This window comes from Ctenocephalides felis, unplaced genomic scaffold (assembly GCF_003426905.1).
Source record: "Ctenocephalides felis isolate EL2017-DRISC unplaced genomic scaffold, ASM342690v1 CF-g0.4_SCAFFOLD_03573, whole genome shotgun sequence".
In the NCBI taxonomy this organism is placed as follows: domain Eukaryota; kingdom Metazoa; phylum Arthropoda; class Insecta; order Siphonaptera; family Pulicidae; genus Ctenocephalides; species Ctenocephalides felis.
The window spans coordinates 14,679,468-14,739,040 of NW_020539727.1; the positions used below are offsets into that span (position 1 = coordinate 14,679,468).

Below are 59,573 nucleotides of genomic sequence, written 5' to 3' on the forward strand. Positions count from 1 at the left end.
GAGTATTTGTATTTATTTTCACTATTAGATGAATATTATATTTTTATACACAGATTTATGTAAAATAATGTATAAAATAAACTATTTGCAAAAATTAAAATTATATGTAAAATATAGATATTATTTTAGTTATTAAATATTAATTATGAGACGTTTGGTTTAAAAAATAAATAATTAATCTATCTCTTATCTAATAATAATTAAAGTATCTATATAAAAAATCAGTATATAATTTAATTTTATTTTTTTTTGATTATATAATTATCATAAATTTGTAAAAGCCATTTGTAAACTCTAACATTGATATTGATATTATTTATTATTATTATTATTATTATTATTATTATATTATTTATTTTCTAATATTGTTATTTTGATATATTTATTATTATCTATCACTTATTGCTTTTATTTCACTTTATTGTTTTCCTAGTATTATTTTATTATTCAGAAATTTCATTTATTTTATTTATTAATTTTACTATTATTATTATTATTATTTGCTTTTATTTTATATAAAATCAACATACATCAGATATCATTTTAATAAAAATTCTATACTTTATTTTGTACTCTTTTTATTTAAATTTATGTTATAGTTCATTATTGTTAAAGATGTTAAAGATGTTAAATTATTTAGCAGTTGTAACAAATATAGTAATTGAAAGAAAAGATTATATAAAGTGCATAATTAATTTCAAATAACTATTTTTTCAAATAATAATATAATATTAATTTAGTATATCTATATTATTTTAAAGTCCTACTATCACCAACACTAACTTTATAAAAATTCACGAGTTTAGTTGCAAATTTGTAACAACAAAATACTTGATAAATAATGAAATTTAAATGTGCATTTTTGCAACAAATTAAGTACGATTATTTATAAAATTTATTTAACTATTTTTAATTTTTTTTATTAAAAAATAAGTATTTTTTGTCTATTTTTCTAGAGTGTGTGCAATGTTGTAGTACCGACCGAACTATGGCAACTGTATTTACCCTGTTCCGACCGAACTATGGCAACTGTATTTACCCTGTTCCGAGGAAAAGCATCGACCCCCCATGAACTATAAATATATATATATATATATATATATATATATATGTATATGTCTATTTACATGTGTATATTATAGATTTACAAATGTAGGTAAGTATAACACAAATTCGAATCTAGATAGATATAGACCTAGCACAATATAAACTGCATGCGTGCATTTTACTAGAGGGATGATGCACCAAGTAAATGTTACGAGTTACTTGTAATGCAGTTTAAATTAGAATTGATTTTGTTTAAAATTAGAATAATTAAATGCAGCTATTTGTACCTACTTTAACATATGTGGATAAAATGTTATATGAAAGAATAGGTGCACTAGGTAATATAAATTGCAACTTGCCGTAAGTAGCATTTTGCCTTGAGACAAGTTGCATGAACTTCTTTGGAATGTGTGATAACTGACTTACAAATAAAATTGATTTTTAGATAATTAAATAAATATTTCTACAAAAGTAAAGCTTTCGCTCTCAATTAAATCTAAACTTTGCGATTTCCAATAGAATTTGTTTAAACACATTTAAATTTTCTGTAATTATATTAAATATATTGTCAAATCAAATTATTTTTAGATAATTAAATAAACATTTCTACAAAAGTAAAGCTTACGCTCTCAATTAAATCTAAACATTGCGATTTCCAATAGAATTTGTTTAAACACATTTAAATTTTCTGTAATTATATTAAATATATTGTCAAATGAAATTGATTTTTAGATAATTAAATAAACATTTCTACAAAAGTAAAGCCTTCGCTCTCAATTAAATCTAAACATTGCGATTTCCAATAGAATTTGTTTAAACACATTTAAATTTTCTGTAATTATATTAAATATATTGCGCAGACTCTAGTGCCTATATGTCCTAAAATTAATTGAAAATACATATTTTACTATTTTACAATCCTGATTTTCAATGAAACTTTCTAACACTCTATTGTATATTTTTTTACCTTTCAAAGTAGACCGATTTATAAAATTTTAAATTTACAGTTTAACAAAAGGACTTAATTCTAGAAATCTTGAGGCAATTGTGTCATTATTTTTTCTGTAGACTTAAAAAGTTATTTACGGTTACGGTTCTGAATTTTAAATCAAGAAAAATGATAAAACTTGACTACAATAATAAAAAAAAATGGCTCAGAGCTTCACCAAAACTCTTGAAAGCTCACTAATTAACAAACTACATGGAATATTTTTTTCAATTTTTTTTCGATCGATTCCGACTTGACGTTAAGTTCTGGGACATCCTTAATAGACATTTATAATACTTTTTCGGTTGAGTTCTGGGACACCCTTAATGCACATTTATAATACTTTTTCCGTTGAGTTATGGGACACCCTTAATACACATTTATAATACTTTTTCAGCTTAAACAAAATTAAGAAAATTTAACCAAAATAACCGAAAAATGGCTGAGAGCTCTTCCAAAGCTCTAGAAAGCTCACTAATTTTCAACCTTTAACCTTTTCTGGCTTGACGTTGAGTTCTGGGACACCCTTAATACATACTTATAATAATTTTTCAGGTTGTAACAGAAAAAAATGAGACTAAAAGGTTTTTTAAATAACAACCATCCAAGAATTAAAAATAAAACTAAATTAGCTTATTTTTTTAATAAACTTACTAAACAGGAATATTGTCTATTATTTTTGACGTTGGGTTCTGGGATACTCTTAATATACATTTATAACAATTTTTCAGCTTGTAACAAAAATTAAGAAAACAAAAAGGTTTTTTAATTGGCACTCATCCAGTTATTGAAAATAAAATTAAACTATATTTTAATATTTTTTAAATAAACTTACGTATGTTTTGAGTACTTGTTTGACCCTTCTTCGGTGAAAAAATACGAAAATTATATAAAAAATACATTGTATATATACAATAAATAATAGACCTGACTAAAAGTAATATTTTTTATGGAAAATGATTTTTGCCAAAAAATTCGGCTAGCTAATGTAGCAAATTTTAGTTTTAATTCAATTCTCAGTAAATAAAAGACTAGACTGAAAAAGTAATATTTTTCAAGAAAATGATAAATATACTAAATTAAAATAAAATAATATATTTTTGGCAAAAAATTCGACTTGCTAATTGTTAGAGAATTTTAAATCAATTCCCAGTAGTAATCATTTTCCTTTACAATTAATTAAGAAAATTAAAAATATGATTTACATATTAATTCCAATAACTATAAGAATTTATACTATTTTTCAAATAAAAATCTTTCCAGTACAAATGGTTGGCTTTATCTCATTATTAAATATAAAAGCTACATTTATTAGATAGGTTTTGTAATTTTTTATTAAAAAATATTTTTAAAAAAAGTTTTAGTTGTCTTTTTCTGTTTAGGTAATCAAATACTAACTAATAAGCACAAAATAACGTTTTCTTTTACAATATTTCAAATATTTTTAATCATATATAACTAAAATATTTAAAAAAAAATTAGGCAAATTATTATTCAAAACTTTGTACATATAATTAATTCATCATATCAATCTCGAATAATTTTGTTATTAGAAAATTTGCTGAACTATTCTAGTGTTAATAATCTTAGTTTTTTTCAATTACCAAGTATGCTTCATTAACATTTTTAAATCTGACATATTTTTAAAATCAATCTTTTATTTTTAATTTGTATTAACTTTCTGAAGGAGACGTCTAAGTTTTAACTAGAAAATCCTTTTTGATAATTTTATGTATTAAGTCGTTGGAAATTCTAATTCTAATAACAAGTGTTTATATGCGTATGTGAACCAAAATTAATAAATGCAAAAAACTCTTAAATTTTGAAATTAGTTTCTTATTTGATAAAACTCGTCATGATAATTGCCCAAACATCGGAAAGTTCAATGATTTTTCTTCTCCAGTTTTTGATACTTGCTCCTAATTCTTTTCTAGATAATTTTTTCAATCACTATTATTTCAATAAATTACTTATTCGAGCAAACAACAAGACTCTATACTAAATCAAGCAACAATTTATCAAATACCTACCGTCACAATTGCATCAAGAATTGTCATTGAATTCTATAAAAAAGTATGTATCATATTATGCATTGAAATTTACGATGACATTAAAATATATCATCATATACATATTCGTATATATATAATTTTCCGTGCAGAAATATGTAACATCTGATTTCTTGAAATCAGAAATATGTTATACAATATGATGGTACCAGTTGGAGACGGAAGTCGAATCGAACGAGAATAGAACCGATGAACATTTTATTTAGACAAATAACGATATGATGGAATTCAAATGGAAATCGAGAAGGATATCGTATAATATTTTATTTTATTTTTTAAAAATACAAATCAAACTTTTATTGACGAGATAATAGCGAGATTTTTAGAGGTATATTTCAGAAAAAGGTCATTGGTCTCTGCAGGATCAACTAATAAATTATATATTTATATGAGCATTGAAAATATGTATAATTTTTGAAAACAATAATGTAATTAAAGTCATACTTCAAATATGACATGATCGGTTTGTCATTGTAATTAGCATTTAGGACTTGAACCTTTATTAGAAAAATAAAGTAATTTCTGATTAATAAATTCTATAATATTCGTACACACAATCGATTATTAGAACTTCATGTTTTTAAAATTAACATACATTCATTGACTGCTTGTATTTTTTTACTTTTTTGCTGGCGATATAATCTCATTCTTTAAACAGCTGTAATATCTGTCTTGCCTAAAAAATAATTTTTATTTTAATAACTTCAAAGATTTATAGAAACTACGAACAATATAGAAATAATTTCTAATCAATAAACTTACTAATCATTAATCTTTTTAATCAATATTTTTAACGAACAGGATAAAATATTCTTCTGATTCAAGCAGTTTTCATCAAATCAAGATTTGTACTACGATGTAACTTTAAAATGTTTATTTATCTATGGCGATTTCCTTTTTGATATCGGTGCGCATACAACGTTGATGCCGGTGAGCATACAACGTTGATGCCGGTACGCATACAACGACAGATCTCTATTCACATACACGACGACTAATCACAATCGATCCGTATAGAAATGATATCATCGAAAGCGAATAACGAATCATTGGCACTCGACTCTTATCTTATCTGCCGTAACGCACTTCCGTTTCATTTATACGAATTTACACCCTAGTCGCGACTAAAGAAACAAAACAAAAAAAAGACAAGGGAAACCAGAGGTTAAACATTGAGAGATAAATCAAATTTACAAGTTAAATTAAATCCAAATAACTATCAAAAAATATGGAAAAAACTACATTTTATGTACAGTTTATAATGAATTCAAAAAGTATACATAGTATTGAATAGATTTGGATTTTTTCAAATATGAAAATATCGATGAATTCGTTTAAAAATAAATTTAGAACATTTTGTAATTGTAATCTGTACAATAGACCATCTTACCGTAAGTGCAATTTTCTTATGTCTCATTGATAACACATACATGAAGTTAGATTTTATATGTAAAACGCCTGATTTCACCGCAAACTTATAGAATTTTGACAGTTTGTGACAACCAACTAATACGAATATAGACCCGCAATAAACAATATTTCGTTTTAAATACCAGATATTTATTCGAAATTGAGGATACCAAATAAGCATTTAATTCTGTGGTCATTTCAAAAATTTCAAATTCTCAAATTTTACCAATAAAATCTGGATTTTTTTTATACTCTAGCAAAAACTTTGCAAAATAAACCACCATCCATCATACACATAAAGTAAATAATATTTCCATAATATTTCTTCCCTAATGAGGTCATCACCAAAATTCGCAATAAATTCACTTTATTACAACTATTACCCAGAAACGAAGTTAAATACCATGAAAAGTCTATTTGGGAAAATCGTCCTTGGTAGTTGGTCGCGATGTCGTGTCTTTCTCTTAAATTAGACTGAATTGATATAAATTTTTCATATGGAAAAGTCGAAACAAACGGAAAATCAATGAGAGGAACGAATTATGTAATTCAAAGTTAAATAGATACATTATAAAGGAAAAATTAGGATAAGGTCTTAATAAATTGGGTTACCAAGTATTGGAAAATTATCGAAGAGGTAAAAGAGATTTTTGGAAAAATATTGTTAATATGATAGGGTGATCCTTATTATTGATATTTTTGACTTTCTGTGCTCCCAGAAGCCCAAATGCTTCCAAAATGATACCAAAAATACTCTGAAAGTTTCAAGTCTTAATATTAACTTTAAGATAGTCCGCACTCCAACCAAAGTATCTTATGGATAAAATTCCATTTGTTTTTTAGAATTTTATAACTTAGCGACAAGTGAATCTAATTTTTGAGAATAATATTGCATTTACTTATATTGATCATTAAAAAATTAGAATAAAAATTTGACATATTTTATAAAGAGAGTATTTACTTAGAAAGAAAAAACAAGAAACTTTGGTTGAAGTGCGGACTATCTTAAAGTTAATATTAAGACTTAAAACTTTCAGAGACATTTTATTTTATATTGAAGACCACCCCAATATATATATAAATATATATATATATATATATATATATATATTATATTATATATATATATATATATATATATATATATTATATTATATATATATATATATTGAAAAATTTAGGATGATGTTGAATCTAGCTCGTAAGGACCGATGAAAAATTTTAGGATGTTGTGATTGCTTGCCTTATGAAGGACCAATTGTAAATACTTTGATTATAACTGTATATATTTATTTTATATTAATAACAAGTTATAAGTATATTTACAATAATTTTAATACTGTTTTTGATTACGTTCTGACTGATTGATTGATTTGTATAAATTTCTGATAGATGATTTTTTGTTTATATATCAATATAGCCGCATGCTTTGATTGGCGCGAACATATATATATATATATATATATATATTACCCGGTTCTCGAAATTCAATCAAAACTTTCTCATAGTGATTTTGCGGCAAAACCGATAAAAAGTTACGAGTGCTCTGAAATTAAATGCCAACTGGCATGCAAATGCTGATTTTTACTACATATTATCATAAAAATACAGAAAACTAGTGGTAAGTGGCATACACAACCTCATAAAAAATATTAGATAATGAAAACTTGCTGGAAGCTGATGAAAACTTGCTACAACTTCTTACCTAAGTATGTGTGGTTAGGTCTGATTTTTTGAAGAAAAACTTCGAAAATTTTGATAATTCAAAAATTCGATAAAATATGTACATTTTATGTATTTTATGTCCATTTTTTAACGTAATGTGTACCCAAAAAAGTTTAATGGAAAATTGGAAGAAAATAAATAGCGATTCTTAAAAATAAACCTGGACCCAAAAATTACAAATGCCTAAAGTTTTTGGAAAATGCTTGGAAACTACACCAAAAAATGCATTTTTATAAAATGATAAGTCAAGACATTAGTTATTTTTTTCTTACTAGTTCCACGAATTCCACAAATTCCTAAATGTTCTGATTATCGAACAAAAAAAAGGTAATTAATTAAATAAAGGTAATAGATTATTTGTAAAAACCTTTGATTTATTCATAAAAAAATATCTAGCGTTTATGAAATTTTTGAACGGCCCAAAGAAATCTTGTTTTTCTTGGTTTTTTGCCTTCGAAAGGACAACATTATTATAAATAAAATATTTGGAATAAGATTTCTTCTGAATTTTAGGTGTAAAGCCATAATAAATGATACTTTTACAGAAATTTATTTTGAAAACCTTTGATTTCATTATTAAAAAATTATCTAGCTTTTGCGTGAAAAGTTTGAACGGTCCATAGAAATCTTGTTCTTGCTTTTTTGCCTTTGAAAGGGCAACAAAATATTATAAATTAAATATAGATAATTGGAAATAATTGGAATAATATTGCTTCTAAATTTTTAGACAGTTTTAGGAAAAATTATTCAGAGAAAAAGTGTTTAAGAAACATATAATGATGTAGAACAATAAGATGCTAGTGCTATCTACAAAATAAAGATAAAATTAGAAGTGAAATATATCATTCAGGTGTAATATGCAAGCAGAATTTCAATTCAATTCATATTACAACTTCAACAATTTAAAATAATTATGACATTTATATATATTTCCTTTCAAACTGCAACCAAAACTTGTTGAGAGTGGCATTTTACCTTAAGGCAATAATTATCTAGGTCTTGTGCAAAAAGTTTGAAGGGTCCGTAGAAATCTTGTTCTTTTTGCTCTTTTGCCTTTGAAGGGTCAACAATATTATAAATCAAATAATTTGAATAAGATTTCTTCTGGAATTTTAGATGTAAAGCTATAATAAATGATAGTTTTAAAGAAATTTATTTAAAATAAAATTTAAAGAACTTACAATGTTGTAGAGCCACAAAATTTAATGTTATATACAAAAAGAAATTAAAACTTGTAATATATCATTCAGGCGTAATGTGCAAAATGAATTTCGAATAAATTTATATTACAATTTTAACAACTTGAAAAAATTTAACATTTATAAATATTTTATTTAAAACTAGTTTAAAGTGGCATTTTGCCTTAAATCTAGCTTTTTTTGTAAAAAGTTTGAAAGGTCCATAGAAATCTTGTTCTTCTTGTTTTTTGCCTTCAAAGAGGTAACAATATTATAAATAAAAAAAATTAAATAATTTTTTTTCTGGAATGTTTTGAATGATAGTTTTGAAGAAATTTATTTAAAAAATCGTTTTAAACAATATATTTTGGTGTAAATCAATGAAATGTTAGTGCTATCTAAGAACAAATAAAAAATTTATATATTCAGGCGTAATATGTAAAAAGAATTAGGATTAAATTTATATTATTTCATATAATTTAAAAATACTGTAACATTTATTATATTTCCTTCTAAACCGCAATCAAAACTAGTTGAAAGTGGCATTTTGCCTTGAGGCAAGTTGCTTGAACTTCCCGAATTGACTTAATCAAACAAAATTTAGATTTCTATATTTAGATAAAAATATTTCAAAAATAAAAAAAAAATTTTTGCTTTTTGCTAAAGAAGAAAGTAAGTGTATAAAACTTAATGCCACTTGCTTTAAAGCACGATGCCACTTACAACTAGTTTCATACTATTTGGTTCTCAAAAAATTATGTAGACAATAAATTAAAATTTCGGTGTAAAACTAAACAGAAATCTAACTAAAATAATATTATTAGCAAATCAGAGCTTACATTTACCAATTGATGACAAATATTAAAATGACAAAAAAATTTTTTTAAATCCTACTGATTTAATTTATTATGTCATTTAACCAAAGCCAACTTCTTCCAAAATAAACCAAACCAAAACAAAAAATCCCTCAATCTAGTATCCATTTCAATTTTTTCTACTAACAATATCGAATCTGTATTTATGCGGTGCAAACGTTTTGAAAATTATTCTAAAAATATTTCACGATTCGATGTTTTTTAAAAGTTATTCACCAATTTCTTTTATATCGCATAAATAATTAGTGAAGTAAGAAGTTTGAGTAATAGTGAACGATTCAAAATTATAAACAATTAAAAATAATTTTTATAATAATTGGAAAGAAAAGGCGATGTGGCAGCTTAGAGCTGGGAGGCTCATACAGGGCTTGATAATAGGTAAGATGATATAAATTATAATAAATAAATATATATATATATATATATATATATATATATATATATATAGTATAATATATTATAAAAGTCAACCTGTCATCCAATACTCGATAACAATAATTATTAAAGAGTTCCATCTTATTTTGCCATGAATTTTTGTATGAAAGTTATGCCTGAAGCTGAATTCTGATAATAATTAAATATTTTTAATATATAATTAAATAATTTTTTAAATATGAATTTATTCAACTACTAATAGAATTATTAAATGGATATTATTACAAATTTTTGCAGTTTGTTTTTATATAGTCATTAGTGAAGTTTTTATAGTTTATAGTGTCAATAGTTAATAGTGTCGATAGTTGATAGTGTCAATAGTTGATATAGTTCATTAAAAGTTATATATTTAGTTATATAATATTTCGGGTATATAAATATAAAGTATAATTTTTTAAACATGAATTTAATTAACTAATAGAATTATTAAATAAATATTATTCCAATTTTTTGCTGTATGTTTTTATATATCATTAGGGAAAATTTCAAAGTTCATAGTGTCAATAGTTGATATAGTTTAATAAAAGTTATTATACGTTTAGTTAAATTTTATTTACGATTAAATAGATATAAAGTATGAATAAATAGGTAAAATATCAAAAATTATGGTTATTATTATTATTAGTTTTTGTTATATATCATTTGTGACTGTATGAAAGTTATGCCTAAAGCTAATTATTATTAATAATTAAATATTTATGAATAATTTGAGCATACAATTAATTATAAATAGATTTACTAAATGGATATTATTATAAATTTTCACTGTTTGTTTTTATTATATTATCAGTGAAGTTTTTATAGTTCATAGTGTCAATAGTTAATAGTGTCAATAGTTAATATAGTTTAATACAAGTTTTTATACATTTAGTTAACAATTATTAATGATTAAATGAATATAAAGTATGAATAACTAAGTACAATATCAATTTGAAAATTATGGTTATTATTATGATTTTTTTTAATGTTTTTATCTACCATTTGTGACAAAATTGACTTTTTTTTAATAATTTGTTTTAGAGAAAAGTGAATTTGTCCAATAAAAGTTATACATTTAGTTAAATATTATTAACAATTATATAAATCTTAAGTTTGAATAACTAGGTGAAATATAAATTTAAGAATATTGGTTTTTAATATTTTCATATACTATTTGTGAGGAAGTTGATTTTTATTTTAATAACTTGTTTTGGAGAAAAGTAAATTTGTTTGGAATATTAATGAGGAGTAACAATATTTTTGAATATTTTTATTAATTATAATTATTAGGAAAGTATTTTTGTTTATGGCTGTAATGGGTAATAAAAATATACTTGAATATTTATTCTATTCATTTGCTGAAGATACTGAATTTGCTTAAGAATGAAAAATCGAATTCAAAGTCTTTTTATTCAAAACTTTTATATCGGAATGTATATAACTCTTGGCATGGAATAGTAGTGAATTGTATCTAATTTCTGGATATCTAACTCAAAAAAGTGCCTCCATATAAAATTCGCGAGTTTAGTCGTATATTTGATATTCTATTTATTTGCTAAAGATATATTAAATTTTCTATCAATTGCTAAAAAATGAAAAATCGAGAAGTTTTATAAAAAAACTGTTGAATTTAACTTAAAACTAACAATATATCTTATAAAATAATTTAATAACACATACTTAAAAATTATGTTAAGGTCTGGTAAACTAAACAACGGTGCTCACAACCAAAAAACCAACAACGACAGAAAATACTTCTGTATTGGATTTTCAAACAATGCAGTTTATTTCCTGATAGCAACGTCGTAAGAATCAAGGTCTTGGCTGAGTGTACATCTTTTGCCCTCTACTTACAATAATTGTTGTTACAATATTCCTAACTTTTTCGTTTCGAAATTCGTTTTTGAGATATTGGTGGTGGATTTTTTTAGCCGTAGACTTTCAAGCCCCGCTCTAACTCATATAATTATTATTTATGTATATATATATTTATTTATTTATTTATTTTGTTTATTTATACGCCAATCGGCTTTATACAGTAATATAATATAGTTTGATAATTAATAACTTGTATATTTATATCTATATAAATATATGTTAAATGTTAAATATGAACAATACAACACTCAGATTCTTAACACAAACTTTATTTAATAATTACAGACGTTTCGAGACCATGGTATGCCTGATCTTCAGTGTAATTTCAAAAACAGTTACTTATATACTACACATTATTTAATATTTTATTTAAATTACATTTAATTTTTGATATACAAAAAACACCAACTATTCCTTGCAATGCTTGAGAATCAGTACTAAAAAACATGACACTTACAGAAATATTCTACACATTTCTTAAGCATCTAGATAGAGACAGGATGGGTATTATTATAATGTATTTAAATAAAATATTAAATAATGTGTATTATATAAGTAACTGTTTATGCAATTACACTGAAGATTATGCATACCATGGTCTCGAAACGTCTGTAGTTATCAAATAAAGTACGTGTTATAAATCTGAGTTGTATTGTTCATAACTAACACACACACACACACACATATATATATATATATATATATATATACTAGCAAACCCGACGAACTCCGTTTCGCCACCAGATGGTTTCGTGAGAAAGATGAAGAAATTTTTTGTTTGTTTTATATTTGAAAAGGAAAAATTTGATTTTATTACACAACAGTAATGCATTTATTTCGATTACAAAAATCGAAGTGTTTTTTAGTTGAACTTCTCTAAGTAAATGAAAGTGAATCCGCAAATTATCCGTTTCATTAAAGTGCGCTTTGGTGAACCACATTTTTTGTTTTTTGGTCTGACGTTAACACAAACAAAGCGGATGGTTTTCCAACTCGTATAACTCACAGGCTCATGTGAAAAACAATGATTTTCTAAATAATCTATTTGAAATTTATCCCGCAAACACTAAGCGATTGGCCTTGCGACTTGTTATTGCGAACGCTAGGCGAACTGGAAATTGCAATCGTTTGAAGTCAAACGGAAGACTAGACGGAATCATTGGCATGTCACCAAATCGCCAGCAATTTTTGATTGAATGGTGAAATTCAGTGCGTGTACATTACTATTCTTTGCGGCAAGAATTGCTCGTTGACTTAACCAAGCATAATTCTGATAATTCTCACTAATGTCATTACTCAAATTTCTAATTACGGTTCGTAAAGTTCCAGCAATTGGCATTAAGGCACGATGCCGAGCATCACTAATTTTCTTAGCTATAAACCTTGCGGAGCCCGAGACCTTCCCAAAGAATGCAAAATTGGCGAAATCGGTTCGTGCGTTCAGTTACTTCAGTTATTATATCGGTTCGTGCGTTCAGTTACTTAGAGTTATTTCGTCAGCAAGGAAAACCCGGCATATTTTTATATATATACAGAAGATTTACTTTTTCATTAGTTAGTATTAAATATAAGTTTATGTATTTATATCTTAGGATAGTTATACATGATTATATAAATTGTTTAGAAATATGTATGTATAAACTAATATAAGTGAAATAAATAAATTAAAAAAAAAAACATATAATTTTCATATTGTATCTTTTCCCTTCCAGCCCTGTTTGTCCTCCCATCTCCCAACCTCGGCCAGCGTCTCAACGATGGCGCCGGCGCCCAACTGCCAACCATGTACGCCCGAGCCAGGACCCCGATGATCACGACGACCTTACCCTCAACTACCACTCTCGAAACCATTACCGATAGCAACCCTACACCAACCTCTTCGGCCACTTCGACCTTCCTGGCTCCTGCATCCGCTTCTACGCCCCCTAAAAGTGAGACGACGCCCACTGGAGGAACTGCGGAAACGTCTTCTGCAACGGGGCAACTGGTGTCGGCGGAGAACCGCACGCCGCCACTGGTGGTTGCGGCAGTGGAGGACAAGGATGAGGATGAGAATTCTGAACTTGTTGAGGTGGGATAAAACACTTTTTTTTATAGGAACCAATCTAACGTTTAAAATTCTAGTCCTGATAGTTTGCAACGACATCCTGGAACTGCACCAATATATTCGCGTGTTTTTTTATAAAATATCTCGTAAAACAATAACTAAATTAATTAAGAAATTTTTTATTAACTTCCCGAAGGAGAAGTTTATGATTTCATAAAAAAATCCGATTCGCTAATTTTATGTTTTTTCGACGTTTGAAGCCATTCTGAATCGAATCAGACCAAATTTGGAAAAAGTATATGTGTGTGTGAACAGATTTTTTGCCGTAAATCGACGTTTTCTCAAAAACGGCTGGACCCATTTCAAAAATTTAAAAGCCACTCGATGTATCTCGATGAGGACTATTGTTTGTCAGTTTTGTGCGACGATCGGCCAAGCACTTTCTTCGTAAATAGCAGAAAAGTGAAAAAAATTTCGTCCACGTTTTAGCCCGCAATTCTGAATCGATTTTGAAAATTCAAAAATCGTTCGAAAGATATTGGTTGGGAATCGATCTGATTAGTTTTAGGTAAAAATCGGCTCGGCCGTTTTCTTGTAATAAAGTGTTAAACAATTTTTTTGACGATTTCAATGATTTTTTTAATGTAGATACCATAGTCTTATAGGTTATACTAAAATATTACGACCCTACGACAACTCGTTTAGCTTTAAAAATTCGTCAAAGTTTGTTAAAATTAGTATCGTTTTTTTGGCATTTGTCAGAATTAGATCTTTGATCGACGTTTTCTCAAAAACGGCTGAACCGATTTCAGAAATTTAAAAGCGATTTAATGTATCTCAATGACGACTATCGTTTGTCAGTTTTGTGCGACGATCTGCCAAGCCATTTCTTTGTAATTTGAAAAAAAGTGTTAAACTTTTTGTCCACATTTAGGCTCATACTACCGAATCGATTTTAAAAAATCAAAAACTGTTCGAAAGATATTAGTTGGGAATGATACTGATTAGTTTTTGGTGAAAATCTACCGAGCCATTTTCTTGTAGTTAAAAAGTAGTAGTTGAAAAAAAATTTAAGCCGATTTTTATCGCACTTTTTGGTGATATATATCATGATCTTATAGAACTTACTAAAATATTTCGGCCTCTTTGCTAATATCATATACATTTTAACGAAAATAATGAACAAAATTATATAAATTAAAATCTTAATAAATAGTGGTCTAGGAACAATATTAACCTAGATATAAAAATGGGGTTTTATAGTCCTCAAAATAAGCTTTAAAATAAGTATTTCTGCATGTAAAATGAGTAACCTATCATGCAAATAAAAGACGCATACAATGTTTGTTTCATTTAAATCAAATAGTTTATAAGTGCCATTTCCACCAAAATTAAAAATAATTGTATTTCATCTAGAATTATCTTGGTCTTGGAGATCGATTAGAATGATGATAGATTAGAAAATTCTACAACTTTAGTACAAATGGTTTTTAAAAAACTTATGATTTCATAAAAAAAATTAAACAGACACAACCTATTTCTCATTATTATATCCCTGAAAGAATACTTATAAAGGTATATAGATAAAAATTCAAGATTTTTTTTTGGCTAATTATTGCATTTTATTATTTTTATCAATATTTACAAAAATTGATAGAGTTATGATTGTTTTAAGAGTGCGCGGCTGTCCAACCAGTGTTTCTTTCAGGCCTTAACCCTTCGCCGTTTCAAAATAAGAGAAGTTACGGTAAAATTTATGATAGAGAAAGTTGTACGACAAGTAGTTTATTTTAAAAATTCATCAAAGTTTGAAAAAATGAGTAGTTTTTTGACGTTTGTTAAAATTGAAATTAGACGATTTACTTCGTATAACGACAGAGTGTTCGTTAATTTAGGGAAACTGTAGGAAACATATAGGGAAGTTCATGTAACATACCTCAAGGCAAAACACCAATACCAACTAGTTATATTTTATATTTGCAATACACTACAATACCAAATCCATAGGTTTCTTTGATGTCATATTAATTTAATAGATTAAGTCACATTTTTTATCTGCAATTTTGTCAAAAATATTCATCGGTATAGTTGGATTTATCTCTTGCAAAATTACTTTATTAACTTAATTTACCTTTTCATTTACTTTTTTCTTATTGTTTACAAGGTGTAAACGTAATCAAAAAATACTCTAATGATAGATTGCATGTAGTTAATAAATAAATGTAGCATGGCATTAGAAGTTTATATAGTTATTCAAAATATTTGTTTTATAATAATTTTTATAAAAATTATTCTGATTTTTTATATAATTTAGACGGCTTCAGAGGAAGACACTTCACCTTTGCAAGGTGAAACTTCTTCCACAGTCAAGGGAATTGGTAACGAAGTTGCACCTCAAGATAATAAGGTAAATTGTTAAATCTTCAATTAAAATAATTAAAATTATTCATATCCGACATCATATAATAATAGTAATAAATAAAAAGTTGATGAAACTGACCTAATTGTATAAAAACAAAATTTATGTGGCGAGCATAGCTCTTTGGTAGCGTGTTCGATTCACACGACAAGGATCTTCGGATCCTGTCAATGACTTAGAATTTATGAAAAAAAATATGTGTAGAAATCAAATAAAAATTGTACTTGTTAAATAGAATTTGAATAAAAATTAAGAAAATTAGGAATAACAGAATTCGAATAGTTCAATTGAATTAGGAGTAAGAAGAAGAATATTGGAACTTGAAAGAATGAAGAAAAAATCGGAATAAAGCTGAAAGTTAAATAGAAATAGAAATTTGAAAAAAAGAGCAAGAATTGAAGAAAATAAGAAGAAAAATTAAGAAGAATATAGAATAGGATACATAAATAGATTGAAAATGATATAAATTAGAATGTAAATAAATAAAAATGTTGTAGGTGGCTAAATGCTCAGAGTAAGCGAGGCCAAATAAAATTAAAAAAAAAAAAAAACTTCAAAGTTTGTAATTGCCTGTTCGTAGAAATTCAATTTTGTTTGTTTGTGTGCAAATTGAAAGAATAACTGATGTGCCTAAATAGATATTTCAATATTGAGTTAATATATATCATATAAATGATTTATCCTATTTAGAATGCAAAAACCACACTGACCGCCCAGCCTGACCCAGAAAAAGCCAAGGAAACAAATGTCGTACAAAAAAGTCCTGATGACACCTCGAGCGATAAACCGAAACGTACAAGCACAGTGTGAGTAATTTACAACATTTTGATATATAAAATACTCAAAAACTTATCTTTACCACATAAATTGTAAAAGATTCATCAGAGATATAAATATTTAGTATTACGATGAAAAATGTAAGTACTATAATAATTTTTACCAATTAGGGGTTTGTGGTAAGATGATGCAAATTTAGGGTTATGTGTGTTTCAGGTTTGTATATGCATTATAAAAAAATATAAAAATGACAATTGCACCCCAAATTAATAAAAGTTCTTGGGGGCAGCCCACCCCCCCCTACGTGGTTCAAATCAAAATATGCAAAAACCTGTCCGGGGATGTACCTAGCAGTTTCCCAAATTTTCAGAAGTTTTACGAATACATGAGTTGACTTAGTAATAATATTACCTTAATAAAATCTAGAATTCATTATCAATTATCCCGTTTGTTTCAGAAGGCACCATAGGAAGCACCACAAGCACCATCACAGAAGAACCCAAGGAAAACGTGAAAGGCGAAACAAAACTCTGATGCCAGGTGAAAATCCGGCCCTGTCTAATAAAAGAACTTTGATGCCTGGTGAAAATCCGACTGTACCTGATAAGAGCACCCTTAATACACCTGCCCCGGTAAAAAAAAAAATAATAATAAAACATATGTTATGTCTGAACGTTAAGCAAAACTTCTAGCTCTCGAGAGAAACGTAGTATGAACATATGGCGTATTATTTATATTTTTGATATTTTTTTTACAGATTATTAGAGAAAAAAGATTGGAGACAATACCCATTGCAGAGCCTAAAGCCCAAACACTTTCTTCTCCATCAGACTTAGACCCTGTTCACAGAGCCCTCTATCTAAGAAATAAAATTTTGTCTCAAATGAAACACATGATACAAATGGTAAATAAATTTATAAACTTTAGAGCAACTGTAAAAATTATCCTTTATCAAGACAAGAAAAAAGAACAACACTATGAAACACTAACTAAAAAATCTCTGTATCATTTTTCAGGAAGAAAAACGTAATGCAATTGAAAAACACAGTGAAGAACCTCCATCAACCCCTAAATCTGACTCGACGACCACGCAACCTCCAGTTTACTCCGAAGCCAGTTTTCAAACAACCCAAACTCAATATCTGACCGCCAACAAGAAAAGGGACGCAGCGGCTGATGGCCAAATGGGCAACAACCAAAACCAGGAGCAACCCCAAGAAGAAAAAACTGTAAAAAGGGATGCACAGGATAATGGTCAAATGAGCAACAATCAAAACCCGGAGCAACACCAAGAAGAAAAAACCGTAAAAAGGGATGCACAGGCTGATGGTCAAATGAGTAGGAACAACCAGAAGCAACTTCAGGAAGAAACAAGAAAGGCACAGGCTGGTGGTCAACTAAATAACAACCAGGAGCAACCCCAGAAAGAAAGAAGACAGGCGCAGGCTAGTGGTCAAAACAACGGTAACCAAGAGCAAATTCAGGAAGAAACAAAAAAGGCACAGGTTGGTAGTCAAAACAAGGGTAATCAAGAGCAAGTTCGGGAAGAAAAAAGAAAAGCAGAGGCTGGTGGTCAAATGAGAAACAACCAGGAACAACTTCAGGAAGCAAAACGAAAGGCAAAGACCAGTGATCTAGTTAACAACCAGGAGCAACCTCAGGAAGAAATAAAAAAGGCACAGGCTGGTGCCCAAATAAACGACCAGGAGCAACTTCAGGAAGAAAAACGAAAGGCAGAGACTGGAGGACAAATGAGCAACAATAACCAGGAGCAGCTTCAGAAACAAAGAGAAAAAGCACAGGCTGGTGAACAAATAAATAACGGAAACCAGGAGCAACCCCAAGAAGAAAAAATTAGGAAAAGGAACACACAGGCCGATAGCCAAGTGAACAATAATGGTAACCAGGAGCAACTCCAAGGAGACGAAATCAGTAAAAGGAATGTACAGGCTGATGGTCAAATAAACAACAATGGTAACCAGGAGCAAATCCAAGAAGAAAAAATCAGTAAAAGGGATGCACAGGCTGATGGTCAAACAAACTTCAACAGCAACCAAGAGCAACCTCGAGAAGAAATAACTAGGAACGCACAGACTGATGCTCAAATAAACAATAATGGTAACCAGGAACAACTCCGAGAGGAAATGAGCAAAAAAATTGATGCACAGGCTAATGGTCTAACGATAAATAATGGCAACCAGGAGCAACTCCAGGGAGAAAGAAAAGTGAAAAGAAACACACAAACTGATGGTCAAATAACCCTCAATAGCAACCAAGAGCAGCCTCGAGAAGAAGTTAGTACGACAGCAAACACACAGACTGATCGCCAAATCAACAGCAACGAGGAGCAACCCCGAGAAGATAGAATCAAGAAAAGGGACACACAGGTTGAGGGCCAAATAAACAACAACGCTAACCAAGGGCAGCCTCGAGAAGAAGTTAGTACGACAGGAAATACACAGACTGACGGCCAAATCAACATCAACCAGGAGAAACCCCGAAAAGATAGAATCAAGAAAAGGGACACACTGGCTAATGGTCAAATAAACAATAACGCCAATCAGGAGCAACAACTCCAAGAAGAAATGATCAGAAAAAGGGACGCACAGGCTGATGGTCAAATCAACAATGATAACCAAGAGCAACTCCAAGATGAAATGATCAGAAAAAGGGAAGCACAGGCTGATGGCCAAATCAACAGCAACCAGGAGCAACCCCGACAAGATAGAATCAAAAAAAGGGACACACAGGCTGATGGTCAAATAAATAACAATGGCAACCGGCAGCACTTCCTAGATGAAATGATCAGAAAAAGGGAAGCACAGGCTGATGGTCAAATAAACAACAATGATAACCAGGAGCAACCCCAAGAAGATAAAATCACAAGCAGGAACATACAGGCTGATGCTCAAATTAACACTAATGGCAATCAAGAGCAACCCCGAGAAGATACAATCAAGAAAAGGGATGTACAAGCTGATGGTCAAATAAACATTAATTGTAACCAAGAGCAGCCCCGAGAAGATAGAATCAAGAAAAGGGACGTACAGGCTGATGCTCAAATAAACAATAATGGTAACCAGGAGCAACTCCGAGAAGAAAAAGGAAGTGATATGCCAAAGGAAGCATTTTGTTTTGGAAGTGAAGGCGAAAACAATGGACCAACAGATGAATCAAATCCTCAGGTACGAAAAATAAATAATAGAAAGGGTAGATAGCCTTTTTATCCGCATTAAAGCTATTTAAAAGTCTAAAGCTTTTGATATTATTTCTCACAAAAGACTTCTTGACAAATTGTGGTATTCGCGAACGTTCGCTTAAACTATTTGAATCTTACCTGTCTAATCGAACACAAAGCGTTTACTTAAATAATGATCACAAGCAAATAATTTCGGATAAATTGACTAGTACATTGGGTGTGCCCCAAGGATCAATTTTAGGGCCTCTCTTATTTCTCATATATATTAATGATTCACCCCATTGTACAAATCTTTGTGATTTTATTCTTTTTGCGGATGATACCAGCGTTATCATCAAGGCCAAATCCCTTAATGAATTACAGCATAAATTAAGTGTGGTTATGTCAGAAATAACGAAATGGATTTGTGAAAATAATCTAGTCCTCAATAATGATAAGACCCAAATCATATCTTTTTGTACAAAAAATCGTTTATCCAATAATATTACTTCTTTAACCATCAATAATTCAGCATATAATTTTTCGCAAGTATCAAAGTTTTTTGGTATCCATATTAATAATAATTTAAAGTGGTCTGATCATATCTCTATTGAAATGGTTTTGTGAAAATAATCTAGTACTCAATAATGATAAGATCAAATCATATCGTTTTGTACAAAAAATCGTTTATCCAATAATATTACTTTTGTAACCATCAATAATTTAGCATATAATTTTTCGCAAGTATCAAAGTTTCTTGGTATTCATATTAATTATAATTTAAAGTGGTATGACCATATTTCTATCTCACTATCACCAACTTTATATAGAACATGGGCACTCTAAAACCCAAACTTGGTTTAAATTGCTTACTTCCAGTTTATTATAGCAACTTTTATTCTCACGTTTCATACGGCATCCAATTCGGGGGCTTTTCATCCGAACTAATTAAAATATTTAAGTTTCTGAAAAGAGATATTCGAATAATTTTTTCCTTGCCCAGTAAAGCCTCCTGCAGACCCGTATTTAAAAAACGCAATATTCTAACTGTCCCTTGCATTTTTCTGCTAGTAACATTATCTTTCATCAAAAACAATTCGAAACTTTTTGATATGGCTTCGTCCTCCTCAAATTACAACACTAGACACAAACTTAGGCAGCAAAAAATTTCATGCTTCCCTAGTTAAACTTTTTAAAGAATTAGCTTTTTATGACATTACTTAATACTACATTTATCTCTGTAGCCTGACCATTTGATCGCCTGTAAAATCATGTTTTTTTTATTGCTATTTTATTAATTTAATTTTTTTACGGTTTTAATTGAGTATAACTTTCAACCTTGTGCAAGAATTTTGAGCTTGACTGGTGGTCAAATAGACTTTAATATGATAAACTTGATGATGAACTTTGTATTTAATGTTCGAATGCTTTTTTCAGCTCTTTTTGCAGAAGCGAAATTCGTGCAGCTACTATAATTATTATAAAATTACTATCCATTTAATGTTAATTATGAATAAGTTTGACAAGAGCCTGAAATAATATCTTTTATTATTGATTAAGGCTTGCTTATGAATAAATGAATGAATAAAATGGAAAGCTATATAAAATAACTAAGTTAAAAATAACACTATACCTTATAAAACAATTAATTAACGTATACTAAGAAAATTATATCCAGCTATCGTCAACTAAACAACAGTGCTCAAAACCATTTGTCCATTTACTAATAATGATTCAATTGGAGAATACATAAGATTTGTTTTTTTATGAGTTTTGATTTTATTTCCAGAATATTCCCTTCGCAGTGATGGAGAAGATGAGATTTATGGAAAGGATGAGGGACGATTTAAGAAAACAAAATCTTAATCCGGAAGACCACACCTATGATCAACCTTTGATGCCTGATGATGAAAATATGGAATACGGTAATAATTCTTTAGAAAATTCTATCAATTTTTTTCAAACAGGGTAGAACTGGGCATAAAGATCCAATAAGTACTCAACCAACGACGAAAGAAAATACTTTTGCTATGGATTTTTAGGCATTGCCGTTTATCTCGCGATAGCAACATCGTAAGAATCAAAGAAATGGCTGGTTATACATCTTTTACCCTCTACTTTCAAATATTGTTGTAACTTTACTTGCTTTTGAGATATCGGTAGTGGACCTTCAAACCCTGTTCGACCCTATCAAAATTTTTATTTTTCAACTTCCCGTAGGGTAGTTATAGTAATGGGCCAAAAATCGAAAATGAAAATTTTTGCATTTCTTCACGTTTTGAAAGTTTCTGAACATTTTGGCATACCTCAGAAAAAATGGATGTGTGTGTATGTGTGTATGTGTGTGTGTGTGTTTTGTATGTCCGTATTTTTTCGTCCACGTTTTCGGGCGCACGGATCAACCGATTTGAATGGTTTAAAAAACATTCGATCCCTATTGATAGGGAGATGTGCTGATTAGTTTTTGGCAAAGGCAGGTTCAGCCGTTACGGAGACACGGAGCAAAGAGTGCAGAAAATACAAATCGAGTTTTTGACTGAACGAAGTATCGGATTTGAATGATATAAAAAACATTCAATTTGTAATGATTAGGAGAAGAGGTGATTAGTTTTTGGCAAAGACAGGTCCCGCCATTTTGAAGATACAGAGCTAAATGTGCAAAAAATGGCAGTTTTCGAGTGAACTAAGCGTCCGATTTGAATGATCTAAAAACCTACTGCTTGTATTGGCAAAACAATTGCTTTTGGGGATAAAAAAATGTTACACCTTTTTTATTTTCCATAAAATATTTTTGTAATTTTGGATTAAAAATTCAAAAAATTACCCTGGCTAAGCACAGCCTAAGCGCCACTCTGGTACAAGTGTTTACCCAAGTGTTTATGTACTGGATGTGAAAATGCCGCCAAGCTAAGCACAGTATAAGTGAAAGTGTCGCACAGAATTATTTGCAAAAGCGTTTAGACTGTGACTGGAAAACTTTTTCAATTTTATGTAAATTTAGGCAACTATTTTTTTGAAATTGAATTCGAAATGAAATGACGGTTGTTAATGTTCTGGGGATAAATTGAGTTATGATTTACATTTGATTTGCTCAGATGTAACAAGATAGCAAAAATAATGAAAGTTACAGTATTTGTAATAATATATATGAAAACGTTTGAAATTTCTCGAATAATTCATTACGGTACGGAAAGTTCCTGCAATTTGCCTTAAGGCACGGTGCCATACACCACTAGTTTGATCAATAATTCGTCTTCTTTTAATTTTTTTTCCTTTTCTTTTGCTTCTTTATTTTAATGGGTATAGTTTTCATATATTCTGGTCCTTCATCATTAAGTATTCTTATTTCTTCTTGTTGTTTTTTTTGCGATTACTACAACCATGCTCTATAAAAAGTTCCAGGTGGCCGAGAAACCCGAATGGTTCCCCGAAGAAAACACTTTTGGCCGAGTCCCCAACAAAGGATGATTCGCAGACGAAACACCAGGCCGCCCTTGGTGGTCGTCGACAATGTTAGGCCCAGGGAAAGGGAAATGGCAGTCGTTTTACCAACAGGTTGAAAATCTAAATATTTTGCGAATATAAATAAGTTGCGAACTCAATTTTTAATATTTAATCGAATATTATTTTTAGCTTCATTTGATATTGTACGAGAAGTCCCTTCAAATTTACCAGAAGTCACCGTCAACAAACTAACTGCCCCAAACAACGACCAAGGTAAGATATTTATTAACAGTGATAATGGATTTATTATAATAGTAATAATCCATTGTTAATAATTATATGATAAAAAAAGGCTAAAACGAAAAATATCCGATGATCTCATAAATAGCCATTTGTAAACGCTAACATTAATATTATTATTATCTTATTTCTAATATTGTTATTTTGTTATTATTTATTATTTTTCTATTTAGAAATTTTATTTATTTTATTTATTAATTTTATTTTTATTATTATTTGCTTAAATCATCATACTACGGATATCATTTTAATGTAAAGTCTATCCTTTATACTCTTATTTATTTAAATTTATGTTATTATTATTATCATTATTGCTAGATGTTATATTATTTAACAGTTGTAATAAATATAGTAATTAAAAAAAATGATAATTTTGCAAATAATTTGCTATTATTTTTAGCTACATTTGAAATTGCACAAGAAGTTTCTTCAAATTTACAAGAAATGGCTGTCAACAAGTTGACTGCTCCAAGCAACAATCAAGGTAAAACAATTATTAATAGTAATAATTTATTTATTTATTTATATAATGTATATATATACTAGTTGACCCGGCAAACCGTTGTTTTGCTAAGTAAGGTATATTCTAAACAATTTCTAGATAATCGAAAAATTAATACTTTTAGTGTACAGGGATGTGTTGTTTGAATGCTATTTACAATGAGCTATTATAAAAACAATAAACCCCATTAGTTTGTCTATATTTTGGCTGGAAGTTTTATACACTTTCAATAAAAAAAATAGCATAATCCACTCCAAGTTTTTTTGGTCTTGTTGATTACGTTTCAAGTTCTTCAGATTCTTTTTGGATTCTCTCGATTTTGTGTATAATTGTAAATAATACTACTGAGCTTATACACAATTTTCAAATTTCTGCGAGAAGAAATAGAAAATGAATAAAGTATTTCTTCTTTGACCTGCTTTTTGAAAAGTTTTCGATGTTAACATTCGATGAATTAAAGTAAATTTAATAAAAAGTATATATGTAAAGCATGGCGAAGTACAAAGGTCCAATTTAACTTTGAGCAAATATTAATTATATTATCAAAATCAAACCAATTATATCACAACAATTAACACATTTCAAACAAACAATTATCTGACTACGTTCAGTTAAACTGTCAGCTACTTCATCATTGTAGAAATGTGCTTTTTTGATGTCTTTCAAAAATTCGTAATCTAGACCTCTTTACCCTACAGGTTTAATGTCTTATTTCAATTTTAAAGGTATTTTACAAAATAATTACATTTTTAAGTAATGCCAAAAAACTACCAACGGAAGGAAATACTTTTATTATGGATTTTCAAAGATTACCCAATAGCAAAGTCATGAGAATCAAGGTTAAAGCTGGTTATACATCTTTTTCCCTCTACTTTCAAATATTGTTGTTAAATAATGCTTAACTTTACTGGTTTTTGACACATCGGTGGTGGACCTTTTCAATCCCAGACTTTTATATATTACTATCTATTCTTAGATAAATTCTGGGAAATTAAAACTGGGAAAATGTTATTCGAAATGCATTTTCATATTAACATTTCAAAAAAGTTGATATTTTGAGTTTCTAGCAACACTTACTATCCGTTTAATAACGTTTTTGTGTATAAATAAAACTACGAACAAAACTACTTACTGACACTTAATCATAATTAAATACTATTCACGTAAAACGTTCTATTAAACGTAATTGAACATAATCTGTCAAAAACGTTTGACATTTGACGTATTAGCCACCGTCCATTGTTTTATTATTGATTAAATTACGCTTCTACAAAAATTTTCAAATTAAAAATGTAAAGTTTGTACGCGATTTTGAAATAATATCTCACCTTTCCGACAACCTACTGAGTAGCACGAATTTTTTAAGACTAAGACTGGCTAAATCGGTTCAGCCGTTTTCGAGTTTTAGCGGATCATTTTATCGAGAGCTCCATTTTTATATATAAGATTAATTTATTGTTGATAATTATTTAAAATTGATTTAATTAATAATTTTGTTTTATTCTAGATGCCGATTCGCAATACAATACACTCGGTTCGATTTTGGAAGCCCAGAAAATAGATGAACAAGGAATCATTACACCTTTGAAAGTTGTCACTGAAGGTATAGAAATTATATATATATATATATATATATATATATATATATATATATATACTAGCTGGCCCGGTAAACTTTGTTAGCCAACAAAAATATTTCTAGATAATTTTTAGCATAAATGTAGAATGTAGGATGTAGAAGTGTGTTATATGAGTGAAATGGACAGCTAACACAAATTATACGGTTGGTTTACCCACTGCAAAGCATGTCACATATAGATGTTCATGAGGCACAGCCTAATCTGAAACTGGTTTCATTTAAATTGAATTGGTACATTTAAAGATCAAGGTTCTGATGTATTACTACCGCGCTTTTAAATAATGTATTATTTATTGAATTTCAACAAATTTCCAATCTGTAACAGAGAAAGATCTAACAGAAATATTTAACACTCTTGTTTATTCGAACTTTTGAAATTAGGCTCTTTGCCCCAAATTTTCACTTCCATCTTATAAAAAAATAAAGGGCGGTACTGCTCTAGGAAACAAAATGTTAGGTATTTCTCATTGCCATTTCACACCGTAATGCCTAAAAATTGACTTATTTTTCATTAGAAACATATATTTGATCTATATTTTTAAGTGACAATAGATATCGCTGCTGCCTGATATCAAGTTGCCATTTAGCCAGTTAACCATGGAGCACCCTTTCACCTTATAAATCAAATATTAATTTTATAAATATTCTTGATAGTTTAGATATGTTACTAATAAGTTTAAGGATAAATATCAATTTGTTGTATTATTTTTTAACTTCCCGTAGGGCAAGTTATAGTAATCGCAAAAAAATCAAAAATGAAAATTTGTATATATCTTTACGTTTCAGAGGTTTCTGAATATTTTGGCATACCTTAGAAAAAATGGATGTATGTATGTGTGTGTGTGTGTGTGTGTGTGTATGTATATATGTATGTATGTATGTACGTGTGTGTATGTATGTGCGGATACAAATTTTCGTCGACGATTTCGGGAACACGGATAAACCGATTTGAATAATTCAAAAAACATTCGATTCGTATTGATAAGGAGACGTGCTGATTAGTTTTTGGCGAAGGCAGGTCTAGCCGTTCCAAAGATACGGGGCAAAAAGTGCCGAAAACGGTAACTCAGTTTTTAAGAGAACGGAGCGTTCGATTTGAATAATTCAACAAACATTTCACTTGCATTGACAAGATGAAGAATCGATAAAATTTTCATGAAGGTAGGTCTAGCGGTTTCGAAGGCATGGAGGAAAAAGTAAAAAAAATGAGCCATTTGGCGGTCAAAAATGATCATTAGACATATGCACATCAAATTATCAGATATTTTATAGAGATTTTAACAATAACTATACATTTTGTTAACATTTCTATGGGTTCCGTACCAATGCTTATGCGTTAGACAGCGACGCGGCGCTTACGCGCTTTATATTTTGTTCCTATGCAGTTAAAGCAGTACGATTGCTTTGAAAAAAATGTACAGATCTTCCACAATATGTCAAAATAAAAAAAAAAAAAATTTTTAGAAAAAAAAGATTAAAAAAAATATTTTTTTTAAAAAAAAATTTTTTTTCAAAAAAAAAGTAATTTTTTGTCCAATTTATAGTTTCTCAAAAATCTTTTTTTTCAAAGTAAATTTTTTTCAAAAATGTCAATCGTTTTTAACAAAAATAATAATTTTTGGAACGGGAAGTTCCAGCAATTTGCCTTAAGGCACGATGCCTTAATTGCCTTAAGATAGAATTCCACTTACAGCTAGTTTATTTTTCAATAACGATTTTTGTGAGTACGTGAGTTGACTATATCCCGAATAACACAATTTCCCGCATAAAACAAGTAGTTTGGTTCGAACACTGCAAAATCGTTTTAACGTCATAATTCTGTAAAAAAATTATTTTTTTAATCTCTGTAATATTACTGATTATAAAAATATTATTTTTTAGCCCCGGTGCAACCTGGATCACCCGAAGAATTTGCTTTCAAGATGGACATTAATCAATTCTACAAAAGATTCATGAAGAAAAGTGAGGTAAAGTGATTCAGGAACCAATTCTTCCTCATAACAGAGACCAAAGTTATGGCAAGGCCATGTTAACATACATTATGCTACTGAATCATACTGCATACTGTCAAAATGTCATGTATTAGGTTGTCAAATATCTCCCTTCCGCTTTTTGCTCTTGGTTTATAATACAAAAAGGCGGAAGGGAGATATTTGACAACCTTATTCTGTGCATTCAAGCGTTTTATACATAAACTGCTACGTCACTCGTATGTTATGAAGCTGGGTCAAAAAGACCTTGTTACCTAAATAGTTAGAAAAAAATCCTTCTATAATTATTTAAATAAATGTTGTTCGAATTGTAGCACAGTCGGGTCAGGAAAGTCTATACTGTGTGTTAAAGTAATAATGTGGTCCGCAAGCATAGTTTTGAATAGTCTGCGATTTTTTGAATTGTTTTTATATTATTGTAAGCGTTTAATGAAGTTCTGGCTTGTTTCTCCTATGTAATTTAAATTACAATCAACCACATGGCTTTTGTCAATATTTAGTATAGAAAGTTCTTCATAACATAGCCTTGCCATAACATTGGTCTGTTATGCGGCAGAATCGGTCCCTCAGTTTTGATACTTGAACTTACTTAAAATTTCATAAACATTTACCTAAATAGCTGCATCTTACAACTAGTTGTTATTATTTTCAGAATGCAGGGACTGATCAACCCACAACAGAGTCTACAGAGTCAGATGGTGAAAAACCAAAAGATGTAGGTCAAGTCATTTTGGATGGATATGCACAAATTCAGGAGAAACCCGAAACTAAACGAGAAGCTAGGGAAGGAGTTCAAAGATTCATCAGGGCATTGTAAGTTTTTGAAAAAAAAATTAGTAGGACAAAACACAAAGCTTAGCAACTATATTGTGGAAACCGAACAAACAACTTTCTCATCTGACTATGTTCAGTAAAACTAACAGCTAAGTCGTCATTCTAGAAATGTGTTTCTCTTGCTGTTTTAACTTTCCTAAGAATACATTTTCATCAAAAAAAATCTATTCGCTAATTTTGTGTTTTCTCGACGTTTCAAGCCATTCTGAATCGAATGAGACCAAATTTGGAAAAAGTATGTGTGTGTATGTGTGTGTGTATGTGTGTGTGTATGTGTATGTGTGTGTGTGTGTGTGTGTGTGTATGAACAGATTTTTTGCCGTAAATCGACGTTTTTTCAAAAACGGCTGGACCGATTTCAAAAATTTAAAAGCCATTCGATGTATCTTAATGAGAACTATTGCTTGTGCGACGATCGGCAAAGCCGTTTCTTTATAAATCGCAGAAAAGTGAAAATTTTTTCGTCCACGTTTTAGCCCGCAATTCTTAATCGATTTTGAAAATTCAAAAACCGTTCGAAAGATATTGGTTGGGAATCGTGCTGATTAGTTTTTGGTAATGATCGGCCTGGCTGTTTTCTTGTAATAAAGTGTTGAAAATATGAGTTATGAAATATTATTGTAATAAGTATTGAATAGATCATACTGAAATATTACGGTCCTACGAGTTAAAAATTCGTCGAAGTTTGCAAAAATAAGTATCGTTCTTTTGACATTTGTCAAAATTAGACCTTTCATCGACGTTCCCTCAGAAACGCCTGAACCGATTTCAGAAATTTCAAACCCATTTGATGTATCTCAATGAGGACTATAGTTTGTCAGTTTCGTGAGACGATCTGCCGAGCCGTTTCTTTGTAATTTGAAAAAAAAGTGTTAAACTTTTCTTCCACATTTAAGCTCAAACTACCGAATGGATTTTAAAAAATCAAAAACTGTTCGAATGATATTAGTTGGGAATGATACTGATTAGTTTTAGGTGAAAATCTACCGAGCCGTTTTCTTGTAATTAACTGTTGGATAAAAAATTTAGGCCTATTTTGATAAAACTTTTTTAGCGATATATATCATGGTCTTATACAACTTATTGAAATATTACGGCCTTGCAATAAGTAGTTTAATTTTAAAAATTTATCGAAGTTCAAAAAATGAGTAGTTTTTTTGACGTTTGTTAAAATTAAAATTAGACGATTTACTTGGTATAACGATAGAGTACTTGGTCTTAATGAACATAATAAACAATTAAAGTCCTGCAAAGAACTGTCTCAATTATAAAAATTATTGATTTTTGAAAATTTGCTTTTAGAAAATACTCCGAGTTAATGTGTTTGTTCGTTTTCAAATATGTGTTATAAATCCACTCGGAATACTTTTAATGACTCATAAATTAATCTATTTTTTACTAAATCGATTATTTACACATATCCGGAAGTACTAAAGTAGTGAATCTGCTAGAATCCATCAAGATGTCTATAATGAAGCGAATTCTAGATGGAATGTGAATTACTTTAATTCTGGTGGAAATGGCGCTCATTAAACCATATGATTTAAATGAAAAAAAAAACATCGTATATGCTTCTTATTTGCATGATAACGATTTGAAGAAAAAGGCCAAAAATATATGAATTTTTAGTGGCCAGTTTTTTTGAAAAACAATAAAAGACATTTTTTCTTATTAGTTCTTCTATCGATTTCCGACGTTATTTTGAAAAAATGTAATTACACAATTGAGAAGAGGTGTCATTCCCCGGGGCGTGTTGGCGGAACCCGAATTGTTTTCAATTTTTAACTACAGGGTAAGATAAACCTAATTCAAAAATTTCAAGCAATTCGGAGCAAAGTATAAAAATTCAAACCCAAAACGCTCCGTTTAATGCACTACATCTAATTCAACATCTTATGAATGTTTTCTTCTTGCTGTTTTTTTTTAAGGGGGCTGTTCATTTTTATGACAAAAAATGCAAGGTATTTGTTTTTGTTTTGGCTTTTTCTGGGACCAGATATTTGCAAATTTTTTCTGCGTTGTGTTATGAAGTTGTTTGAGGTAGGGGGACTAGATATTGCAGTGGTGAACAAATTAAAAAAAAAATGCAAGTCGATCCGACTTGTAGTTTTTTTTAATTTGTGGCACCAAATTGAAAAAAGTCAATTTGAGAAAAACGTATTTGAAGTTTTAAATATTATGTACTAAATACACCATTTAATTTAATGTACGAAATACACCATGGTGTTCAAAGATGCTGACATATTAAAAAGATCATGTGCATGAGGTATTATAATGAAAAAGAGGCAGATGGCATACAATAGCTTGCGGAGCGATAAAAAAACGCTTCCAGAGGATCATACGTATAGAGATATATATATCTATAACTTCGTCAAAAAAATAGATATTGAGATGATTTTTTTTTAAATGATTCTAAGGGTTTTATCTTTCACAATATCAAAAAATCTCAAAACCGAAACAACAAAAAAATAAAAAACAAACAACCCCCCTTGAATGTCATCTGGTCCTTTATCATATTTGATTACAGTGAGTTTATCTATTTTTTCTATCTATTAAGGGTTAGGAGATGCACATACCACGGTGACCAGTGCTTCGACAACCAGTGTCCAGGAAGACTTACATCAATGCTGGTTGCTGCAGCAAAACTAAACGAGGAAAAAATGCGACAGGATGCAGAAAATGAAGATATGACCACTTCTGCAACCACGGTTGCAACAGTTCTGGCTCAGGCTGTCCACGAAGCCGACAAGGAACACGGTGGCCAGGCTGATGACAAGAGGTAAAAATAAAAAAAAGAGTTAAACAACGCCTAAACAAATATTGTTTTCGTAACTTCACTCATCATGTAATAATTGTGCTTGAAGAACTTCATGTAATTGAAATTAACATACATTCATTGACTGCTTCGCTGGCGATATAATCTCATTCTTTGAATAGCTGTAATATCTGTCTTGCCTAAAATATTGAAGCCATACTTTTATATTTGTTTTATTTATCAAGTCCTGCACATAGCTTGATCTATGTATCATTTTCTTTTTTTATGTGAACGTTAATGCAATGATTATAATCAATATTACGAGGTTATAAATTAACCATATTATTAACGTCAACAGGCACATTTATAATTTGGCCAAATATTCCAAATTGTCCATTTGCATGTCGCAATCGTCTAATTTGCATGAAACACAACCTAGGTGAAATTAATCTTTCAGATACAGTATCTAGTTTAGGTAGATAATTTGGTATAGGTGGAAATACAAACCCGTTAAATTTACACAAAGTGGGAATTTTACCCGAATTTAATACCTTTCGACGAGTTTGACATCCAACCTGATTATTTGAATCAACATTCAGAAAAACCATTATTAAGAATTTGTTTTTGAGTTTTATTTGATATTTTTAAGTCACTTTGAAACCAAAGTCGATCACACACAAAACATACACAGCCAAAGCTATCAATTGTAAATTGTTTTTCAAACAATTTTCGTGCATTCCTAAACAAATTGAAGTCTTTATATGGAAGTTCAAATACTTTATTTGACTTTTGCAAAAGATCAGTTCTCGTCACATTATTGGTCACATTATAAGCAGAATCATTAATTTGGAATTGACGTGATGTAGTTGCTGTATCAGAAAAAGTTACAGCAGTACTTTCATCTAAAAAGATAACAAAATAATAGTTAATAGAATAATAGAGTCAAATAGCGAAAAAAGATTCTTACTTATGTCAATGGTGTCGACATTAACATCTAAATTGATACTTGGCTCAAGATTTTCTAACAAAAATTAGCAATTAAATTAAATTAAAGAAGCAATAAATTAACCGATTATTTTCCTGCAGTTGTTTTGTTTGACGATGTAATCTTGATCTTTCAGAGTTTGTAAAAGGTTTGAACATGCGTCAATATTTAAAATTACTATTATATAAAATTAAAATTATTCTTCATAGGCATAATAACAGAGAAACATGTAAACTTTCTTTAAATTTCCAATAAAGAAATATTGTTTTCACAATTTCATTTATCATGTAATTGTGTTTGTAATTGAAATTGCAATTGAAATCAACATACTTTATTGTTTGCTTGTTTGTTTTGACTATTTCGCTGGTGATAGAGTTTCATTCTTTGAGCAACTGTAGTGCCTTGCCTATAAAAATATTTTCCATTTTAGTAATAACCCCAAAGGTATATAGTAACCTCGAAAAACTCGAATAATACAAATTACTTCAATAAACTTACATTTCTTACGCAGCGCAGATTCATTTGTTTCATTATTTGCACTACAATTGTTTATCGGGGACGGGATAAAATTTTTCCGAACCTGACATTTTTTATTAACTCATGATTTATTAACTTTTTCTGATAAAGCAACTAATCACGCCAATTGCAAATTGATGATTCTGCATATAAGGTGACTAATAATGTGACAAGAACTGATCTTTTGCAAGAGTCAAATGAAGTATTTGAACTTCCATATAAAGACTTCAATTTGTTTAGAAACGCACAAAAATTGTTTGAAAAACAATTTACAAATGATACTATTTAACCATGAAATGTTTTGACATAAAAATTGACCAATATGCTTCACGCTTTCGGTGACGTACGCACGTATAAAGTCACGCATACCAAAAAGCCTCGCACAAATACGACCAATCAGAATCGACCCGTATAGAAATCATACCATCAAATCGAGAGCGAATGACTTTTACTTGACCTTGACGTAACAATTTCTGTTGCATTTGTACGGATTTACACCCATGTCGCGCCTAAAGAATAAACGTAGCTCGTTACGCCCCATCACATCAACTATCTGTTAAAAAATGTTCGATCAAAATCAGTCCAGCCGTTCCGGAGCTTAACACATACTGTATCTCTCTATTATGTTTTAGGCGCGAAATGACCAAACAGTTCCTCATCTCCCGCATCATGGAAATGCTCATGGACGAGTTTTCTGCTGCCAAAGCCGATCAAGCATCCAAAGACAAACAACCAGGATCTGATCAATCCCAAATAGGACACTTTAATTTTGATCCAGATTCACCAGCCGTCCAGGAGGCTATCGCCTTGGCAGCTTTCAGACAACACCCTGCTTTCAATCGAGAAATGTTCTTTAGAAAAATGTTATTTGCAGTACGCAGACCACCAATGGACCCGACACAAGAGGATAAAAAAGATGGTGAACCTGTGAAGGATGAACCTCCAAAATCTGATGAGGATGACGACATTTTTGGTGGTGGCGTGGAGGTCATAACTCAGGAAACTAGTAAGAATCTGATCTAGGGTTTATACAAAAACCGACATTTCAGAAAACCGGTTTTCAAATTTTAATTTTACTATAAAACCGGTTTTAACCGGTTTCGAATTTTATATAGAAAATAAATTTTTGCTCGAACATCCCGTAATTTATCCGCAGTATAAATTAATTTAATAGTATTATCCGTATTTATCCGCAGTATAATTTAATAAATTTTTGCTCGAACATCCTGTAATTTATCCGCACATTTAGTGTGATTTAGAGCAGAATTTGACTGAATCTATTTGTTGTTCAATTTTATGGATAGTAAACAAAATTATTTTAATTTTACTCAGTAGAACTAAAAAATAATAGTGTATCTTGATTAAATAACTTTGAAAATACTTATTCGTTATTCATGCATCATTTTCACATATAAGAATGAAAATATTTTTATGATAGTGTAAGGAATATTTTCGAATAAATAAAATTAATACATTTTTAAATAAAAAAAATCATGAGATAAAAAAATATCAGATACATGTTGATACATACTTGTTAATATCAATTTTTGTTTTAAGGGGCACAACTAGTGTAACCGCCTAAAAAAAGGTGATTTTTGGGAATTTATATTGAAAAAACTACTCTATCAATCATTTCAAAATTTTAGAAGTATATTTATACATGCTTTAAGAATACATAGTAAAATTTTTGAAGAAAAAAAATTAAATATTTTTTAAGTTATCGTCGATATCCAACGGCGCGACAAAAAAAGGCCCTTAACTGCTGCAGTGATTCCGGCCTTCTACGTGGATGAAATAAAAAAAATAATAATTCTCGTCAAACTAGATTATATTGTCTCTAAAATGAACTACGATAAAAAAAAATAAATCAAAAATTGACAAAATGGCGGCGTTTTTAAAAAGAAGTCGAATTTTACCCAAAATTTTAGTCGTTTTTCGACTGCCAAATTTCGATTTTTGATCTGATCAAAAAATCGATAGTTCATTTTACAGAGAACTATATGCAGAACATGTAAAAAAAATTTGATAGTGATCAGATCATTCGTTTTTGAGTAATCACTGCAGCAAATTCGGAAAATGATGTTTCGAGAAAAACGCGTTTAAAGATAAAATGATCGGTGTACTATATACTATATATATGTATACTTCTTAAATGGCTGTAACTCAAACTTGAGTTGAGATATCGATTTAAAATTTTAATATGTTAATTTTAAAAGTGTTATCTATCAAAATATGAAAAAAAAAAATAAAAATCGATTTTTTCAAAATTTCACACTAGTTGTGCCCCTTAAAAACAATTAGCGACCAAATTATGCTTAATTGTTTTCAAAGCCTGGTATAATGATTCTAAGTTTTTTGTTCTTTAGTTTGTGGCTTCTAGGGTTCAAAACTCTTTTTTTTAAGTTTGAGTAGAGGAAGTTACTTCTTCAAGAAGAAGTCACACTGATTTAAATTAATACATGCACTGGTACAAAAATCTAAATTAATATATACAAAACCTTTTGGGAACCATTGCAGACTGATAAGATATCAAATGCTATTGAACCGATATGATTTCAAGAATCAAAACGCTTTCATCTATCTTTTATTATATTTGGCTATATTTGTCATTTTTCATTTATACAGTGAAAACCGACTTTTTCACTAAAAAACCGGTTTTCGAATTCCATAATTTTCGCCAAAAACCGGTTTTTGAAAACCGACAAACCCTAATCTGACCATTGTAAATGTCCACTGATTCAAGTATAAATTTTTACCATGTATAATTTTTTATCAGCACCTTCGGATAGCAACTCGTTCGTGCACATCAATATTCAAACTTTTGGAGATAATCTTCAAAGCACCCCAAAAACAGAAACAGAAGAGCCCTATGAACCAATATTTGACGAAATTCCTAGCCAAGGTGTTTTGAAGAATGCAGAAGTTGAGGTGAGCTTATTAGTGTATTAAATGGAGAGGAAAAAAGGGTCTAACATCTGAATTTTTTTACTGTACTGCAATAAATAAGTAGACATTGAGCCGTTTTGTCGCTAGAAAACGTTTTTAATATTGAAGGATATAATTACAAATATTTTTGAATACATTTATCTTGCAATACAATCATTTTCAACCCCGTGAAAACCCTAAACAACCTCTAAATTAAAAAAAAACACTTAAAAATAAATTTCGGTATGATATAATAAGAATTACGTATAAAGTAAATAATATTTTATGTTTTCTATCTTGATTATCAAATTTTTAACCTTTTTTAGACCTTTAAAAACAACCCCTTGATTGAAAATTGTTTGAAAAAATTATTTTAAAATTGAAAGAAAATTAAGAAATTCAAAATGATATAAATGTTATATCCATAATTTGTTCAACTCTTAAAACTACCCTTGAATAAAAACAGTTAATATGACACTAGTGCCCAGTATAATTTTGTCTAAACTCGTATATTTGTTGTTGTTGTTACTGCAACTATTAATCTTTTATTTGATTATAGTAATAAAACTATAAATAAAATAAAAGTATATTATTTATTCAGGGGCGTAGCGTGCATTGGCGGGGCCCCGTATCAAAATTTTTTTAGAGGCCTCCTCAGGTAGGGCAAAATTTTCTCACAAAAAAATTATAAACCTAAAAGAAATTTTTATTTGTCATCAATATTTATTTATCAATTTTCCAAGATTTCTACAAACAATTCAAATTCAATATACACATTTATTAAAGCATTTATAGCTTATGACGGCTGTAGTTTTTCTAAAATTTATGCTACTATGAACAATGAGGGACTGACTGACTGTTCCTGTGTCATTGAAGTATTTAACTTCCCAAAAAAAGTTTATGTTTTATCAGAAAATACTTGGTTTTTCAATGATAGACTAAGCCGTTTTTTGAAATTCGGAGAACGGTACTAAAATTTTCGTTCTAAACTGTTCGAATATATCGACCGGACCGCATTTACGTAATTAGTTGTTGAAAAAAACGTTCGATTCTGATAAAATTCCATGATCATAACCATCATAATTACTAAAATATTATGAGTCTGCAAAGTCATTAATTTTAAAAATTCATAAAAATTTGTATCTGAAAATGGAAATGGAATGAATCTGAATTTTTAAGTATTGGGTCGATTATTTACACATCGGAAAATACTCAATTTATTTAACACGTGAACCTTTCAGCCACAAGATACTTTACTATAAGAATGATTTATAAAATGCGATTAGTTTTCGAGTCATAACTCCTTCAATTTGTACTCCATCACAATTTGTAATATACTATTTGAAATGTTAATAAAAGGGCTACAACTTTTTTCATCATAATTTTTTTCGTAACTCTTCTCATTTTGAAATGGCGAACGGTTTTTTAAAGGGCTCAAGAGAGTCTCTGATTGTGCGGCCGCGCACTCTTTAAACAATCATAACTCTGTCAATTTTTGTGTGACAGGTAAATGATAAAACACAATAATAATCCAGAAAGATTCCTTTTATTTTTATCTATATGGTTTTATACGTATCTTTTATTATTCTTGAGATATAATGAAAATAAGTTCAATTTTAAAAAAAATTGGATTTTTTTTTTTATAAAATCGTGAGTTTTCTGAAAATAGTTTGTACTAAAGTACTGAATCTGCTAGAATTCATCAAGATGTCTATAATGAAGTAAATTCTAGTTGGAATGTGAATTACTTTAATTCTGGTGGAAATGGCGCTCATTAAACCATTTGATTTAAAAGGAAAAAAAACATTGTATGTGCTTATTTGCATGATAGCTCACGAAGCAAAATATATCAATTAGCCAGTAACTTGAAAAATATTAGTTTTTTTGAAAAGCTATAAAAGATATTTTTTTCTTATAATTAGCTTTTTTTATCGATTTTCGACGTTATTTTGAAAAAATGTAATTACTCAATTGAGAATATAATACTATATAATTTCTAGCCACTTGTTACCAATTTTTCATCCATGTTCACTTTTAGAAAGAACAGAGTGGATATCCTGATGTGCATGATGGAGAATCTGACTTGGTTTGCATTGCTGATGACAATGACATGGATAAAGCTGAGAATTGTGCTTCTGATCAACCACAAAGTCGTGTTTTGGAGATTGTTATCACTCCTAAAAATACCGAAGGAGACAGTAGCAGTGAGATGACTACTGAGGGAAAAAAAGTGGTAACAGTAATAACTGATGGTTTATTGTTGGTGGTTTCATACCAGTTTGTTTGGAGCCAAACCTGGTCGAGTATAGTAGTGCAGAAAACGGAGCGTTTTGAGTCTGAATTTTTTTACTGTGCTCCAATTGCATGAAATTTTGGAATTAGGTTCATCTTACCCTCAAGTTCAAAAGTGAAAACAATTCGGGTGGGATGACATCCCTTCTTAATTACATTTTTCAAAATAACGTCAGAAACCGATAGAAGAACTAATTATAAGCAAAAAATGTCTATCATAGTTTTTCAAAAAACTAATACTTTTCGATTTTCTGGGCACTAAAAGCCCTTTTATTAACCTTTCAAATGGTATATTACAAATTGTGATGAAGTAGAAATTAAAGAAGTTATGACCCAAAAACTAATTGCATTTTTGTCAAATTGTGTCCATCAAATATTTCGAGCAATGTATAAGTAGGCAGTATTTCGTGCCCAAAACTATTGACTATATATATATATATATATATATATATATATATATATATATATTATTAATACAAAATTTTGTATTACTATGTAGATCATGAAATATATCTATCTTCATGGTACAGAATTTTGCCAGGCGATTTATTCTTATAGTAAAGTATCTTATGGCTGAAAGGTCAACGTGTTAAATAAATAAATATAGTTTTACATCACTATAGTCAAATGAAAGTTTAATAATTGCAGTAACAAGGAACAACAAATATACGAGTTTAGATTAAATTATACTGGGTACTAGTGTTATATTAACTGTTTTTATTCAAGGGTGGTTTTAAGAGTTGAACAAATTGTGTATATGGTAATTATTTTCGAAAAAAATGAAATAACATTCATATCATTTAGAATTTCTTAATTTTCTTTCAATTTCAAAATATTTTTTAAAACAATTTTTTATCAAGGGGTCTATAAAGGGTTAAACATTTGATAATCAAGATAGAAACCATAAAATATTTACTTTATACGTAATTCTTATTATATCATACCGAATTTATTTTTAAGTGTTATTTTCTTAATTTAGAGGTTGAAGTAAAGGCATAAAAAATATGTTTTAAATATATCCTTTAACATTAAAAAAGTTTTCTAGCTATAACACGGTTCAATGTCCACTCATTTATTAAGGGCTCGCGGTCCCCCCGGGGGTAGTGCCGGAACCCGAATTGTTTTCACTTTTGAACTTGAGGTTAAGATGAACCTAATTCTAAAATTTCATGCAATTTGGAGCACAGTAAAAAAAATTCAGGGGTTATACCCTTTTTTCCTCTCCATTTACTGCACTATAGTTAAAATTTGTCAACTCCTAGTGCATGAACAAACCAAATTTTGATCAATTGCTCACTCAAATCGAGCCAAAAACTTGGCCCTGACCAAGACTATCAAACCATCAATGAGTTTGTGAATTGTTATAACAAGTTTCCAATTAATTTTTTCATAATAAATTATTTCCTCCCTAGGAAATCACACCAAGCACCCCAGAGCCATCTTCACCTTCAACTGAACAATCCACATCCGATGCAACAACCTTCACCACATCCCAAAACCAGATCATAACCGACGAAGCCACCGAAAATGAAATGTCTGATCAACAATTTTTCCAAGACCAGCAAAACCAAGAAAATCAAGATACCTTGCCTCAATTTGTCCTAGTTGCCAACATTCAAGAAGCTGATGACCCTAATGTTGCAAAAATAAAACAAACTTTGGAAAATTTGATGAAGTCTGCCGATGATAGTAAAGCTGAAGTTGAAGCAGATGTAGTAAAGAAGGCACCTGGAAAAGATGATGTGGAACTTGCTAAAGATGTAAATGTTGAATTGGTAAAGACCAACAAAAAAGCACCTGCTAAAGCTGAATTGAATGTCACAAATGCAGATGTGGTCAAGACCAGCAAGAAAGCCAAAGCAATTCCTGAAGACGAAGACTTTGCAGAAGTAAGTGCACACTATTTTGAAGTCTATTATCATATTTCTTGAAATTTTTTTTGATACATTATGACCCAGATTTATAGTGGGTGGTGACAAGGGAATGCAATACCGGTATCCCGGTGTACCGAATTACCGGTAAACCGCCCGATTTTTCGTCGATATTTTTACCGGTATTTACCCCAAAAATACTGGTATTTTTACATAAGCGCTATCTGATACATAATACGTTAAAGTTTAAATTTCTCGGAACAAATTTATCTTTAAAATCCATAATCGCATATAAACAGCTATATCTTCAAGTGATTCTATAGGTAGGATAAACAAATGTCAAATATTATCTCAACTGAATATTTATTGCTTTACTAAGGGCTACATATCGTGTTACAATAAATAGAATTGGGCTGATAGATAATTATGCTTGTTTCATCTTATGTAAAAATGTAACAGTTTTTTAAGTGATATTTGCGCCAAAATATTTTATATCATATAGATTACCCCTGCGTGATCTTTATTTTTTTCTAACTTTGTACATAATAATTATGATAATTACTAAATATTTTTACTCCTTATTACAATTATAAAATATTATTGTTCGAAAACGTTTTGAAGTTTGAAAATACTATAGAAGCATCAAATTGTTTTAAATAACAATACTCAACAATTGTAGTAACTTATCTTCTATATATATAAAAATAAGTCGGGTTTTCCTTCCTGATGAAATAACTCCAGAACGTACGAACCGATTTCGGCAATTTTGCATTCGTTGGAAAGGTCTCGGGCTCCGCAAGGTTTATAGCTAAGAAAATTAGTGGTGCATGGCATCGTGTCCTAATGCAAATTGCTGGAACTTCACGCACCGTAATTAAAAATTCGAGTAATAAAAATAATCAATAATTGTTTTAAATAATTGCAAATAGATTATCTTCTATATATATAAAAATAAGTCGGGTTTTCCTTTCTGATCAAATTTTTCCTTTTCAAATATAAAACAATCAAAAAATTTCTTCATTTTTATCACGAAACCATCTGGTGGCGAAACGGAGTTCGTCGGGTTTGCTAGTTATTTATAAATATCGACAAAGTATCCGATCTCAAATTAGTGTAAAAAATATTTTTTTAAAATATTGGAGATTGTGCTAATTTAACACATCGGATACAGACAATACAGTTTATTATAATAATGTAATATGATCTTTTATGAGTTTTTGGTCTTTCTTACTCATAAGTTTGTTTTTGGTGAAAAGTACTCAATATACTCGATAGTGATAATGAATTAATTAAATTGGATATTTATTTTATTGTTTTTATTGTTTAGTTGAATATAGTTGTAGTTGTATATACATTTTTTTATATTTGTACTAGTAACTTTCAATTTTGTATAGGTTTGTTTAAGATAATAAAAATACCAGTAATTTACCGGTATTCCGGTTTTAAAATGAAAAAATACCAAAATACCGAAAAATTATTCATTCTTATCGACTGGAAGACCAACTTATTGGCCTACGGACAGAAACAAACACCCAGACCTTCTAGATTTTTATATTATAAATGGCATTTCTAGCTTATACACAAACATAGAAGATAATTCAGATTTTTAAGTTGGGTTAGAAAAGTCCATACTGTGTTTTAAAGTATAAATATGCTCTGCTATCATAGTTTTAAATTGCTTCGAATTTTTTTAATTATTTTTATGTTGTTGTAAACGTTTCATTAAGTTCTGGCTTGTTTCTCCTATGTAAATTAAATTACAATCTAGACAATTTATTTGATAAACAAGATTTCTAAGTCGTTTCGATATTAAAAGGGGTTTTTGTTTTGGTAAAAATAGTACTAGTCGTTGTACTAAAATTGTTTACAAGTCGGGGTCCAGATTTATAAAAAAGTTTTTTCCAAGGAATATACAATTCTTTAATGTATGGTATTGCGTGGTCAGTTAGATTTATTATAGTACCTATTTTTATTTTGAGTGGATAATAAGAAAAATAATTAAGGTAACGTCCAGAGTTAGTTGGTTTTTGGTACCAATTTGGTAATAGTTTGTTATCCGTAGTACGTATAAGTTTTATGTCTAAGAAATCCGAAGCAATTTAAAACTATGATAGCAGAGCATATTTATACTTTATGATAAATATGATTATAGCGGAAACATATGGATTTAAAATAAATTTTTGAAAGATGAATGAAATATAAGATTTATGTTTTTTATTGATGTTATGCCCGATTATTAGACTTTGTGGATATATATATATATATATATATATATATATATATATCTAAATTTTCTTCTGTTTTTTAGCAACTGAAGCTACAATCTCGACCAAAACGTCACTTCCCAACACTCAGCCAACAACCACCTGATTTTGAAGAACCCAGTTTCCTTCTACAAAGGGATAGTGATGAAGATGAAACCCATGCACCAGATGACCAGGAAGTTTTGTTTCTTTTCCAGACTTCTGCACCACCAGATGCACCTCCAGAGAATAATTTTGGGAGTGGATTTTTGGGTTTTCTTAATAGGCGAGTGAAATAAAATTGTGGTATATATATTTTGGTGTAAAATTGTAACTCTTGTTGTGTATTTGCAGCAGGCCACGTTTTGAGGATATTTTCCCTTTTAATCATTTTCCTTGGGCCACACGATCTAGAGACAATGTTTACGATGGTATGTTTGCTACTACACCAGATTCCAATTTGGGTAAGTTGTAATATTGATATAAACTAGCTGTAAGTGGAATTCTGTCTTCAGGCAATTAAGGCATCGTGCCTTGAGGCAAATTGCTGAAACTTCGCGTACCAAAAATTATTATTTTTTTAAAAACGGTAACATTTTTTAAAATGGTTTACTTCAAAAAATTAGATTTTTGAGAAACTATAAATTTGACTTTTTTTGAAAACAATTTTTTTTTTGAAAAGAAAAATGTTTTCTTCATTTTGACATTTTTTGGAAATTCTGAACTGTTTTTCAAAGCAATCGTACTGCTTTATCTGCATAGAGACGAAATGTCAAAGCGCGCAAGTGCCGCGCCGCCGTCTAACGGATAAGCATTGGTACGGAACCCATAGAAATATAAAAAATTTTTATACTTATTGTTAAAATCTCTATGAAATACCTGATAATTTAATGTGCATATGTCTAATGATCATTTTTGACCGCCAAATGGCTTTTTTTTACTTTTATCATTAGATCTCCGAAACCGCTAGACCTGCCTTCATGAAAATTTGATACAAGTAAAATGTTTTTTGAAAAATTCAAATCGGACGCTCCGTTCTCTTAAAAACTGAGTTGCCGTTTTCGTCATTTTTTGCCCCGTATCTTCGGAACGGCTAGACCTGCCTTCGCCAAAAACTAATCAGCACGTCTCCTTATCAATGCGAATCGAATGTTTTTTGAATTATTCAAATCGGTTGATCCGTGTTCCCGAAATCGTCGACGAAAATTTGTATCCGCACATACATACACACACGTACATACATACATACACACACACACATACATCCATTTTTTCTAAAGTATGCCAAAATGTTCAGAAACCTTTGAAACGTAAAGATATATAAAAAATTTGATTTTCGATTTTTTTGCGATTACTATAACTTGCCCTACGGGAAGTTAATAAAATATCATATAATTTTGACCTAAAAATGGAATTTTTGAATTTAATAAACTATTTTTATCTTAAAAGCTATCAAGAATTTATATAATATGTTAACTTCGTCATAACAGCTGAAGTGTACGGGTTTTGAGATAAGGTCCAAAGGGAAAAGGTTGAAGTATGTTTGTTCTAACAAGTTTCCATCATTGCTTGGAGTCAGTGTCTTACGTTTAAACAGTCTTTACACCGAAAAAATTACAAAAAACCTCTTATCATTGTATGACATTGAAAATATTTGAGGCGTTTGAAAACAAATCAAAACTGTCATCTGCCAAACTTTTGAATTCACTTATAGCCGAAGACAATATTAATAATAATATTAAAATATATTTATGATTATGTATAATAAAAATGTAATAATGACTCATGTACTTTCCGAAGGACAAGTTGTATTTTAGCCAGAAAATCCGATTTGCTAATTTTGTGTTTTCCAGCGTTGTCATGGTAACGCTATATTATGCTTGTTAGTGAAACGGTAAAAATGTCTATTTATTAACTTCCCGTAATTATAGTAATGGGCCAAAAATCAAAAATGAAATAATTTTGCATTTCTCGACGTTTTGAAGGTTTCTGAACATTTTGGCATATCTCAGAAAAAATGGATGTGTGTGAATGTGTGTGTGTTTTGTATGTCCGCATCTTTTCGTCCCCGTTTTCGGGCGCACGGATCAACCGATTTGAATGGTTTAAAAAGCATTCGATCCCTATTGATAGGGAGATGTGCTGATTAGTTTTTGGCAGAGGTAGGTCCAGCCGTTACGGAGATACGCAGCAAAGAGTGCAGAAAATACAAATCGAGTTTGTGAGAGAATGGAGTATCGGATTTGAATGATCTAAAAAACATTCAATTTGTAATGATTGGGAAAAGAGGTGATTAGTTTTTGGCAAAGGCAGATCCCGTCATTTCGAAGATACAGAGCTGAATGTGCAAAAAATGGCAGTATTTGAGTTAACTGAGTGTCCGATTTGAATGATCTAAAAAACTTTCTGCTTGTATTGACAAAACAATTGATTTCGAGGATAAAAAATTATTACACCTTTTTTTATTTTTCATAAAATATTTTTGCAATATTGGATTAATTTACCCAGTCTAAGCACAGTCAAAGCGCCACTCTAGTACAAATGTTTACCCAAGTGCGTTTAGACTGTTTTTGTACTGGAGAACTTTTCCAATTTTGTGAAAACTATTGAAAAATGTGAAAATACCGTCAAGCTAAGCACAGTATAAGTGAAAATGTCGCTTAGAATTATTTGCAAATGCGTTTAGACTGTGACTATACGGAAGCACTTTTTTAATTTTGTGTAAATTAAGGCAACTATTTTTTTTTAAATTGAATTCGAAATGAAATGACGATTGTTGTTAATGTTCTGGAGATAAATTGATTTATGATGTACATTTGATTTACTCAGATATAACAAGATAGCAAAAATAATGAGAGTTACAGTGTTTGTGATAATATATTTGAAAACGTTTAAAATTTTTCGAATATTTCATTACGGTACGGGAAGTTCCAGCAATTTGCCTTAAGGCACGATGCCATACACCACTAGTTTACTCATTTTTTTTACCATTTCAGATAAGAAACAGGAAACTGTTCTCTTCTTATCGCCAGGATCAGAAAACGAAGAAGATTCTGACTTCCCCGAACAAAATCGTGGCAGTCGTCTTTTTGATATTATCAATCGCCTCAGAAAACCCTGGTTCAGCTCTAATTCCGATATTTTGAATAATCCTGACTCATTTGATGAAACTAGATCTGATAGAATAATTCATGGCACAGGATATGCAGGTATAATATAATCGATAAATTATATCAACAATTAGTAAGATTTCTTGTTTGGATTTTTTCTTATTAAAATTGACTGTGTGTGTATGCTATGTAATCATAAACTATATATTTGATAGCAGTGAAAATTTGGGAAAACATTCCCGGACAGGTTTTTCCATACTTTGATTGGAACCAAGTAGAAGGGGTTGGACACACTCACACTTAGTTTTTTTCACCTCCCATCAATATTTTTTTGAATTCCTTGATGACATTGCTTCTATTTCATTCACTAGATACAAATTTAATTAAAATGGTTGGGGTAAAAAGGACCAGCTGAAACTTTACACTAGCAACGATGTAAAAAATAAGATAATAAAAAAGTATATTAAGTTAGAAGGGATTAGAATTTTACAAAAAATAAATTAAATTCATAGTTATTCCAATCATTGTAAAAATGTGCCAATTAAATTTGTGTTGGACATTGGGTAAATAATGGAACTTTTAGTCCAGGAAACCTCTCGTAATTAAAAATGAGAAATTGGGTATTGCCCCATATGGGGTAAACAAGGACAGATGGATTTTTTTAGAAAAAGTAGCAAATAAACATATTTCTTTCTAAACATTCGATAATTGGTTGTCTGATATGTATCATGTGCTACGGTGTATTTTATTTGATTTCCACAGAATACATACTGAAAGTCAAATAAATACTCCTATATTGCAATGCTGAAGGGAATATTTCACTCGATGATGCATTTTGATAAAAAGATATAAGATTAATCCATTTTTGTTTAGATTTTCATATATGTGTATAACACAGCAGTCGAGTGATCGGGTTAATTATATAAAATCTGATCAGAATTTATATAAATCTGAATTAGTTGAATATTTTGTTTAAACAAAATTGCACTATTTTTTTGTGCTGCGATGTATGTTGTTTGGTTTTGCTAAAAGTAAAAAATACTGATATCCTATAAATTCCTATATGGCGATGCTGAATGGGATATTTCACTCAATGATGCACTCTATTCCGCCTTGATAACAGAATCGCATTTTTGTTTTTTTTTATTTTTTTTTTTTAAATTTTCTAGACATATTCTGATAGTTGGTTGTCTGATGTGTTATGTGCTGTGATGTATATTCTTTGATATATTATATATAAAAATATGATTTGCACAAAAAGAGTGCTACAACGCCAAAAAGTGCATTTTCATATTAACATTTCAAAAAAGTTGATATTTTGAGTTTCTAGTAACACTTGCGATTCGTTTGATAGCGTTTTTGTGTTTAAATATAACTACGTACTTAAATAATATTCACGTAAAACATCCTATTAAACGAAATTGAACATCATCTGTCAAAAACATTTGACATTTGACGTATTAGCCACCGTCTATTGCTTTATTCAAATACGCTTCTACAAAAAATTTCAAACTGAAAATGTAAAGTTTCTACGCGAATTTTAAATATTATCTCACCTTTCCATCAACCTACTAATTAGCTTTTTCAAGACTTAAGTCTGGCCAAATCGGTTTAACCGTTCTCGAGTTTTAACGGATCATTTTATCGAGAGCTCCATTTTTATATATAAGATTACAGCTAAGTTATCTATATAAGTTTGAGTAAGTTGAATAATTTGTTTAATAAAAATTGCATTATTTATTGCAGCAATGGAGCAGGCGAGAAGACATAAAGAGCTTCAGGAGAAAGAAATGTTGAAGTACTCTTATTGGTTCAGGACTATTATCATAGGTTAGTAATAATAATAATAATAACTAGTTAAAATTCCCTAACTTCCCTAAATGCACTCTAAATCACTTGATCAACCGAAATCGAAATTTATGGACCGATGTTATGGCAAGGCTATGTTATGAAGAACTTTCCATACTAAATATTGACAAAAGCCATGTGGTTGCTGTGCAGTCAGGCGTATTTCTTAGGTTATCAGATAGAAAACCTAACCTAGAAACCGCACAAATGCCAAAAAACGATGTTAGATAACAGGGTCTTTCTGACCCAGCTTCATAACATACGAGTGACGTTGCAGTTTATGTGTCTGAAGCCTGAATGCACAGCAAATACATGACATTTCGTCAGTATAATTCAGTAGCATAATGTATGGAAGTTGGAGCGTAACATGGCCTTGCCATAACATTTTTATGCTTTATACTTATAATTCTCAAATAAAAATGTGTCATCTATCCTCTTACCAGATTGTTTCGTAGTAGTTTCGATTCTCCTAGTCGTCTACTACACTTTTCGCAAATCTTGCAAAAACAAGCCAACGATTTCGGCAGCAGAATTTGTCTCCGAAGTTGACGCAGCAGCAAAAAAGCTGCAGCAAACGGACGCCACTGGCGGAATACGGGGCGTACATCCCGCCTAAGTAGAAGGAGATAGTAAATAGTATTTGTTTTTGTTAAATTTTAAATTATGTACGTTTAAATTAAATTTTAATCTTAGTTTTTTATGTTAAATTTAAAATTGTGTACGTCTAATTTAATTTGTAATTTTAGTTTCTTGAGTTAAATTTAAAATTGTGTACAAGTTTTAATGTATGTAATTTTAAAAGTGTGACCTAATATTAAATTATTGGATAAATAAAATCTTATAAAAGACATTTATTTTTTGTTTTAATAGGGAAAAGTAGTTGTGGGGTAGTGACAGTCGTCATATCAGCAAAAATGTACTGATTTTGAGATAGGGTCCAAATGGAGAAACATAAAGTATGCTTGTTCGAACAAGTTTACACTATTGCATTAAGTCAGTGTCTTACGTTAAAACAATAATAACACTGAAGATGGTGGTGATAAATTAATTAAAATTTAATTAATATAATTAATCTCAAAGTTATTTCTAATATGATCTTTAGTTTATCACAAATTTCAGCCAGAAATTCAATTTTAGAGAAATTGTAATAGTCATAGATAAGGAAATGGTAATTGTAATCGGCATTTTTCCATAGGATAAACATAAACAATATTAAAATATTTATTAAAAATATTATTTTTTTTTTGTTTTGAATGAACATGTAAGGCACTATATGTAATTCCAATAGTAACTAAAAATGTATTTAAAAGAACTATTAAATGTCATAAAAATTTAATCAGAATTTGTGATTTAATAGTGATAGATAGGTGATTATATATATATATATATATATATATATATATATATATATATATATACATTTGTATATTTATTTAGTACTTGTGATTGATAAGAATAATTTCTTTATTAGTTGAAGAGACAGTTTGAAGTCAATGATTGTTCTGCAAACAACCATGACAATTGTTATTAATTATATAAATTATTTATTTCTATCAAATTATTAAACAATCATAAATAATAAATACATATAAATATACAGAATAAATCGCAAAAATCGAGAACTTAAATGTTGATGAAAATATTTGGAAGATTGATTGTTTATATATTAATAGTGTGTCAAAAGTGAAAAATATTTTAAATATAGTGAAATTTTAAAAAAATACAAAATGTTTGGAGGTAAGTTCTAAAAATTTTAGTATCATTTTCCATAATTATAAAACAAATTATTTTTGTGTAGATTTATGTATGAATTTATTATTATATTTTAAGCATTAATAATTATTGATAAATTACTGACAAAAATAATACATTTATTATAATAATAAATTTATCTAGTTCTGAATTTGAAATTAAAATTGGTCAAAACAAAGTTTATTTAGAAAATCAGTTAATTTTAGTTATAAATTAAATATTAATACTGATCACTATTCATTATTATTCACTAAAAATATGTGAAGTAAACTTTTTGATTAGGATTTTTTGAAAAATAATTTTGAACATTTATTGAACTTGGAATAAATTCCAGATTTGTTATTTAAAAGTCAAATATTAACTAATTGAAAATTTTACAATTATTTTCATAAATGTACCTGATACCAGCTAAATTTATACCTATTAATTTTAAAAAGGAATAAAAAAATTAAAAAAAAAAACGACGTTCGAAGACATTCTACAAAAGCCATGTCAACAATATGAAAAAAATGTTTTAACATAGATCCATGTCAGTCATATATGTGTGACATTAAAGATAGTGTTTTCCAGTAATTTTTTCAAAAAAACAAAGATTTTTGATACTTGATATATATTTAATGTGAATAAATTTGAAGTTTACTTGAATAAATTTAATGTGATTTTTTTTATATTTTCGGGACAATTAACGTGTGTGTTAATCACTGGTCATTATATAATATTTATTATATATTTTTTGGACAACCACTGGGTTGCCAAATAAATTCTTAAGTGTATTTTCTACAAAAATTTGAATACAATAATCAATTTAACTGTTTTCTAATTACAGAAATTTTCAAAGCTTGTTCAAATTTTTTAGTATTTTTTGTTCATACTGTAAACATTAAAGCATTTTCTACATAGAGAAAATTACGATTCATTTTGGTCAAATTTTATACTAAAACTTTGGATTTTTTTGTCCATCTGCTCAACTATTAATTATTATCCTGAGTCATTTTATTTTTACAGACACTAGATCAATCTTAAATACGTTTCAGAATTAGTTTCGATTACTAATCACTTGACATCATAAAATAGCAGTAGTTACTTACTATAAGATAAGGTGATAAGAAAAGTGATTTTCTAATTTTTAACTCTATTAATAACCTTATTTATTTTACGAATTAAATTTGTTACGCGTAGGTATATTTGTTAAGGATTAAAATTTCAGTAATAAATAATAATGTAATCAGGAAACGGAAAATCTTACAAAATTGTTGTAAGAATGATTTTTATAAATACTTTTTTAAAATTAGTATTCTGTAATATAAATATAGTAAAAAAATTGTTAATAATTATTCGTTATTATGAAAATTATTTTCATTTACTCATACTTGAAAATTAAAGGTCTCATTTACATTACTAAAACAAATTTTGAATTAAAAAACTGCAAAAATTTACCTTTCGAATAATACCCAATAAGAGATGAATGTAATATATTTTTAATATGTATATATATATATATATATTTAATAATTTTACTTAAATATACATTATTTAAAAAAAATGTACATAAAAATTTTAATCATTTTTCAACCGACTTCTACGTATTATTAGAATTGCATTTCTATAAAAATAGCAATAAAGCGATTAAAAACTTTATTATTTGTTATAGATTTGTTGAAAAATTAATTAGCGTCCACAAATATCTCTAATAATTGTTTCTTTTAAATAAATTATGGTTTATATTATATTTGACCTGTATATCTTGTTTAATTGATTTATCGGTGTTATATTCCGTTGTTTTGTTCCGAAGATAAAAACTGGGAAGAACTTTGTATGGCTCAAGTATATTTATTGATAATATATATATATATATATATATATATATATATATATATTTGTATATATACTAGCTGACCCGACAGACTTAAGGCCAATAATAATGTAGACTTTTCATTTTCCTTATTCATTCTAATATTGTCTAGGCTCATAAGTGAAATTTCTGGTAGGTGACAGAATTTTCAGGTGTCAAAATGTTTTCAATACCAAATAATGATGATATTTTTGAAATTTTTCCATTCATTTCTACAATATTTTCAGATCTTTTTCAGACCTGTAGGTGTGTAAATCAATAAATTGTTTGGATTTCCAATTCTTCTAAGCTAAAAATAGTTGACCATGACTAAAACATGGATATCAATAAGTTAATTCCCCAATTTTTTTAATTCAATATGTATATATTACAGCCCTTAAATAAAAATGTAAAGTACGTTAATATTTCTACATCTGTCTATCTGAATTATGTAATTTCATCTGCCAAACAAATACTGTATTTTGTATTATTTTAATTTCTGGCACTTATCAGCTGCTTTTTGGCAATAATAATGTAGATATTACACTTTTCTTATTCATTCTAATATTGTCTAGGCTCATAAGTGAATTGAAATTTCTGGTAGGTGACAAAGTTCTCAAGTGTCAAAATATTTTCAATGCCAAACAATGATATGTTGTTTTTTGCAATTTTTTTCATTTGTTTCTACAATATAACTATTGTTTTATAATTCATGACATTTTAATAATTCTCCTTAACAAACTCCAAAAAGATTTATCAAAGTTCGAATAACCGTGTAGGAGGAGTTTGAATGCATACATCGTAATAATATTGCCCAGGCTCAAAATTTAACCTAAATTTCAAGTGAATCGACATTTCTGGCAGATGTCAGAGTTCCCGGATTTTTTGCATTTTTTTCTATTTACTTCTACAATATTACTGTAGTTTTATAATTCATCACATCTTAAACATTTCGCTCAACAGACTCCAAAAAGATTTATCAAAATTCAAATACCCGTTTAGGAGGAGTTTGAATTCATACACCGGTACAGAAGAATTTTATATATAAGAATATAATAGTTAGAAATTTGGTCTTCGAGTCGAAACGTCGAGTAAACATAAAATTAGCAAATACATTTTTTGGCGAAAACAAACTTTTCTTTCGAAATAAAATTTGGTCAATAAACTCGTTAAATTAGAAATATTCATAAAAACTAATGAAAAAATTTCAAATGAATTTTATAAATAATTATAATAACAACAATATAAATCTCTGTCTACAAATTTTGAGTTAAAACCGGTGACGTCGAGACTAAACTGCTATTAATAATAAAATTAATTAAACCGTACGTAATTTTTTTGATTGGAGATTATCAAGTCAAAAGTCTTTAAAGTCTTTATCTCACAAAATGTAAATAATGAGGAAGCACATTTTATTATTATTAAAAAGACCTTACGTCACTTGGACGACCAAGAACAGGGCAATGTATCTTTTCATTGAGAATTATTAATAGATTTTTTTCAGACATTGCAAATAAGTCGATGTTTGCTATACAGTAAATTAATGTCTTTATGGGATTATATTTTAAATGTTTAAAAATAAATATGGTAATAGATAATTGCTTGTTATAAACATCGTAAGTCATAGGTACTAACGATATTATATGGGTACTTAATTTATTATTAATTATATATATTAGGGTGGTCCTTCATATAGACATTTTCGAATATCTTTGATCCCAGGGGCTCAAATGCTTCCAAATTGATTAAAAAAAATTCTCTACAAGTTTTAACTTTTAATATTGTCTTTTAGATAGAGCGCAATTCAATCAAAGTTTCGTAGGGAAAAAGCATGAGAAATATTTTCAAAAATTTTAAAAATGTTTTTTAGATATAATTTAGCGAACAAATGAATGAGTTGTATTCAAAATTCGACACTTTACAAAACAAATTATGAAAAACCTGTTATGAAGAGACTCGAATTTTCAATAAAAGATGACACATATTGTCACTTTTAATTCATTTGTCGCTAAGTTATACCTAAAAAACATTTGTATGATACCAAAATTTGCATTTGAATGGACTATAAGATTATGTAATTTCATTTACAGATATAAACTTATACAAAATATGTGGATTTTTTAAAAGAATTTTCATGAACTGCCTATACATAAAATTGTATATTAAATTATCTCGAATAACGTCATAACGCTTTTTCAAAAAAAAGACTTATAAAAAGTTTTTTCCAAGAGAAGAAATTTATCTAGAAATAAATGATATTATTTTTATGAAGACAACTAAAAGTCTCGAGTCCCAGTTTATTTTATTTATTTATTTTATTTTACTTTTTAAATATATAGCCTACAGATTTTTTCCAAGAGGAAAACATTAAAAATACAATTATTATATATTATGAATAACAATTAATATATAATACAGTTTATTAATTTAGTGAACAGGTGAAATAAAACCAAAAAAAAAAAAATATTATAATAAATACCAAAAATTTTAAAAATTTTGAATAATTTTTATGAAAACGCAATGAAGTTTTGCGAGACAATCAGCCAAGACGTTTCTTGAGAATATGCAAAAAAGTGCAAAAAAATTTGTCAAAATGTTTATAACAATTTGGAAAAGATCTGTCAGGCCGTATCGAAATTGATATTTTTTGCATAAATTCACGTTTCAGAGACTTCTGAACATTTTGACGTACCTCAGAAAATATGAATGAATGTGTGTGTGTTTGATGTGGATACAATTTTTGTCAACGATATTGAGAACACAAATCATCCGATTTGAATGATTCAAAAATCATCCGATTTGAATGATTCAAAAAACATTCGATTCCTCTTGATAGGGAAATGTGCTGATTAGCTTTTGGCAAAGGCAGGTCCAGCCGTTTCGGAAATACGGAGCAAAGAGTGCAGAAAATAGTAATCAAGTTTTTGAGAAAATGGAGCATCCGATTTGAATGATCTAAAGAACATTCAATTAGTAATGATTGGGAGAAGTGGTGATTAGTTTTTGGCAAAGTCAGGTCCAGCCGTTTCGGAGATATGGATCTAAATGTGCAAAAAATGGCAGTTTTTGAGAAAACTAAACACGTGATTTGAATGATTCAAAAAACTTTGTGCTTGTATTGACAAAACAATTGCTCTTGAGGATAAAAAATTATTACATCTTTTTTTATTTTCCATAAAATATTTTTGTAATTTTGGATTAAAAATTCAAAAAATTGCCCAGGCTAAGCACAGTCTAAGCGCCGCTCTGGTACAAATGTTTACCCAAGTGCGTTTAGACTGCTTATGTTCTGGAGCACTTTTTCGATTTTGTGAAAACTATTAAAAAATGTGAAAATGTCGCCTAGCTAAGCACAGTATAAGTGAAAATGTAGCACAGAATTATTTGCAAATGCGTTTAGACTGTGACTATACGGAAGCACTTTTTCAATTTTGTGCAAAATTAGGCAACTATTTTTTTGAAATTGAATTCGAAATGAAATCACGATTGTTAATGTCCTGGAGATAAATTGATTTATGATCTACATTTGATTTGCTCAGATATAACAAAATAGCGAGAATAAATAAAGTTACAGTATTAGTAATAATATATTTGAAAACGTTTGAAATTTCTCGAATATTTCATTACGGTACGGGAAGTTTCAGCAATTTGCCTTAAGGCACGATGCCATACACCACTAGTTTATATTCTATTCATCAATTTATTCACATAGTTCTTTGACTCTTGACTAAAATCACATTTTTTAAATACATCGTGTATAAATTGTGACTCAAAATTTTCTACGACATTCCAATGACAACTATTACTACTCGAAGGCCTATTTAATAAACTTTAGAATTTATTTAAGCAAATCCATTCATTTTTTGTCCCAATGTTTACTTATTATTCGGGTATTCACCGTTTCTTGCAGAATGAGTATGCTAATTCAAGTTTTTTGCATAAGTTGCAATCAATCGACTTATACGATTTGTTAATAACAATCTTTTTGGAATCCGATCAGTCTTGAGAAGACATTGAACGATAAATGAATCAATAATAACAAATAAATTTTATTAAAAAAATATATTTATTATTATTTATTATTTTTTATTACTATGTTTAATTTGAGAGTATTGAGTTTGTTTCAAAATGTGTCGAGAAAGTTGTTTGAAAATGTGCAAATTTTTGAAGATTTTACCGCGGAAAATAGAAGTGTCGATACAGGTAGTTTGGTTAAAAGTGATTTTTTTTGCATGAAAAGTGTGTATATAAATTTTTATTTTGGATTTAACAGTTTTAGCCTTTTTTCGAAATGCACAAAAAGATTTTTATAATACCAGTGATGATGTTGTGGAGGAATTTACGACAGAAATTTCGACTGTGGTGTCAGGTAAATAATAAAATATAAATAATATAAGATGAAAAAATAATGGATTTTTATTAGGGTAGTTCTTAATATGGATATTTTCGAATTTCCTTGTTCCCAGGGGCTAAATGCTTCCAAATTGATACAAAACTAGTGGGGCGCATGGCATCGTGCCTTAAGGCAAATTGCAGGAACTTCCCGTACCAGAAATTATTTTTTTCAAAAAGATTAACATATTTGAAAAAAATTTATTCTGAAAAAATTAGATTCTTGAGAACTATCAATTTTTTGACAAAAATTTACTTTTTTTTGAAAAAAAAGACTTTTTGAAGAATAAATTATTTTGAAATATTTTGGAAATTCTGAACTTTTTTTCAAAGCAATCGTTCTTTTTTAACTGCATAGCGACGAAATATCGAAGCACGTAAGCGCCGCATCGCCGTCTAACGGATAAACATTGGTACGGAACCCATAAGAATGAAAACAAAATTTATACTTATTGTTGAAATCTCTATAAAATATCTGATAATTTGATGTGCATATGTCTAATGATCATTTTTGTCCGCCAAATGGCATTTTTTTACTTCTTTCACTAGATCTCCGAAACCACTAGACCTGCTTTTATAAAAAATTGATCAGTTTTTCACCTTGTCGATAAAAGTAAAATGTTTTTTGAAATATTTAAATCGGACGCTCCGTTCTCACAAAAACTGAGTTACCATTTTTAACACTTTTTGCCCGTATCTTCGGAACGGATAGACCTGCCTTCGCCAAAAACTAATCATCACGTCTCCTTATCAATACGAATCGAATGGTTTTTGAATTATTCAAATCGCTTCATCCGTGTTCCCGAAATCGTCGACGAAAATTTGTATCCGCACACACACGCATACACGCACAAACATACAGATATTTTTGCGATTACTATAACTTGCCCTACGGGAAGTTAAAAAATTAATTTGAATAAAATGTAATTTTTGATTTGAACCTTTTTGATTTGTTCTTTCTGGTACGACCTTCTGAATGATGACACATATTGAGTGTCGAACTGTAAAAAGTTAAGAAAATTAGGAATTAGTAATATTAATTACCTTCCCGTAAATTATTGTAATGGGCCAAAAATCGAAATTGAAAATTTTTACATTTCTCGACGTTTTGAAGGTTTCTGAACATTTTGGCATACTTCAGAAAAAATGGATGTGTGTGTGTGTGTGTGTGTGTATGTATGTATGGATACAAATTTCCAGTCACGTTTTCGGGCGCACGGATCAACCGCTTTGAACGGTTCAAAAAACATTCGATTTCTATTGATAGGGAGATGAGCAGATTAGTTTTTGGCAAAGGCAGGTCCAGCAGTTACAGAGATGAAGAGCAAAGAATGCAGAAAATAGAAATCGAGTTTTTGAGAGAACGGAGCATCCGATTTGAATGGTCTAAGAAACATTCAATTAGTAATGATTGGGAGAAGTGTTTGTCAGATTTTGGCAAAGGCAGGCCCAGCCATTTCGAAGATAGCAGCTAAATGTGCAAAAAATGGCAGTTTTTGAGAGAAATAAGCGTCCGATTTAAATAATTCAAAAAACTTTCTGTTTGTCTTAACAAAATAATTAATTTTGAAAAAAAAATTTGTTTCAACTTTTTTTTTCAATTTTTTTTTTTTTTTAAAATTTTTTGTATATCGAAAATAATTCAGATTTTATTTTTAATTCTGACTTTGAACAAATAATTTCAACTTTGCAATTCAGTTTATATAATTCCTATAAATATTAGACAATGTTACCCTATTTATAATAATATATTTGAAAACATTCAGTATTCCTCGAATATTTTGTTACGGTACGGGAAGTTCCAGCAATTTGTCTTAAGGCACGATGCCATACACCCAACTCGTTAATATTTAAATTCAATCAATTGAACAAATAGAAATTGTAAAAAATTATATACAAAATCACTATTTTCAATACTGTAGTTATTCAGAATATAATACCAGAGGATAAAATATACTATGTAGTTCAAACTTTTATATTTTTGAATTTAAACAATAGAGTTGTCCAGTAAAACAAGTGTAAACGGGGCTTTAGAATTATATAAATGATCTAATATCAAATTCAAATGGATGATAAAAGATTTCGCATGTTAAATTAAGAACACTTTAACAACTTAAATGCTTTTAATTCGACACATTTAATATGACATACATGTAACATCCGTATTTTAAATTCAAATCCTTCTGTAACTTAAGATAGTATACTATCTTAAGGTATTTATTAATACCTTAGATAATTTTTAAAATTAGAAATAAAGCAAAATGTTTAGAATTTTTAAATAAATTTGAAGTTCTAGTGCAAAATTTTGATAAAAAACGACATATATGTAAAATACAAAAAAGCTCTAAAAATAAAATATACAATTGAAAAGGAAGTTTAATAATTTGTGTATAAAAGGTAAATGTAAGTGCTGTTTTTTAATAATAATAATAATAATAATCATAATAGAAATAATGTTATAATTTTTTACCTTGAAGCTTAGGACCAAACTTTAAAAAAAAAGTAAAATGAGAAAAACATAGTCTACCGAAAAATTTAAATTTTAAATTAAAACTTGAAGTTCGTTTTAATAAATAAAAAAATGCATTATATTATTAATACGTGTTATGTGTTAAAATGTGTTAAATTCCCAAAATATTAATATTTTAATAAATTTTGATAGAACCTGTGAAAATTTTTATACATTTTTTTTGATTTCAAAAGCGTTAATTGTAATTCAATTTTATTTTAAAAAAAACTGCATAATAAGCTTAAAATTGATGTAAATTTCCATTTGTTTTAAAATTGAATAGAATTAGTAATTTCAGCTAATTTGTGGAATTAGCTGACTTATTTAATTTCAAATATCTAATATTACGAAAATTTTCCGATTCAATTATTATTATAATTGTAATACAATATATGGTTACGATACATTTTGGAAATTTTATAAATTTATTGAACTCATTTTTGCTATCGGTCAAAATTCATGTTGTACGATTTGTATGCAGTTTTAAATTGAAATTGAAATTGATCTTTATTGAAAATTATTTATTAAAAAATTATAAACTTAGTTAGTAATTTGTTGTCCATATTTTTATTGAAAGCTTGGTATATAATTTTATGGCTTTCTTAAGTTTTATTAAATTATTCCCTTTATTTATTGAAAATTTGGACAAGTTTTCAGTATACTGAATAGTTTCCCAATTTTATTCTAATTTTTCAGTTTAGTTAAAAAAATGTTAAAAACCACATTTTAATTATTAAAAAAATAATAAGTTTAATAATCGACTTTTTTATATACTAAAATATATAAATATAAAAATTATTGTATATAAATACAATAATTTAAATTTTATTCAACGATTTCTACATTGTCAACCGCAACCCACGTGTATCACTAATTAATAATATCAATGTTAAATCATTTATACAAATATTTATTATACGTACAACTTATTATATTACGTATATAAAATAACTTTTGTTTAAAATGTCGTAAATATTAATAATTGTAATCTTTTGCCGGGAATCACATTATTTTTAGATAATCAAACATTACAAATTACAGTTCCGCATTCGTCATTTATATATTTATTATATATACGTCATTATTTTTATTATTTGCGAGAAATAATTCAAAGGCCAAAGGTAATGGTAATTGATTAATGAATAAAAACATGATTCATTATTATTGGAATAATTAAAAAAAAAAAAAAATGTACCGGAGTTTTATTGGTGATCGACTTGTTAGGCAGAATTTTGTATGGAACAAATATTTGCGCCTGGGTAAATATATATGTATATATATATATATATATATATATATATATATATATATATATATATATATATATACATGGTTACCAAGTTTAATTTTTTTATAAAGCATAACTTAGTCTTCGATTTCTATTTGCAATTTGTTAATGATGTGGCTAACTACATATTTTTATTTTCAATTAATTTTTTTGCAAAAAATGAGTTTAGAAGTTTATTTTACGTTAAGATTCAAAATACATAAATTTTATTCCATGGATTCGTTTCAAATATAATTTTTTTACACGAATTTTCAAACAATTTTACAAGAGTTTCACAAAATCTAATAAAGCTTACTAAATCATATACAAATATAAATGAGTCTAGTATGATCAAGAGTTCCATAAAGTTTCGAACAGATATTCCTACAAAAAAGATGTCTTCGAAAATTAGGAGGGTTTCTGTGTAGTTAAAAATATATTTCCAAAAGAGATCACCAGAAATCCTACGAAAATTAAATGAGATTCTAAAAAAAATCGATAGAAATGTCATTAGCTTCAGCAGAACTTTTAAACAAATCCAGAAAAATAAAAATGATTTACA

General features: G+C 28.9%; 1 protein-coding gene across 1 annotated transcript; it reads left to right on the forward strand.

Moving 5' to 3' along the window:
• The first annotated feature begins 12,030 nt into the window (after positions 1 to 12,030).
• LOC113389597 lies at positions 12,031 to 47,876 on the forward strand. Its single transcript, XM_026626617.1, has 24 exons — positions 12,031 to 12,088; positions 13,297 to 13,655; positions 15,946 to 16,038; positions 16,741 to 16,856; positions 17,285 to 17,459; positions 17,585 to 17,731; positions 17,844 to 20,012; positions 21,795 to 21,930; positions 23,402 to 23,560; positions 23,639 to 23,722; positions 24,150 to 24,233; positions 25,759 to 25,854; positions 27,772 to 27,857; positions 28,534 to 28,694; positions 31,273 to 31,494; positions 33,604 to 33,977; positions 35,748 to 35,899; positions 37,935 to 38,129; positions 39,601 to 40,077; positions 42,368 to 42,588; positions 42,657 to 42,766; positions 45,299 to 45,511; positions 47,159 to 47,242; positions 47,704 to 47,876. Exons 1-24 carry the CDS (start codon positions 12,031 to 12,033, stop codon positions 47,874 to 47,876), a joined length of 6,144 nt encoding a protein of 2,047 aa, XP_026482402.1.
• Positions 47,877 to 59,573: the final 11,697 nt, after the last annotated feature.

Excerpts from the sequence above, each read along its gene's own strand:
- LOC113389597 (XM_026626617.1), top strand. The coding sequence starts at position 12,031 with ATGACACTTACAGAAATATTCTACACATTTCTTAAGCATCTAGATAGA. Across the intron at positions 20,013-21,794 it reads CAGATGAATCAAATCCTCAG|AATATTCCCTTCGCAGTGAT; the intron begins GTACGAAAAATA and ends TTTTATTTCCAG. Across the intron at positions 23,723-24,149 it reads TGCCCCAAACAACGACCAAG|CTACATTTGAAATTGCACAA; the intron begins GTAAGATATTTA and ends TATTATTTTTAG.